Raw genomic sequence first — 72,089 nt, 5'->3', positions numbered from 1 at the left:
AACATAAAATCAGAGTAGAAAAAGTTATATTTTTTACTGTAACAACCACAAACATGTTTATTGAATCATATTTCATAACTTTAAATGCAAACATAAATTGTCAATTTTAAAATCCTATGCACAAGTTTTGTAAACAACAAAGTTATTTGCAGCCATTTACCTTTTACCCTTTTTTAAACAACCATTTCAAACTATTTACAGAACAATCAGCTGTTCTTCAATAAGATGCCACACAAATTATTTGTGCCACTCCAAAGAAATCATTTCTGTCCACTACAAAGGAGAACATCACAGCCTGATACCTGCAGGCCTGACAGCAGCAGGTGTATCACTGCTGTTTCTACCTGGAGACAGCAGTCGCCTCATTGTTCTGACACACAACACAAAACCATCCACAACACTACACGCTAACTACACAAGACAACACATTAACTACACACTCCAAACACGCTAAACGTCACAAATCTCTCACATCTCAAAACTCGCTCTCTCTCTTTTTCTGCTCCCTCTCTCTCTCTCTCTCGCCGTCACTCCTAAAACTTCCCGGGTTTTTGGGGGTTTTTTTGTTACTCTCTGCTTATGCTTATGTCTGCTAGCGCTGTCCTTAGACAGTAAACGTGACGAAACCATTGAGGAAAAAACACTGCGTATATATTGTTTGTCATGACTCTGGTTTTACGTGGCCTATCAACACAGTTTATAAACCGTTATATATCACCTTGTTGCTTTGTCTTTAAGTGGTCATGTGATTGACTTACCACGACTACTTTATTCTTCCTCAGTCAAACAGCAGCACTCATGCGATTGTTTTGCCCCCTGAGCTCCAGGTGTTGTGCCAAAAAGTGATCGTCAGGCACAAAGTGATTGCTGTCCGCGGGAGCGCGCAGCTGCTTAAAGCTGTAGCGTCCAGATTATTTACAGCTACGTCCGTGCAACTGATATAAGATGCGGTAAGCTGAACACAGCTTCAACCGTCTGTTTGTTGAAAAATAGTAACGCGACCACACCGCATTTTCTTGTTAGTAACAGTAACGGCGTTGTAACAATAGGAATAGTAATTAGTTAGATTACTCGTTACTGAAAAAGTAACGCTGTTAGTAACGCCGTTATTCCCATCACTGGTCATGACTGTCCGGCCTTCAGTTAGGCATTCCTGATGTGCCTCATCTATTAGCAGCTGGTTCATTTGTGCTGCCAGATGCTCATTTAATGTGGTTAGCTTCTTTAGCAAGTAGGTGTGAATCATGTCAGGGCCTGATGCTGTCCAACTCTTCATTCCTGAAACTCTTTCTTGGATGTCTGCCACTGCAATGTTTACTGAATCCTGTTCAGGAAGATTACTGTGGTGCGCTCTTAGGTCCGCTAGCCATTGAGCATTGTTGCTATGTGTATATACAGCAGGTAAAACAAGTACTGAACATGTCACCAATTTCATACCCCACCAGCTGCATGTCTTTGGACTGTGGGACGAAGCCGGAGTACCCGGAGAGAACCCATGCAAACACAGAGAGAACATGCAAACTCCACACAGAAAGGCCTGGGCCTAATGGTGGAATCAAACTCACGACCTTCTTGCTGGTGCTGATCACTGTGCCACCGTGCTGCCTATCACCAACAACCCAGTTCCATATTCATCTTGTGGCTGAAGATAATACTTTATGATTTTCATGGGGGTTATTGCAGAATGAATTTGGGACCAAAGGGTCATCTGTTTGATAGTGTTATGTGCCTAAAAATGTTTACACCATCTTTACCAAAATATGCAATCAGTAGAGTGAAATCTAGACATATTGATGCACACAGCATTCAAATACAAGATGCGATCAAACAGTTCTTCGAATAGGTCCGTAACAATCAAAAACCTTCAGTTATTTCAATTTGTCTGTTCTCTCTTTCAAGATCAGGATCCGAGGATCAGAGTTTCTATTTTTAGCTCACTCTATGGATGTTCCTTCCTGACCAAACTCTGCACTCTTTTTTCACCACAGACCTCAAACATCCAACTTTTCTTTCTAACTGGACTGAATTTATAACAATAATCATTGCCAGGGATGAGAGTTTTGCCTTTAGTATTACTGAACCGTTTTCTACAGTTTTTGGTGAAAAACTGCTCCACTCCTTCTCAGATAAAAGAGAATTTAGACCAGTTGAATGCTCATTATTTTCTAACATTTACGTGATTGTGGACCATGAATTTATTTCCCATGTGTCAGAGTTCTGCTGTAAAGTCGTGACGTGTCTAAAGGAGAACATTTAGTGGGAACATGTGCCATTCTATGTAAGCTAGGGATGTTTCTCACTAGGATATTGTTTGCACAATTTAATGGATAGAGTTAAATATTCACTATTCAAGTTTAAGATTAGCGTCATATAATATTCAAATGTTGTTTTAAATATTGGTGAAGTTTATAGGACCGCAGTGGGCCAAATGTAAATCTGGTTTTTAACTTTTTTGATCAGCCCTCATATATATAAAATTTTCTATGTCATTAAAATCACTGACAGGTAACATAATTAGACCCGATCATCCCATTATAGTGTAATGTTCTGGAAGTTCTTTGGTTCAGTGCATCTTTAAATTAATACACAAAAACATATTTGCATGAAGAGAAAGAGACTGGAAATTTCCGCGAGGCTGTACTAGCCTAGATACTGCTGCAATACAGAATGAGCACAAGATCATTTCAACAAAGAGACTTTTTACCCATTGACCTCAAAAACAGACACAGTAAAGCATTTTAGCAACAGGTTTGTGTTTGAATCGTGATTATTTCCTCATTCATCACTTGCATGACAGGTTTATCCAAGGAGAGGATATGCCTTTTGAAATAGTCCTATTCACTGCTTGTGAATCATAAAGACAGATAAAACACAGTTGGTTCACGAATGATGGTGCTTGTGTGAAGCAAATGGCCTGTGGCGAAGTTCAAACACCGACACTGGAAAGAAACTGGTTTGTGAGTGTGTCATAAATCTCGGAGATACCGCATGTGGTCACACTGTATCCACATTTCACACTTAAAGAAATCACAGGCGCTAAATAGCTGGTTATCATTCACCCTGTTCAGCAATTAACTCATTATTGGCTGTGTTTACCGAGGCTCTGGTATGAAGGAATTCCCCTGGAAATAGTGATTTCTGTGCGCTCTGGAAATCATTTGAAGAGTTTGTCCACCACAGTTAAGTTGTCTTCTGATTTTTTGTTGGGGGGGGGGGGTCTATTTGGGATTTTAGCAGCCCTGCAAATAATATTTCATATGTGGCTTCAGACTGCATATAGCTTCCCACAGGGAGAGCAATACAAACACAGCAATTACAACTGCTCTAGAGAATCAACATTACAGCAAAAAAAAGGAAGCAGACTCTAGTCCCCACCGTGTAAGCAGTGCCAGAGGTTATTGTGTTCCCAAGCTTAATTATCCAAACTGCTGCTGAACTACACTGTAAAGCGTTTTGTCACTCAGATTTAAAGTTTGTGAGAACCTACAACGTCCTAGTGAAATCTACATTTGATGGAAAACAATGCGGCCTTGGCTTTCCCTGGACGCTGTTATATGGTTACAAACTGGATGTCTTTTGTAATTTCCTAAAGGCATAAAATCTTATAACCACACTTGGAAACTTCACGCTGAGCTTTCGTTTGAAAAAAAGAAAGAAAAGAAGTTTGTGTGTAATCATGTGTAGCTGCAGTGATTTCTTAAAGAACGGTGCGTAGAGTCCGTCAGACTTGAAGCTGTCACTGCAGGCCGTATTATTAGCATACAGCAGGCATCTTGCTGCATGTTATTTTCCTGGTGGGTGGTCCGTGCTCTGCTCGATGTGGAAACTGAATTAGCGCCCAGCCAATTTTGTCTGCGATCTGGAAACATTCTTTACCTTCGAGAAATGAGCTTAATATAGAGCTGTAATAAAACACCTCCAGCCTCTGGCGTGTTGTTTTACCAAATAACATCTAACTGCCCATTACTCCCCATTAAGGCTAATGGTCACACTAATTAGGATAATTCCATAAAAGGCCCTGTGTTTAGACCAAACTGTGGATGAGTATTAACTTAATGACAACAGTGACCACTCTCAAACACTGCCAGTGTGCCCCTTTTGTTTTTTGTTTTTTCAAACCCTGCTTTTGGTCGAGTCAGTGTTGAGAAGCGCTCGCTCAGCTCTGTGAGGTTGTTGCTGCTCATGAGGTCATGTTACACTTCATTTCTCTTCATAATGTAACAGTCAATTAAACTGGTTTTAAATGCTAATGATGTTTGTGTAAACAGCAGGATTGTCATGACAGGCTCTTATTGAAGTGATAATAATGGGAACCGGTACTCGAGATGTTTTGGCTGCTTGTTTGCTTTTTTTGCACATTTATGATGCTTGTAGTGACAAAGTCACAGCTAGGTTTGTAAATCGCCTCATTTTGCCTGACTGTCTCACACCCTTCATCTGACATCTTGCAACGTGAATTTTTATTTCACTAGATGAAGATTTATTTATTTATGTTTGCTAGTTTTGGTACAGTTCTCGAAGTACACTACCTTGTAAGTTTCCGTCCCCTTCCATGATCAAACTAGGGCTTTTTCACATGTTACCCAGTAGGCCACTGTGGTAGGATGCAAATTTGGCGAGTGACCAAAATGATTCCAAATGAAAAGTAATATCGATGTGTAAGTACACAGTTTTTACTGATGTTCAGAAAAATGTTGCGATGAACTGTTGGGGTTGAAAATCTTGGTCGTGTAACGCGCTCTGTCTGATGAGCCAACAACTCTTTTTTCTGAGGTCCTTGCTATGACTCAATTTCTGTGACTCTTAAATAAAAATAGGGTAGCCACTCACTTCCTGTTTTGCATCCACTGATTGAAGACAACTACAACTGACCTCTTGGTCCATGAGGTTCACATACAAATAACCGTGCAGATGCAGTCGTGCCCATAAGTGTCAGTAAAATGACACAGTAGTGGTGAACACAGGCAAATGCAAAAGCTCGATATTTGTTGATTCAGGTTCTCTTTATCTATTCTTAAGATTGCACTTTAGGACCAGTGTTGGTCAAGTTACTGCAAAATAGTAATTAGTTATGAATTACTGATTACTTCTCCAAGAAAGTAATCCTGTTACTTTGCCGATTACTTATTTTCAAATGTAATTAGTTACTTTATTACTTTTTTTAATTTTTAAAAACATGATACACAACCTGAATACATAATAAAGCAACAGACCTTTCAACCCTGTTCTATTTTTTCTGCAGCGGTCATGTCATTGGGGGGGATCCGGGGGTTTCTCTGTGAATGTCACATTCCCGTGGCAGCGTGCTCGCTGCTCGCTCAGATTTGAAGTTTAATTTTTCGCAGTAGAAAGACGTTTTCTTCCCACACAGAGTGTACAGCGGACGCTAATGTTTTTGTCACTTTTTACTGAATCAAACTCAAAGTAATGTCAGTACGTCCAAGCTTTAAACGCTGCATGGTCGTACTCTCGCTGCACTCCATATTATCCATTGTTGATCTGCACACGTCTGTTGCTGCCACAGTCGTCACACGCTTGTACATCATTGTCATGAGACACTCTCCCAAACAAAATCACGGTTTAGTAACGCAGTGTGCTTACAGGAAAGTAAGAGTATTCTAATTACTTTTTTGCAATAGTAATCCCTTACTTTACTTACTGAAAAAAGTAATCGGATTACAGTAACACATTACTGCCCATCTCTGTTTAGGACTGATGATGTTTTTTGGTTATAAGTTGACTGCAAGAGTATCGTCACGGTAACACAGATGCTGAGGTCGGCCGTTGACAGTGATGCCAAAATGATGGAAATAATTTGCTGCTAACATTCTTAGACGCTAAAAACAAAATGACTTTTCTGCTCCCCACACTGTCTATGTCACTCAGTTTGATCAGTCTGCCCGAAAACCTCCTGCAGCGACGGTGTGACGAAGCGACACTGAGCAAATTCCAGAGGATGTGTTTTTGTCGAACTGAAACACAAGAAAGTAATTGACTACAGCGGAGCAAAGAATGCTTTTAACACTGTTTGGATTTTTCCCCCCTCTTTCATCCAGTTTCCATGCAAACTCTTTGAAATCCTTTTAGCAATCAAGGCGATTTTCTCTGGATGTGCAGCACAGTTTCTCCCAAATGTTTAGAGCAGTTTAACGCTGTAATTTTTTGTTTTCATAAGCGAAGCAGCATGAGCGCACAGAGAGCCAGCATACCGTATTAATTGTATTTTTGCGGGTAGTGCTGATTGCCAGTCTGCATTGCCACTCATTAACACTGGCTCTGGAATGGCCGCTGTTGTCCCAGGTGCTCTGTGTTTGGAGAGAGAAGGCTTCCAGCATTAAATACTTCTCAGAGGAAGTCTCTCCCAGGGCCAAGGCTGTGCAGCCAGACCACATTGAAACACTTTCTGTGTGCTTTTACTTCCTCCGCTTTGTGTTGTTAAATGTTAGGATTTATGTAACGCTGATCACAGCAAGCACCGGGCTGAAGTCACAAAATAAATTTGAAGGCTGAGTCAAGAGCTGGAATCAGGAGGCAAGTCAGAACAATTAGCATTGTTTTTTTTACCAGAGCATCCAAGGGTAGATCGAGTGAAGCACGCTCCAGACATTTGTTTGGATCGCTGCTATGTAGCTTTCAACATACAAGATTAACCTGAATTGTTGTCAACTGATTGGATGGAAATTGTCGGATTAGTGCCTTGCTGTTTAGGCTACAATTGTCATATACAATAGACACAACAGCTGCTGCAGACTAACAGGCCCAGCAGAATAATGCGGTACTTCCCTCTCCTACAGCATTATCGCATTTTGCTTGTTTTTGCTCCATGTGGAGCCAGAAACGAGCAGATGATTTGCAAGAATCTCCAACAGTCTCACCATTTCCATGCCTGTGCTCATTTCGACTTGTGTGAGGCTGTTAAATGTTGCTGGCAGCACTCCAGCAGGCCTAATAAAATAAGTGTTATTATTTCTGACTGGACTTTTGAACGGCGGCCTGAGCCAATCGTGCTCAAGTGTATGTGTGTGCGTGTGCTCGCTAGGCTCAGCGTGGCTCAGGTCTTCGCCAGCTGAGGAGCCGCTAAACGGAGTTGATTAGTGCAATTGGAGTATTCAAGAACAGAGCAGCTGCTTTGATTCGGCCTGATTGCTGTTTGAAGGAAATGGCCAAGAGAGGCACTGTTCTGTCAGGAACTGTTTGGAAGACTCCAGGTGCCCCTCCCCTGCTCACACACTCACAAGGACACACACACACTGCTCGCAGACCTCCCACTCACATATTTTCACTTCATACTCCTCGGTCTGCTCAATTCAACTCGTGCCATCGGAATATTAGCCGTGTGTCAAACTAACCATGAAATAATGAGAGCAGTGCTCCTGACATTAGCCCGTCGACTCATGACTCATGCTGGCTCCGAGCGCTCCGCAACCAAAATGGCACAAAGAAACACACACACACACTGTAGACTCAAACTTGCTTTAAATGAGTGCCTTTAAGTTCATTTGTACTACTTTTGAAAGTTTACCTACTGAGTTATCTGTACTTCTGCTGAACTTTTCTATCAATTTATTAAAACCAGTGTTCCCAAAAATTGGGATCACTGTCTGTTAAACTGTAAGTTTTGTTTGCAGCGAGTCTTGCAGTCAAGAGACTCCATGCAGTCCTGGCAGCAGGCTTACTGTATGTGTGCAAAGTGACTTCAGGAACTTTTGCACAGACAAAAAACCAAAAGAGCGATGTTTGGCCATAATGCACCGGGTGTCAGTTGCCAAACATCGCTGTCCAGCTTGGTGGAAGATTTGGTTTTGCTTTGCAGCCACAGAACCTGGAACATTGCAGTTGAGTCAAATGTGAGGCCATAAGCTAAAACGTGGTCATGCAACTGGACAATAATCCCAAATATACCAGCAAATCTACAACAGAATGGCTGAAAAAGAAAAGACTCAAGGTATTGCAATGATCCAGTCAAAGCACAAACCTCAACCTGATTAGAATACTGTGGCAGGATTTTACAAAAGCTGTGGATAAACAAAAGCCCTGCGAACCGCAGTGTTGTAAAGAGCGGGCCAAAATCCCTCCTCAACAATGTGAGACACTGATAACGTCATGCAGAAAATGATTACTTCAAGTTATTGCTACTAAATGGGTTTAACTTTTCATGGGACTGCAGAGTTTTTGTTTTTAATGTGTGTACCTTAAAACAGTTCTTCTAATTCATTTAACGTATCCTTCTTAAGCACAGCGTGTAAAATCATATTGTTAGATGCAGAGTGCAGATTTCAATCAGCTGCATTCGATTTTCTTACCCTTCCCAGTTCAAGTGCATAATCCCAGCTACGGTAGCCAGTGTAGGACAAACAAATCTGTAGTGAATTTAGGCTTACCTCAACTGCCAATATTCCAGGTATTCACATGTATTTACTTTGTATAAATCTTGTATAAATTTACTTTGTAAATCTTTGTGAAAGGAGTCTTATTGAAGCTTACTTGTGTCCAACGACAGTGATAATGAGTTATTGAGAATATCTTATTTAGGCTTACAGACCAATCAGTGTGTATTTAAATACCACATTCCTTTTTTTTCTATTAATAAACCTCAAAAAATTACTTAATGAACCTTTAAGTAGTCTGCACTCAAAATGGAAAAGTTCACCAACTTAAGTTAATGTTACTTAAATTTTTTGAAGCAGCAAAATAGCAGCAGAATTTACTGTATACACTGTAAATCAATCCAAATAATAACCTTACTTGATCTAAAGTGCCTCTAATTTAATTTGCATGATTTTTTAAAGTTTAATCAAAGTTGTGTATTTTTTGCTTGCACAGAAGTGCTTAGTTGTACTTGTTTCATTTAATAATTTGTAGTTGATTTTTCTTAATACAGACACTTTTGGCTAGACTCACAGGACTGTTAGTTTAACTTTACATCCTCGGGTTAGTAGGGCTGTCATCCATACTTAGGGTATGTTGTGTTTAGAGTTGAAGTTTTGTAGATATGTGCCAAAGAACAGTCTGACAGTTAGCTAGCACTATGCCACCATGACTGAGACTCTGACTTCCAGTCACTTTTCTTTGTAAAGATTGCTGTTCAGATGTAAACCGTCACTCTGAGGTGGATACAGCAAAGGACTACCTCGTGGTTTTTAGCTTTCTGTCTCACTACATACAGTAAATATTACAAATTAGTACTCAGCTTTTTAAAAAATGCAGTCATAGTGATGTTTTCTGATATTACTGTTTATAAAATTCTTAAACTGAGGTCATATGAAGTGCATATCTTTTTCTTTGTTCGTGTAACTTTTTGTTTTAAAAATAAACTTTAGAAGTCGTTTGTCTTAACCTGAGGTTCCTTTTTTTTCTTAAATAAAGACAACTTTTTTTATACATTGCAACTCTGAGCAGTCTAAATTTGATTAAGCAGCATTAAGCTACAGAAATACATTAATGCATTTTAAATCATTAACACAACACTAATTAAAAAGAAATTAAGGTAAACTTTAAGACCCATGAGTCATTATGGTTTCTATTGAAGAAGTGTTATTACACAAATCAAGTAATGTGCAGTTATGCACCTCTTTGGGTCTAAGGAAAGCAATTTAAAAAACTAGAATTAATTAAGTTCAACAACTTAAATCGACTAAACTGTATAAGTGTATATTGTTTGCATGTACAGGGTGGCACAGTATTCTGCTTCCTAGAGCAGACACCTACATCAGCCACTATAGCAGTGACCCTCTCAGTCCTGTGATTTTCACCCAAGCAGATCTGTGCCAGCGTGGCTGGACGATATCAGTCAGGCATAGTGATAAGGATCACCTTCCAGGTCTGCTGGGTAGCTGCTCATTTTTCCCCTTCCTCACTGGCCCTAATTCTTAAGTGATGAATGCTATGCTCCCGATAAGCCATTTCAAAAGACGAGAGAAATGAAGCGAATGTGAAAAGAATCAGGTTGTGCTGTACTCAGGTGTGGCTGCTTCACTTTTCTCTGCAAACTGTTTCCCTAATCTTCAAAAAGTATCCCATAAAAGACATGGGAATTCATACACTGCGATGATTTTGTCACACAAAACTCTTGCTCAGACGTTTCCACCGAAAGCCACGGGCTCACCAGAGGCAACCGTACAGCAGTGGAGCTCCAGTACTGTGTGTACTTTGTTCTGGCAGTCACTCACCGAGCTCAAACACATTATTTCTCCAGCCATGCCAAGTCTGCAGGAATGAATGTACATACATGCTGCTGTTTCCTCTGCCTCCCCTGCTGCTGTTGAAACATGAATGACTCAAAAGCAGTTCGGCGCATATTTCACTAAACTCGCTCCTTCTCTCAGAACCAATCAATCAAATGCCATTTATGTAGAAGGGTAACATACGGTGAGGTAAATGCAGCATTATTGTGTAATCCGGCTCACTTTTATCTGGAAATTACCCTCCAGTAAAGGGAATGTCAGGGGAGGAAATGGATTTTATATTGCAAAACTGACATTAATTTGCACTTAATAACAAAGTATCCGTTATATTTCTATTTATGTCTTCTAAAAGGTCAATAAGAAAAGATTTTATGTTCACATAAATTCTTTGTGAACTCACCAGGAGAAGTTTAAAGGACCATTAATGGAACTCTACTTGTTCACTTCCTCTAAATACACGGCTATTTGCAGGCCATTGCTGGTGACAGGCAGTACTGCTAGGTTAAATATGCCTTCCTTTATGCTCATTACATACATGTCAAGTGCACAGGACCTGCCTCTAATTTACATCATTAGGCCTAAAATTATTGCTTCCTTCAGTTATGGCAGGAAGCAGATCTAGCAGGGAAAATGCAATTATCATGCTCAGAGTGATTCCAAGTGGAGAAAAAACATGGATTTCTGACAGCAGTCTTTTAACCTCACAGAATTCGAAGCTTTTCTGGATATTTTTCCGTGCTTTGGCTAAAATATAAAATCTGACTCAAAAGGTGTGGACTGTGGAGCGGCAAAGGAAAGCCAGACCTACTTCAGGAGATCACAGAGTTAAATGGAGGCAAGACTGAAAAAAGTCTGGAGTAGGTTGTTAGGTGTGCAGGAAACAGGGGGTTGGGCACATCTGAGAGCAATCCCAGCATGTGACAAAACGCAGACATAACAGTCTGCTCAGACACTTGTTACCCCCACATAAACACTTGCCTGAGTGAGATAGCGGTGGAGGGTACAGCAGTGGAGGGCTTGTGTCAATCTGTCATTTATCAGCCGCTAATTAACTGTTAATTTGCCAACCTTTGGGTTCAAGCATGCGGTCGATTTATTACTCCCAACAAACAGTCACTCCTGAGGGGTCCCGCCGCCTGCTCACACAGACCATCTCACGGCCTTGGTGAGCCCTGCTCCCTTTGTTCACCTCTGCTATGTCTTTTCAGTGATGGAGGTGATGGAGTTGTAAGGCTTGTTGTTATGTGTGTTTGTTTATTGCTACATTTAAAGCAATGGCATTTCATTTCCAAAGATTCAGCAAATACATAACACACAATGTATACATAAGGTTAGATTCTATTTTTTTAAAGGGAGTTGAAAAAGTTGAAAGGAGCTCTCATACAGCTGTTCCAGATGTTATCACGAAGATATAAGAGAGGTGGTTCTCTCAGAATAATAAAATACAGAATAATAATCTATTAGCAAAGATATAAGGACAATAAAAAAGGCTGAAGTAGTTCCACGTCTGCCCAGAAAAGAAAGATAAAAATGAGCTATACATGTTTTCAAACTCACCTGTGCTCACAACAGTTTTATCTGTGTGGTGGTCCCATTATCCACGTAGAGATGGTAATATATGCATCTTTGTTTTTTTGTCTTACAGGATCCATAATGTACATCATCAGATTATTGTTTAAGTGCTCAGATAGAATAAGCCAAAGATGTTAGCTTAGTCCTTTTCAAAATGAAAGCTTTTAAACTGTAAAATAACTACCCAAAGGCATTACAATATTGGCTGTCACCGGATGATTTTGCTTTTCAGACTTGGCAAGCTAGCAAGGAAATATGTACTGTATGCTAACATGTTAGCACTTAGCATGTTAGCATGTACATGTTTATATGCTTGTATTTTTAGGACTTTGTGCTCTGTTACAGTAGGTATTAAATACTTAACAACTAAAAGTATGCTAGCATCGGCCCTAATGGTAAATGCAGAAACATGCATGCATGTGTTACTTTTGCACAATTTTAAACATAGTTTATATTTATTTTTGGGTCCAAAGAAGGTTTACATTGCGTAACATAAATAATGAAATTAACTCTGAAGCTAGCATGATGCTTTTTTAATATTATTACTGCTATTTACTTATAAATTCGGTAATGTTACATATTAGAGTTAATGTGCCATGCATACATCATTTCCTTAGGGAGTATTCTGATTCATACTTTTGCTAAAGATTAACCCACGGGTTAAATAAGTCCCGTTTTGATCACTTGTCAAACACAAGCATGAGCACATTTTGGGTAATCTTTTTCGTTCTGATACCTAGACTGACCAAAATTGATAAAACTGACCCAGGACGCGCTGGAGAGATTATATCTCTCGGCTGGCCTGGGAACGCCTTGGTGTTCCCCCGGATGAGCTGGAGGAGGTGGCTGGGGAGAGGGAGGTCTGGGCTTCTCTGCTTAGGCTGCTGCCCCCGCGACCCGACTTCGGATAAAGCGGATGAGGATGGATGGATGGATGACTAAACTGCTTATTCAGTCTGACCCAAAATTAGTGATTGAGACTACAAATTCAGCAGGAAAATGTTTACATAGGTCGAGTGAGATCATTGTTTGTGGTTGCAAGTCTTTTTGCAACCACAGGTATCACCTCCCCCGGTAGCCTTTAAAGAGAATCCACTTAAAGAAGGTACTTGTGTTTTACTTGTCAGAGCCATCTTTTGTACTGTAAATACCTGCCAGCTGACACTAACTCCAGGATTGTCATGTGGCTGATGGTATTATGTCTCTCCCATCAGGTTACTTCTTTAATATTTAACATGCAAATGTTCATCAACAATATGAAGACACTGACAAGCTTTTCTGACCAGCTGACACACTAACTGTAACATAAATATAAAATACTGTCATACTGATGTCTAAATACACTGTGCATGGCAGCAAAGAAAACACACTCTTGGCATTTAATAGTGATATGTGATGAAAAATGTCTTTGACTTTAGAGCCAAGTCTGTAAATTATTCTGGTGAAAAGCTGTCAGCGAGTGAAATATTCAGAATCCGGTCCATCCTGATCGTTTTCTTGGCAGACAGCAAGGGTGTGTGTTGGTGATATCTGAGAGTGGGTGTTCTCCCGAGTGTGTGTGTGTGTGTGTGTGCCAGTGCAAGAGAGTAAAACAAACATGGGTCTGCCTGTGTCCGTGTGTGTGTGTGCTGACAGCAAAGGCTATTAAGCCAGCAGATGGAAGCGCCTACCACACTGAGGTGACAGCACATGTCAGAACGACAGAGGAAATGCCCCCATAAAGCATCACTGTTGACAGCTACAGCTTGGGCTGCCTGACACCCGACATGAAGCTCTGCGCCTGGCCAGGTCACGTCTGCTAACACACACACACACACACACACACACACACACACACACACCTCACAGATCAAACCATTCTAGCGGGAGGACAGTTCAACAGGTCTCCTCAGAACCACCACAAAAGCCTCCAGCCTGCACAGGGTGGTTGGTGTTAGCTTCAGCACATACATCATACATGACAGCCGGCCAGCATTAGAATCCTCATTCTCTCTGCTGACAGCGAGAGGAGGGAGATCACGCTCTTGCTTGTTGTTCAAATGGAAAATAATTCCAATAATAAAACCACCACACTAATCTGTTCCTGTGCATGCTCCACTTAAACACAATTACACTGAAACAGAATGCGTGGGGCTAATCCCTTTAAAATGAATCAGAAACTCAATGATAAATCTGCAGCTCATGTAAACAGAGGAGTCCAATGAGGGCTATTTGAAATCCTAATTTCTCAGGCTAATCACCTCTCGGAGCAAAGACAGACTGGGATTTCAGCGGTTATTACGGAAAGGTATGCCCAGAGATAGCAAACTCAAGATTGGATTCGGGTGCCCCTCCACACACACACACACACTTTCACCCACTTCAGCAATTACGCTCACTCAAGCGCGCAAGTTTAAAGCCTGGTGCCAAATGAGACCATTTTGCAGGGATTTCACTTCCTTCTGCAAATCTCGGAGGCACTTTTGAGAAACGACAGACTATTTACTAACAGTCTGATTGCATGTGTTGTGGGGCAGAGGAGCAGCACACCTGTTGGACACAGGCACACACACGCATATACACGACGTGAATGACAACCTATGTGGAATCAAAATAAAGTAGCTGCAGTGAAAGCTCATAAATTTGATCCGGCCGTCCTCCCCGGCATGAAGGCTTTGAACCTTTCCGCACCGTATTTAACTCACCCTTACATTGCAATGTGATGATTAACATCTGCATAAGTAATTAATCCTCGTTCCATATAATACTTGTGAACCAGGTAAATGAAGCCTCTTTTTCCAATTTGCCTAACATATTTGTCTTGGGATTAAAGTGGCTGCATTTAGCGGCTGCTCAAACATACTGCCTCAGTGTGCTCACCATTAGACTGAGCATGCCTGATTGAAGGACAGGGCATGCTCAGTCTAATGCGCTCTCTCACAGTCCAACCAGAGGATTTCCTTACACCAACACCCTGGCCGCCGCTCGCTTGATCAGACCCAGGACTCAGTGCATTCATCCCCCTGAGCGTACGGAGGGGGGGCGTCAGCGTGTGAGAGCTCACCTCGGTGGTAATGACAGCCCACTGAAAGCAGACCTGCGGTGCGCTTGAGCTAGCCAGATCTTTTCAAGATGCCTGCAATCAGGTGCTCAGGACCATGTCATTGCACTCGCACACAGCACCACTGACGGGCGACACTTCCTCAAACTGTTCCTCGGTGAAAACGCGTGAGTGGGTGGCTTGGCTGATGGGGATTCAGAGTGAAAATGTTCTTATTCTACTCCTGGATTTTTTTGGCCTCTTTGCAGAACTCCCACTTTGCCAACCGTACTTTTCACATCTAGCTTAATTATAACTGAGAGCTGCTGGATATTGCTTTTTCTTTTTGAGTGTTCAAAGCTTTGAATACTAACTGTTGTAAACATCAGAACCATTAAATGTGCTTTACATAATCTTACTCAGGGCAACGGTGAGGCGTATCTCTCTGAAGTTTATTTCCTGTAACACATCATTTAGGGCCAAGCGTTCCCAACAGGTCATTAAAATCCCTATATAAGGACAAAACTGCAAATGTTTGTGCCACAGGCTGGAAAAACAGCGTTCAATCAAAGCACTTTAATTTTAATCATTCATGTTTCCCTTGCAGTTTGGTACCCACACTTTGAAATTGAAGAAACAAAAAATAAACACAGCGTTTCTGGTAAAGAAAACACGGACAAATTTACCCCGCTTTGTCTTTCTGTCTGTGATTGTTCCATGTGCTGCCCACTCCAACACACCCACTTGTGCCAGCAGAAACATACCACTCACCCACGCACGCACATACAGGTCAGATACGGAGGGAAATAGTGCTATCATTTACATATTTTCCCACATTTGTAAAAACAAAGTTAGATTTTGAAAAAACCTTGACACACAGTTTTTCTCTGCCCTTCGAGATGACCCACAGGAATAATCTCTCTTTGATAAATTTAGGGAAAGGTCACGGTCTCAGTTCAGGTTAAAGCACCTTTGTCATAATGGTATAAGGCAGGGGTCTGCAACCTTTAACACCCAAAGAGCCACTTGGACCCGGTTTCCACACAAAAGAAAACACGGAGCCGCAAATACTTTTTGAAATCTAAAATGAAGCTAACACTGTATATATTGTTTTTTTACCTTTGTGCTTTGTGTGAACATCTAAAGTAAGTAAGTAAAGTTTATTTATTAAGCGCTTTTCACAGACAGGCAGTCACAAAGCGCTGTACACAAATATTAAAATAAACAATACAATCAATAGACATTATACACAATGTAAAAGATCAAATGTAAATAATGTAAAGAACAGAAAACAGTGTCCGCACATGGCCATTGTTTGAACAGAAAAGTTTTTAACTGCTTTTTAAAAGAATCCACAGAGCAACTAAGGTGTGCTGCTTATAAAATCCATGAAGTGCTACAGAGAAAATTACATTTTATTTATGTAATTAACACATTTTGAACTCTTAAAGAAATATAACAAAAGGAAAGACAGCCAGCTGAACTAAAATGATCCATGTAGCAAACAAAAACTGTTGTGAGCCGCCACCCTTTTAAAAAGGAAAAAAAGCACTATGCCGCTAAAACAAAAGAGATATTTGCAAAATTCTGCCTAAATATCTATTTTACCACGTTAATGTGTGTGGTGGGGCGTGGTCTGCAGTGCCGCTGCATGGAAGTCGGACGCACCTGAGCGGCACCCGCAATCACGCCTCGCCGCCTTAAAGTCTGTGCTCTCTCTGCTGTTGTGTTGTCGGGCTGTGAGCTGAAAAGCTACAGCCGGCTGTATGCGTACAGCAACCGTGTGTGAAAAGTGGTCAATAAAGAGATGCTGAAAAGCATGTTCATGGAAACATCGTCGGGTCTGCCGTGATATGAGACTTTTGGTCCCGAACCTCTGCTCACAGCGTCTGCAAATCGGGGCTTTCATCTTCATGCAGGACTGTAAGCTGTCATCTGTGAGGCGTGAGCGGTGTTTGTCTTTAACATAGTTCATGGTGGAGAACAGCTGCCGACATAATGTGGATCCAGATCCATTATTGGCCTATCTGGGGTCGAAAGTCTCGATAAATGCACGGCGTTTCTGCGGGTACACCGGCTTCCCCGAGTGTAACCCTTATTTTGAGCGATGAAAAAAATAATAAAATATTATTTTATTTTTATATTTCAAAATCACAGTAATCTTCCAATTTAGAACTACAAGTGTTTAAAAAAGAACTAAACACAAATAAAATGCACTTCAGCTAAATACTTCTAATTTATTTTCCCAAACCACGGAGCTGCAGTATAAGGACTAAAGAACCGCATGCGGCTCCGGAGCCGCGGGTTGCCGACCCCTGGTATAAGGTGTCCAGCATTTGATTGACCCATCCATCCACCCTGATCACCCTGAGGGGGTCGCAAGAGGGAGTCATTTGACATTTTGTTTAGTTTTCTTTTTCTTTTGCTGAAATGACTCAAGAAGCCACATTTCCTCACCTACAGTATGTTGTAACCAACATACTGTAGGTTATAACATGTTAGTGATGTGACGTTGTTTTCTGGGTTAAATCGAGACAGCCAGCCAAAGCAAACCTTTAAAAAGGCGTCCCATTTATGTCTCAAAGGAAAGGAAGGAAACTTGTCTTCTTAAACTACAAAGACTAGTATGAAAAACAACCAGAACTTTTGAAAGTTTGGTTGACCATATCAAACCAACAGTTCTTCCAAAACACGTTTTTGATGTATTTGACAGATTATAAATAATGTTGAGCTCACCTGTATACTGTTCCTGGGGAGTTTACAAAAGTATATTTTGGACAAGACTTAGACATAAAAGGTCTTTCCAACATAAGAAAACGTTTTATGCTTTAAGCCAATCTCAATTTTGTTTAGATGTTTGACAAAGTTGTGTTCAGTAAAGATGGCTGTGGCTCAGGAGGAAGAGCAGGTTTGCTATCAATTGGAAAATCAGTGGTTCAAGCCCTGACCTTCATGTTCCAGTCTACATGTCCAATTACCCTTGGGCAAGATGTGCAACCCCAAGTTGTCCAAATGCATGAGTGTGTCTATGAGTACAGAATATTAGTGAATGAGGCTAAAAAGTGCTTTGAGTGCCAGTTTGTGAAGACACATCTTTTTAGCAAATTAACCAACTAATATTTCAAATTGTACTAACCACTGATTATCCTTCTGAACTTCGACTTTTTTGTATTATAATTTTTTATTGAATAGAAGAAAAAGAAGATGAAATATTCTCACCTGACTAACAAAGAAGAGTCCATCATGACTCAAAGAGAAGATCGAACAAGCTGACATCCATTTCTCCTCCTACTGAGCTAACGGTTCACGGTCTTCATCGACCTTACCCCATTAGGCAAAATCTCGTATGGAGATCCACACCGAGGGCGACTGATGGTCATTTTATTTTTCTACTATTTCCAACTTATCACACTAACAATTGTCACCTTCTCACCAAGCTTCTTGCTGATTGTCTGGTAGCTCATTCCAGCCTTGCACAGGTCTTGTTCATGAGGCAGACACTGATTTTGTGGACATATGCGCTTTATACCTTGATTGATTGTCTGTGTGCCACTTGGGCCCACATCCAGTCTGTGGGGGGCAGAATTCTGGTTCGGGGGAATACTTATTTCGCTCAATGACATGCAAATCAATTCGTAACTTATATATTGTATCTCTCTCCATTGAAATGAAATTACCATAAAAAATCACTGTTAATTTCATTCTAAGTGAGCAAACTTAGAAATTCGGCAGAGGATCAGATACATTTGCCTTCTTTAGTGGAATAATATGACCAACATAACTTTCAATTCATTTTAATTCAATTTTATTTGTACAGTGCCAAATCACAACAACAGTCGCCTCAAGGTGCTTTATATTGTAAGGTAGACCCTACAATAATACATACAGAGAAAAGCCCAACAATCATATGACCCCCTATGAGCAAGCACTTTGGCGACAGTGGGAAGGAAAAACTCCCTTTTAACAGGAAGAACCAGGCTCAGGGAGGGGCAGTACCCACACTCTGTCTCTCTTCCACCATGCTGTGGAAGAGAGACCGAGATTAATAACAGATATGATTCGATGCAGAGAGGTCTATTAACACATAGTGAGTGAGAAAGGTGACTGGAAAGGAAAAACTCAATGCATCATGGGAATCCCCGGCAGCCTACGTCTATTGCAGCATAACTAAGGGAGGATTCAGGGTCACCTGGTCCAGCCCTAACTATATGCTTTAGCAAAAAGGAAAGTTTGAAGCCTAATCTTGAAAGTAGAGATCGTGTCTGTCTCCCGAATCCAAACTGGAAGTTGGTTCCACAGAAGAGGGGCCTGAAAACTGAAGGCTCTGCCTCCCATTCTACTTTTAAATACTCTAGGAACAACAAGTAGGCCTGCAGTGTGAGAGCGAAGTGCTCTAATAGGGTGATATGGTACTACAAGGTCATTAAGATAAGATGGGGCCTGATTATTTAAGACCTTGTATGTGAGGAGCAGGATTTTGAATTCAATTCTGGATTTAACAGGAAGCCAATGAAGAGAAGCCAAAACAGGAGAAATCTGCTCTCTCTTTCTAGTCCCTGTCAGTACCCTTGCTGCAGCATTTTGGATCAGCTGAAGGCTTTTCAGGGAGTTTTTAGGACATCCTGATAATAATGAATTACAGTAGTCCAGCCTGGAAGTAATAAATGCATGAACTAGTTTTTCAGCATCACTCTGAGACAGGATATTTCTAATTTTAGAGATGTTGCGCAAATGGAAGAAAGCAGTCTTACATATTTGTTTAATATGTGCATTGAAGGACATGTCCTGGTCAAAAATGACTCCAAGGTTCCTCACAGTGTTACTGGAGGCCAAGGTAATGCCATCCAGAGTAAGAATCTGCTTAGATACCATATTTCTATATTGCCAAGATTTGCAACTGGCATTGAGATGGTTGGATTAGACATCTATTGTACGTGTACACCAATTTAACGTCTTTGTGATTGAAGAAGAGTTACACACATGACCAGTTTTGACTGAGAAGATGACCTCAGTCATTCAGTTATGTTTTTTTGGTGTCCAGAACTGTATGCATTTTATGGCGTTTAGGACAATATACGCACTATTTTTCCTCCATAGTCTTAGGTCTGCCATATGAGGTGTTGCCATGAGGCTCGGGCCATGTGCGGACACTGTGCAGGCTGCTCTGTGGTCCAGCCTGCTCTGCAGCCCTCTCTGTATTATTACAGCTGTAAGTGTGCCAGCCGGGGGAAATTTGTCTGCAATTCACCTGAATTAGAAGCGCTAACCCAGCTCTCCCGTGGCATGCTGTAATGGTTTGTTTATTTTTGAGGTTTTGCTTTTAGCAAATCATTCCTTATCTGTCATTTGCTTATTGTCCCATTGAGAAGCTCCAAAGGGGCTCGGCGTGGGGGCGGGAGGTCGTTAGCGCAAGGTCCACGGAAAGCCCCACCTTTACACTCTTTGGCTAAACAGAGCGACTCTGTAAGGGTAACACATCCATCTAAGTGCCTGCATGATGTTTTCTCTGCTCCACTCACCCTGGCTTTTTGTTTATCTGGCTTGTTTAAGATTTCCAACAAAGACAGACTTTGAATAAATGCCACTGTTATTCTAAATGAAAGATTCAACCTGCCTAAAAATAGATCTTGATTATAAAGAGTTTCTCTCTGCTCACGCTGACTGCAGCACACATTGTTTTAGCAGCGCAGCTTAGTCTGTAATCAGTGAGGCGGGCTCTGCAAATCCCCCTCAGTAAGCCACATGAATGAGGCCATCAAGATGTAAATTATCACATGATTGTCTATAAATCATGTCATATGGTGCACAAATATGGTAATGTGGTGAACATCTCAAATCACTGAAACGCTATATTTTCTTCAGACAGCTCAAATGAGCATGGGATAATGTTATGCTTATCAATTTTCCATTACGTGTTTCATTTTCTGGGGTCACCCAGAATTTGCTTGTTTCCATAAACAACGTTAAAGCGATTGGCCGAGAAAGAAAAAGGCTGAGGACGATGTGAAATCGCGCAAAGGGGAAGAGATAATTAAGATACAAACATACAACCGTTCTAAGGGGGTTTAACAGGAGTGACACAGCGGCCGAGTGCTCCTTGATGTGTGGCTAAGTGTGTGTGTAATGGTCCTGCAGATGTCTTTAGCTTTCCTGCCTATTGAGATGTGGTTGGTGTGGGATGTGAATTGTGTTGTTTTGGGTTTTTTTGTAGCCGGGGTTGAGCCGGGCAGCTTTGCTGTTCTAAATCAGCCCGTCACACACCACTGCCTCCCTGTCAGAGGCCTATCTGCTACCACTTACTCAGAAATGCAACAAATTTTCTTATAATTGCTTAAAATTTTGTCGTGCTTGTAAATACTTGTGCTTTGACAGTTCATTTATTTTGTTTGATTGCTGTCGACTATATATAGCGCAGGGCCGCCTGCATGCAGATTCCATGTGTCATCCAAATTCTGCAATAAGACAAAAGCGGCTGTGATGATTATCCGCTGGTTTCAGGGTGTTTATTTACTCACTGAGGTCGAGGAGAATTCGGCTATAATTGACATGCGTTCAAGCTCGGGATGGCATCCCTCTTGGCTTTCTATGGGAGTGTCTGACAGAAGCATAGAAAGCTCATTATCTTAGAAATCTGTTTCTGCTTCTCGTCATTTTCTAACCCCATTTACTGTCAGATGCGATCAGGTTTGGGAGCTGGTGCACAAACGCAAACTAGTGGAACCTTTCAGACAGAGTAGGTGTTAAGTACTGGATCTTAATCGAATCTCTGAGTTTAATCAGGACAGTCAGTTTCCAATATTTATTGCAACGCTTTAATTTAAACCCACGTGTGCAGCTCATGTGACTCTCTGAGCTATGAAAACTCCTGAGCTGCATTAGTCGGTTTTTTTTACACTGATTTTTGATTTTACACACTGATACTGAGTTTTAAACTTCTTTTGGGCATCGTTTATTTTCTGTGTGACAAGAATAAAATGTTCAGTTTTCTATTTTATTAAATTAAAGATGCCACAAACAATATTTTGTATATAATTTAGGTGCTAAAATGGGAAATGTGAAATATGTTAAAATTTGAAATCTAATTTAATTTGCTTCAACATAAAAATGTTTCATGGGCATCTTTAAAATCAGTAGTGGATTTAGAACATTTTCCGTGGGGGAGGGTAAAGGAGGGACGAAAGGTCTAGGCAGACAGCTCTTCAGTGAAGCATGTAAAAATCTGTTATATGTAAATGGAATACTTTAAAAATATTTATTCTATCATTATCTCTTCTAAGAAAACAAAGCTTTTGGACAAAAAAGCAATTAATTTTTACAAGTATTTTAAGGACATAAAATTTGGGGGGCGCAGCTGGGGGAGGGCAAGCCCCTCCTTGCTCCCCTGTAGATCCACCCCTGTTTAAAATGACAATAAAACATTATCCTGTGGACATGAACACTGTATAAAGTGAAAATAAATTAAAATGAATCCACATTCAAATGTTGCCCAATTCTGCAGTTCCCCTTTGCTCAGTCAAGTGTTTTAATGTCATGTACTTTCTTGATTTGCTTTTGTTGCTTTTATTGCCCATGTCATCAATCTTGTTTCCACCCACATAAAACTGTTTTTTGGTGGGAAACCTCATCATGACCTGTGCTTAGCAGACAGAGTGAGGTTGGTAACCAGCTATTGAACACGGTCGAGCTCAAGCATTAAACATGGTAGAGATGCAAAAGTGAGCCAAAAGAATAACTTCCATTTAAAGTTAATTTTGACTTGTTCGTTGAATCTGTGGCTACATAAGTAGCCGACGCCATTGCCAGTATTTACACCCCTGTGGCAGTGTAGTCACATTTCTATGGAGGCGCACACACACACAAAGCAGCCAACAAAGAAAAAAACTTTGTGTTGTTCTTGTGTAAAATAAACACAATGTTTATTCTGACCCAATTCAATTATTTGTCCACCATTTCCTAAAAGATCATTTTAAAGAAAATGTGGGAACAAACATGTTTTTTAGGATTTATTTTATTTAAAAATGAGTGAAACAAGATTAGATTGTGACTAAATGACCTTTTAGAGGCTTTTTCTTCGAAGGCTCTTTACTCTCCGTCTATTCTCTGACACTTCTCTCCAAGAATTTGTCCACCAGTGACAACAGCTCCATCTAATCCTCATCTCTGCTTCTCCACCACACGGACAATTAACCACAAAGGAGTGACAATGTGGCTGCTGTCCATCCCGAGAGAGCCTCCAGCGGCTGCCACGCTCCATTTCAGCTCCACAAACACGCAGTAATGTTGTTCTGATTAAAGGCCTGATAGTGTGGCTGTGGATGAACAGCAACTGCTCTGCAGTCAAACAGGGTCACTGATTCTGTGGGAGTCAAGATGGGAAGATGAAGCCAAGACTCTTTCAGATACAATCAAATATGTTTAAGGGATGCTTCACTGATTGCACTTTAGACGGATTACAAAGATGCCACTCGCTTTGACAGATTTCCACAACAGCGAGCTCTAAATTGTTACAAGTGATCCTAATGCAACACAGAGTTCACCGGTTGGATCGTTTCTCCTCAGGGCTCACACTCAACTATGGAAACGCCTAACTAAAGAAAAATAAAAAACAAAATCTCTAAATATGGGATCATTGGACTGATGTAGGAGATATAAAATGAAAAAAATGGTGGCAAAAGTGGAAAAATAGAAATGTTTTGACACCAAAACTCAAAGTTATGAAATTAAAAAACAGTCTTTAAAAATTGTCACATGACAAAGTAGAAAACTTTGATGATTCATATTATGTAAACTTTAAAGTAAAATTGTTTTTTTTAATTTAAGGGAAAAAAATTTAAATTATAAGAGAGAAAGTGTAAAAACAATTTTTTATTATGTAGTAAAATATGAAATCATGTTGACAAATAAATAAAATATTTTTTAAAACTTAGATTTTTTTTAAATCAAATAAAAAAGATAAAAACTTATTATTATTATTGACCACTGAAAAACATGTGGTCAAATTCTCAGCTTAAATGTCACATTAACGCTCAATTTAAATATCGTTGTTGTTATTATAAAAACGGGTCTCATTAAATACAATCGACTGGAAAAAGAAAAAAAAGACTCTTTCAGTCGTTTCCATGTCGAAGTCAGCAGGTTCATACAAACAGCCTTTAAAAATCATTTGAATATATTTTCTCTCATTGGCCTAGCATCACGTGGCGAGGTTGCACGCTGAATGCCTTTTAAACCATGGTGGCCTTCTAACTCCTCTCTTCTCTTAGCCCAGTGCCTGCAAGATAACTGCACAGCATTCATCTTCATAATAGAGCCTGGCTGGATTTGTCCCCCATTTAGCCGGGCTAAAGGAAAGCATTACAGCCAGCAGGCATGTGACCACATAATTTCAGCCAGAGAGGCCTATGCTTCCTCTGTTTGCTGTCATTATGCCCTCTGTAAGCCACATAAAGGCCCAGCCATCCTGAGGAGATCGCTGCACTCCTCACTGCTCGGCCTGATTGGCTATTATCTAAATGAACCAATGTTCTATATCAGGACTTCTGACTACATAACTACCCTGTTAATATTCAGAGGAAGTGCTGGAGGTCAGGGAGCTCTCAGTCGCTTGACCTCGGGGTCGCAGGAACCTGAGCTGCAGAGTGGCACATGGCAATGAATGAGCCCTAATGGTTTAGATGGTATCTGTTACACAGCCGGGAGAAAGCCAATCTCTCCGGGCAATCTGACTGTGGAGAAAAAGCAGAGGCTCGAAAATAAACCCCACTTGTTTCAAAGTAGGATAAAACTGCTTCACCAGCGCCCCATTGAAATTCCCATCTAGAATGACGAATAATTACACACAGATGACCGAACGGCGGCTTCAGATGCGGCGCGGCTGTACGCGCCGTGTGCAGCCGCAGTTGCTTCGAGAAACTCGTCCAGGAAATGCAGTGACTGATTTGGATTGTTTGTTTGTTTGTTTGCTTAAGTGACTTCAGCACCTTGTTAAGGAGGCCACATGCTATCTGGGGGCCACTCTCAGGAGCCTGTCTGGAAGGATTAGGTGAGCATTTGCTTCATTTGGGCTAAAAACCGGGCCTTTGTGCAGACGTTTAAGATACTTGTTGATGCGTGGCGGAGCTTTGAGTTCCCTTAAAATACTTTGGTAAACATTGGGCTTATCCGCAGCAGCAAAACCATAACCTTAAAGAGCACTTTCAAAAGCAATTTCCCTCCCATACTATTGCATGTAAACAGAGTAATTGTACTTAGGAGACTCCCACTGTCAGCTGAGTGTAATTTAAATCCACATCATCCACAATGAAATCAGAGCCACTTAAATAGAAATAGCAGTGTCACTCAAAAATATGCCACTGCCACTGCTTATGTTAGAATTTATAGTAATGGTATTATTTAAGGTTTTTCTTAGTTTTCTACTAAAATTGCAAAATAAGCTACAATTTTCTTATTACAGATCCATGTGATACTTGAATAGTAGAACTTTTGAAGAAGAAAAATAAACAAAAAGAGCACTGAGAAATGCTCAGATGCCTCAAGACAGTTCATATTTTAAGGTAAAGATCCTGCAATACCAAAACCCAAACCCTTGGCGACAGCAGGGAGGAAGAACTCCTTTTTAACACAAGGGCCAAATATCTCCAGCCAAGACATGTATAGAGACACCACAAATGACAAATATAATGTCAACAAAGCTTTGTTAAATATTTCTGTACTGTATTTTTTACGGTGGCCCTGAGAGGCCAAATGGACTGCAACTTAAGAAAACACCAGCAATAAGAAATACGCTGCAAAAGCACACAAAACACAATGGAAATAGGAAAAAACAGATTTCCAAAAGCACAAGGGAAGTGTTCCTGGGGAGACAATAACCCGACGGACCAGCTGCAGGAACCAAAATATGCTAAGAATTGCGCTGGGAGACACTTAAAAGAAGTGGAGGATCTATCGGTTTTGTGAGGAAAGAAAAGATGAGAGGTAAGTGTGTTAGCCTAACTAGTAGCCTTAAAACCCGTCATCAGTATTATGTGAATCATGATAAAACACACCTACCATGTTTTGGGTTCCTGCAACTGGTCCGTCGGGTTATTGTCTCCCCAGAAACACTTCCCTTGTGCTTTTTCCTATTTCCGTTGTGTTTTGTGTGCTTTTGCAGCGTTTTTCTTATTGCTGGTGTTTTCTTATGTTGCAGTCCGTTTGGCCTCTCAGGGCCACCGTAATGTTTTCTGTATAATGACACATCTGTTATATTAAAGCTACTAAAACTACAACAAAATTACCATTGTGTCTTGGTAATAATAACAACTACACTAACTATCTGTTTGCACTACAAGTCATTACCTCTAAGGATAATAATGAAGTACTGCTCGACCAAGCTGTTCCCAGCAAAGAAAAAACCTCTAAAAACAACTGGTCAGCTTTGCTAACACATGTTTGCATTCATACATTTCAGAGCTAAACATGTCGCATGTGTTGTTTGGCTCTGCTGTTTACAGGCCGCAGTGACAGTGTAACCTCGCCCACCCCCGTACACATCCCACACACACACATAAAGTGTGTTAACCTCTGAAGCAATTTGCATTTATTTACCATGTGCTGCTACATGTGTCCCGAGGTTGGAGTTGGATACAAATAATGTGGAATGAAAAAGACGCAGGAGGTCTTTTCATTTGAGAAGGAAAGGAAATGAAAGCGGCGTGTAACCAAGGTCCTGTGGAAAGATGTAAATGTGCTGCAGCTACGGAAATATGGATTTACAAAACATGTGGCAATAACAAGAAAAATGGTCATTAGAAAATGTAGCAAGAAATTTCAACTCCCATTTGTAATTCAGAAGGAGATAACTGATTTTTATGCATTTTAAAAATATTTATTAAATTGAACTGGAGTTAATGGTTAAGCTTGTGCGGTCCCACCTGAGGACCCCAGTTCCATGTTTGCTTCACGGTACCCAGACAGAGTCATGATTGTGGTTATAGCAGAATTACATAACCAGCTTAGTAAGAGTAGACAATCTAATTTCATCTTTAGTTATGGTTAGCTGTAGCTGTTTCACAAAGCAGCTACTCAGATATGCAGTTGTAATGTATTTTTGTTTACCGTTAGCGTCACCACGGTTCCCTCAGCGGGAAAAAACAAGATCAGGATTTTTCCTTTGGCATTCTGGATTACTGGAGATCATAAAGTGTAGGATACTTTAATAATACATAAATACAGACATGCTAAGATTTGGCATCATTTACTGTTTTGCACTGGAGCTGACCAGAATTTGCCTGTGACAAAGGCCGGAGCTTCTACCCAACTGAAATTATTTTAATATCTATGAAAATCACAGCCAGTATGTCAGCTGTGTTTGAACAAGCCCTACAAGCAGACGCACATTCTATTTATTTATTTATTTATTTAATCAGTGGCCATTACTATTGCACACACGAGGTGGTATTGCACCTGGAGCTTAAGTCAGTTGTTACAGCTGAGGGGAAACCATCTTTGAATAATTTATAAAGACAAGAAAATATTTTCCCTTTCTGTCAACATCACACAAATTCAGTATCAAAAAAAGGCACCTGCAGTTCACTTTGGTTGTTTTTCATAGAAATAATCCACTTCTGCATTATATAATGACATCTCACTCATATCTCAAGCACTGAGTGTGTGGTGATATTTTAATGAGTACGATTCTTTAATGTGGCACCGACTGAGACAAAAAAACCAAATGAACCAAACTGTCATGTCTTACTGAGACGGCTGCTGATAGACGCTGTGACCACTTAGTGCATAAAACAGTCTTTCTGCGGAGGCCTTGATCACGCTCACATTAATGATACTTTCATTTGGGTGGGCTCTTGCTTCACTTGTGACAGTCATTTCCTTGATGGGCAACAAAAATTAGTGATGACGTGTTGTTTTCCAGTTCCAAGATTTTAGGCCTGCCAAAGGTTAAGGAAACACGCCGCCATAAAAGTGAGCCTCTGTGTTTGTCTTGAAACTGGGCAGCATTTGCTTGCACGTCTCGAGCTGTCGGACATTCGTCTGCTGCCGAGGCAATGCTGTGTTTTGTTTGACAACGGTTTTTAAGTTTCAGCTTCCTCTCAGTGCTCGACTGCAGGAGAAGACTTTTACAATGTGAGCCTTGTATACACTTGTTAGAGCAGAAGGATGCCAGCGAGCCTCACCTGCTGAATCAAACATGTACCGTGATAATCACTGATGGTAAGTAATGAAGTATATCTGCTCAGGCTGCTCTGACATACTTGTACTTTGTTTGACAACTTTAGTTTTTTTCAGTTCTTCTGGGATAAATTGTATGAATCCATGACATGTTAGAGGCACCGTTTTATTTATTTTCCAGTTTCAGGATCCTTTTCAATTAAAGCTTGTAACAATATTTGACATAAGAAAAAGATAATCTGAAGGATTGATTAAATCTGTGGTTTCGAAACAATACAAAAAATCTTTAGGTCTTTTTGGGTTGGTTCATATAAAGAAGCGCTTACCCATCCATTCTCTTCCACTTATCTGATTTAAGGTCTAGATAGATAGATAGATAGATAGTATTATATGAAAAGTTTTGTAAAAAAAATACATCAATACATATAATAAAAATAATAACAGTAGTGCCCGTTTATTGTTTGTTGGTGACACATGCATGGACATGGGGAGGGTCTAACTGTGAAAAAGGATACAAAATGAGCACTAAAAATTAATTTCACTAATATGTACAATTGTACATATTAGTGAAATATGTACAATTCATAAAAAACTGTCATAAAAAAACAAGAAAACATAAATATTTTAAAAATCCTTTAAAACCTTTTTTAAACTAAATATTTATGTGGCGAATAACAAAATGCATTCATGTTTTTACACCCAGATCTAAGCTGGCACACTGGAAATGAATCCAGCGTTCAACCCCTATACATAACTGTAATTTGCAGTCTTAACATATGAAAAACTATTAATATGTGTTACTGTTTTTCAGCTACAAACTGTAAACTTGGAAATGCATGGATGCTATGCTACAATAGACACTGGCTGCTGGGGAACTTCCCATGATGCATTGAGCACCTCTACTCACGTCTTTGTTCATCACTGCTGCATCCCGTTAACTTTTGTGTGTGTTGTGTCCTCGCCTCCCTGTGCTACAGGCAGATTGCTGCCTGCTTCTGTTGGGGTCTCTTCCTGTTAAAAGGGAGTTCTTCTTCCACACCGTCACCATCAAGTGCTTGCTGATTTCGTTGGGGTTGTCTCCCTAACATGAGCCTTGAAGTGATTCTTGCTATGAAGTGATGCTTTATGAATACAAGTGAATTAAATTGCAATAACATTAAAAATAAAAATCAATGTCTTAACATAGAACAGGCGCTTAATTTTGATACTTTGCTATTTGCTGATATTAGTCTTGGACTTATTTCGAGTTAATAGCCACGGGGGGTTGTAGTTCTTTCACCGTCAAGGTTAACTTGACTGAAAGATTGTTTTTTAGGAAGCAACCTAGAAAACACAGGAAAACGGTGTATCTTTGTGTGTTTGGGTGTCAGCAGAAGCCAGACATCTCTCTACACCTCTAAGCTTCCCGCCAGCAGAGGAGTTCCTGCTGGCTGACAGAGCGGTTAATCCACGCAGAAGGGCGCAGCTCCAAACAACTGCTGAAAATTGCAAGCGTTGAGTATCCCACTTCTCATCACAAAAACAGACTCTGTAAGCTTTCCCAATGTGTTGGTAGAAGAATGACTGCACGTTATTGCTAATGACAGGCCTGAACTGGGAAGAAAGGGATGAATAAAAGGCAAGAGGAAAAGTGTGGTCGCGGTGGTGTTTGAGGGGTGATCCTGCACCATTGCACGCCCAAACAAAAACAAAACTTAACCTGACATTCCTGCGTAATTTACACATCTCTTACATCTGGCACATTTGTCTTGACCAACTGGGACTTCCGTACAGGACCGAGGAGGTGTTCAAAGCAGTGGAGGGCAGCACATTCACATCTGTGATCGCTAAGGCGCCGTGGCACGGCCATGAGAGCAGTTACACTGTAACACTCTGCAGGCATTGTTTTTAATACCCTGACATTTAAATTGTGATCCCACTTGCCCTCTGGAGGGGACAGATTTTGGCAAAGAAACAAGGGAGGAGAGGTGTTCAGGGAGCCGAAATTAAACAAGGGAACAAAGATTTTTGAGCATGAACAAAGATGGTCTGGGTGCATTTGAAAAATCTGTTTTTCCTAATTCTACATTTCCTACAAGTGAATTGTTTCCTTTTGTATCAGCTACCCATAACAATTACTAAATAATAATTCAATACTGACTTGGTCCACTCAGTTTTGTGCAAATAATCACTGCAGGTCATTTGAAAAACCTAATGGTAAAGTCAACTTGTTGCCCTGTCGTGTGTGTAGCTGTGGCCTGTAATCAGCGGGCTGATGATACAACAGCAGTTTCTTCTCCTCCCGTGTGCGGAAAAGATCCTGAGAGTACAAACTGTGCATGAGATGCTTTCATTTGTCAGAGCACTTTGGCATTTTTGTGTTAACAATTAGCTAACAATAACAACTCACTTTGATGCTAACCAGGGTGGAAACGGGGTCACGACCTTTAACAGCCGCCTTGCTTCGCTGTACCCACAGATCTCCTTCTCTCTCTCTCACACACACACACACACACTCACACACACACACACACACACAAATCTAATGGACAAATTCAATAAAACACCAGTGTGGGGAAAAGCAGATTCCCATGAAGATCACTGCAGGTTTAATTTTGATTAAATCAATTGTGTCCAGATGTGCTATTAGTCCAAGCTTAAAACGGCAGGAAAGAAGCGACACAACGTACGAAGGCCCAACTTTCCTATTACTGCAATCAGTGTGTAATTACGCGAATGAAGAGTCCATTGACTTATTTTTGTTGGAGATGCTTGTTTTAAATGTGCTGATTAATTTTCTTATGATGTCTTCATTCATGTTTAAGTCACTCCGTCTCTTTGAGATCAGCTTTCTTTCCTTCTCGGTGAGAAAAATTTGGTTAATATGAAGTTTGGTGCAGAATTTTTATGGTAAGAATCCAAAGATCAGCTCTGGTGCTGTCAGCAAATATTTTCAACACATTGTTAAAAAATAAGAAAATGTAAAAACTGTGTACAGCATGCAAAAACTAAACTCCACTGTCAGCAAAATGTGAAATGAAAAATGACAAATGTTTACCTTGAATGGTGAAGCCTTCAGATGACACAGAGGCACATCCTGTATTTGTCGTCTGCCAATTGTCACTGCTGTGTTTTTATTTGAATCCTCCATTTTTCCATGGTAATCTATTCAGTAATTTTACTCCACTACATGTACTTGACTGTTTTAGTCACTTTTCTCTTTAACATTGCAAATTTATTCTTAAAACAAAACCAGGCCAAAGTTCACAGCGATCACATCAACTAACAGCCAATATTTTTACAGTATTTTTACTGACCTTTACTCAGTTTAAGAATTCTACTTACTTTTAAGTTGTAGTTTAACAATAAACTTTTTAAGATTTTACATTAAAATAAAGTAACAGAATAACTGATAGCATTTCCAGTCATTTTATCATTTTACTGCCCTACACATGAATAATCATTGTTGTTTCAGGGCTTCACTACAACTTAACTAGTAGTGTTTTTTCACATCTGTGGGGGAAATATCATATGTAGGAGATGGTTGCCTTCAGGTTCTCTTCCAGAAGGCAAAGCCACAGTTTTATTTTCTTTAGTTACAACACAAACTATAACTAAGTATTTTTTTAATCAAGCAGAAAACTGAAAATAAAACAAACAAATAAACAAAAAAAATTAGATTTAAATCTCAAAACAATGAATCATAAAAGTCTATAGTTACTTTTACTTTCAGATGGGGCACAGACATCAGTAAGTTCACCTTTAAATCCCCACATCCTCAAGAAACAAACATCATAGTGCTGTACATGTGCTCTCCAGATTTTCATATGTGTATATATATATATACATATATATCTAAAGATTTTCAGATTTCTTTAATTCTATAATAGTATTATTGCATCAATAATCCTATCATTCTGAATTATCTAGACCTTTTGCTAATTGTGTATATATATATTCTATAATTGGAAAATACAAAAATATATTTTTAAAAAATTACATAATTACACTCATTATCACATCTGCCTTACTGGCACAATATGAATAGTGGATGTTTTTTTTTTTTTAATTACTCTGAAGAGTAATTAACGTAACCATTTTTACTAACATCCTCTCTGCTGGTAAAAATCTGCACCTATTTCTTGTATTTCTGCATGTGCTGGACTTGAACGCTTCCTCTCCATAGACACATTTTTTGACTCCATCTAGTGGCACAGACTCGCCGTTGCTCCACTCTTGACATCGGCCGTCTGACTGCAGATTTAAGAACAACGTCAAACCTCGCGAGGCAGTAAAAGTTGGAGCACGTTCTGCGTCTTCACTTCTTGCGCACTGTAAATTTCAGCCACACCTGCTGTGAAAAAAGTCGGACTGCTTGGGAGCGCTTTTTAAGTTAATACAGTTTTAATGGTGTTGACTTTGGCCTGGTTTTAATTAATGACTTGGCTAGAGCTGTGGGAGGAGTCCAGGAGCCGTTAAAAAAAGTCATCGGTGATGTGCGTAGTGCTGGATTTGACTTTTAAGCAGAACAAAAGCAAAAGGAAACCATGTTTAGTGTTCACCGCACAAACTGTCACAACGCAGGTGGGACAGGAACACATTACAAAGTTGGTTTTCCACAGTAACTGTATTGCAAAAGTAAACAAGGCGGACAATCATATCATTCAACAACAATATGTTTGTTCCTCGGAGTTGAATTTGCCATTTCTCCATGTCTTAGAAAAGTGAGCTATGATCTCCAACAGAATCGTCTAGATACAGAAAAATATATTTCAGGTCAAAAAGGATTGTAAATACTTGGTAGTACTGTGAAGAACAGTAAGGGAAGACAGCTACAACAGGTATCATTCACTGTCCTGGCACAGTGGATGCATTTAATAGGTCGGACATACAAAAATAAACCACAACAAAGCAACACACGTATTGTACAAAATAAAAACCTGAAAGACTGTTTGATCAGAGCGTTTCGGAGACGAAAGCAGAGCGCACTGACACCATGTCTAAAATGTCCTGACCAAAATAACGTAAAAAAAAAAAAACACAACCCAAGGTGTGATGGAGGCGTGGACGCAGCTGCTTCGAACTATAATATTAACAATAGTAATGATAATCATGTCACATTGGAAATGGCTGGAGACCGGATGTAGATAAAAAAGTTTGCCAACGTAGGTTCTAGTGTGTCAAATGTTCGTGGTGCCCCCCAAATACACAAACGCCTAAAAAAGAAAGCAACAAAAAGTAAAGGGTAAATTCACAACTTGATGAAATATTCAAAAACAAAAGAAAACAAAAACTCTTTAGAATTGTACAAGTATAAAAAAGCTACAAACATTAATAAATTACATCACTGACACATAAACACTTCACAAGGTGCTAGTAAAATAACTCCAAAACCCTTCAGGATACTAGAACTCGAACAAGAGGCTGGTCATAGAAACTTTAAGTGTTGCTTTTTTTTATCCTTTTATGTAATTTTCCCTCAAAGCTTCGTCTCTCGTTCAGACAGAGTCACAATACAATTAGCTTTGTGTATGTAAGGCCATATGACAATAAAATGTATCGTGTCTTCGATTGTTTTCCAGGCAACACCTTTACGTCTAATGACAACATAATACTACTAATAATAAAAGTGAATCTCTGTTATTAAAAAAAATACAAATAAAAATTAGGACTATAGTGTATATCCATATATATACTTTTATTCATTTATTCTTATTAGCAAAACCAGTAAAAATGCTGAATGAAGCCTTAAGGGGAAAGGATACAAAAAGTAGTAATTTAAAAGGCTATGTACAAGCTACATTCTATATACTGTGATGTGTGAAGCTATAAAAATGCAGAGATGCGCCTATGTTGTCGGTGCTGCCTGGGAAAGCAAAAGAAGAGAGAAAGTATCCCCATGTAACTGCAGACGTGACGTGGATGAGGCTTATCATCAGCGGCAGGTCCCGTGTAGTGTCAGTAATCCTATGGCCGATCCTCCTCCGTCTGACTGCGTTCGCTTTGACAAACATCTGGACGGCCCGTGATTGGCTTTTTGTGCTTTATAGTCGCTCCGCATTTGCGATCCACAGCTCGGCACAAACGAACAAAGGTCCCCGCCGACAGAGACGCACGCACGCGAATCGATTCTGATCAAAAACGAGGACGTTGGGAAAGGAGGAGGTGAATTTTCCCAGTTCAATCAAGCGTGGCAATGATAAGCCACATCCATTTAGTAGGAAATAACCCCCACCCTCAAAAACAAACCAACCAACAAACAAACCAAAAAAACACCCTGCCCAAGCGCGCATGCAACTGAATACATGCAAGGGATACTTTCACAAATCTTGGAATGACTGCAATGTAATTCTACTTCATGTTTTAGCAACCCCTGATAAACTCACAGCTGTAGTAAAATGAGACATGTTCTCTTAAAAAATATTTATAGTAGGTTCTGTACACTTTTAATATCTGAAAGTTATAAAGTATAAGTAGAGGCAAAAACCTATTTGACTGATGTTCTTCTTAGAAATTCAAAAATGCATGATTTTCTTCTTCTCCCATCTCGTTTCAGTCTTTTATCTCTTTTCCACGTCGTTGGCTTTAATCGGTGAACGGGGGGGTGAGGTTGGGATGGGACCCAGCTCGTGAATTCCCAGTCCTACGACAGTCCGCTGCATGCTACAGAAGGAGCTTTCCATTTCGATGGATTTTTAAAATCTTTCCAAGTCTCTGTTTGGCTGTTGCCATGCCTTTCTTTAGCCGCTTAGCTGCAGGAAAGACAAGAAAAGAGAAGAGGTAAGATGGCGAGCCAGCTTACAACTTTTTGTTTTTTTTCCAAAAATGTAACAAAAGCAACCCATCCTGACATGTTCGCACCAATATTTGCTAGCTTAGTGGCGTTTATGCTGGAACATTAACATGTTCATTGGCCTAATAGCAAAAACATGTTTAACATACCCAACGCTGGTCAAGAGCCCCACAGGGCAACTTTTTTTTTTCCAATTCAATTCTGTTTTATTTACACAGCACCAAATCACAACAACAGTCGCCTCAAGGCGCTTTATATTGTAAGGTAGACCCTACAATAATACATACAGAGAAAACCCAACAATCATATGACCCCCTATGAGCAAGCACTTCGGCGACAGTGGGAAGGAAAAACTCCCTTTCAGCGGGAAGATTGTGATTTTTCATCAACAGTGTCTGAACATGTTGTAGCAGACTTTTGCTTGTGTCTAACAGACAGTGGAAAGACTCACCGCATACTTTGTTAGGAATGTCTGGTCCAGCTATGAAAGACAAATATCTAAATTACACAGTCACATGTCACCACATGACCTTTTGAAGTTCAGTCCAAATAGAAAGGGGAAAGAAAGGTGATTTAAGTGCCTCTGAATGGACTGGTCTGAGAAACTGCTGACCTACTGGGATTTTCCCTCACAAGCATATAACCATCACTAGGGTTCACACAGAATGGCTCAAAACAGAGAAACTATCCAGTTAGTGGCAGTTCTCCGGGTGAAAATGCAATTCAGTTCAATCTTATTTAAATAGCGCCAGATCACAACCACAATCGCTTCCAGGCACTTTATATTTGACGGTAAAGACCCTACAATTATACTGATAATAATGCCTTGTTAAGGGCAGAGGTCAAAATGGCCAGACTGCTCTGAGCTGACAGGACAGCAGCAGCAACTCAAATAACCACTCACTACAGGCAAGGTAAGCAGAAGAGCATCTCTGAACACACACCATGTCAAACCTTGAAACAGATGGTTACAGCAGCAAAAGACCACATGTGGGTTAGTAATGGAGTCAATCACTAATGTCAAGTTTGTATTATATGAAACATTATAACCATTAAACATACAGGAGTGGCTGTAGCTCAGGGGGTAAAGCAGGTCGTCATTGACTTTACCTCTGACTGCTGCAGTCTACATACCAACTATCCTTGACAAGATACTGACCCCAAGCTGTTCTCTGATGCTTGTTAGACACAAAGCGTAGCACAAAGTGCCTGCATGAATGAGACGAGTTTTACTGAGTGCTCAGGTAGAGGAGAAAAGTGCTATATAAGCATTTGCATTTGTAATATTACTACTTTGCTAGTAACATTAGGCAGCATGCAAACTAAGATCATGCAGCTAGCTGCTGTGTGTTTTTTTCAGTGTCTGTCTAATGAAGCCAAACTTGGCTGAATGGGATTTTGGCCACGAGGGGATAACTACAATAAACAACAAGCGGGATTTGCAGCAGAGGGACTGTTTGTGTTTTGGCATCTTTCTTCTGGCTAATTTTAGTTCATGCCAGTGCGCCTGCTATTTCTGACAAAATGGGCACTTTTAAAAGTTAATGCCAAATATAGCATGTTGTGTTGTGGCCAGCAGAGGGGAACAAGACAGATCATTTAAAATTCTGTTAAATAACATATCTAAATGTCATTTCTATTCTGGCGGGAAGAACCACATGCAAATGTAAATTAAAAAGCAATGCATTAACTAGAAGCAACCTAAAACGATCCCTAGAAAACATTTAAGTGAGACGCATTTCCTGGAGGAGGGAGTCACTCCCATTAAGTATCCATCATTTGCAGTTCACAACAGTTCACACAACTGTCTCTCATTACAATAGCGTTGCACTTTGCATGCTCAAAGAGCAGCAGCCGCCAAACCAAACTGTTATTTGCTAATTATTATTGATTACTAGTCCGGATGAAGCTTTAGAAATTCTAAAAAAAAAAATCCTGGAAAGAACTTTCATTTGGCAAGATGGAAAACATTCATTTCCTTGAAAAACTGCTCAATTTAAAAGCCATTAGATATTCATTCATTACTGCTCCATTACTGAAAAGCTGCTACAAGAATCTCTGTGTAAAGAAGGCGAGTGATTCAAATTTATTCACGGGAAGTGAAATCTTAATCCCACAGATTACTAAAGCTTTAAAGACTTTACACGCAGCATTTGAAATTTTCTAATGAACAAATAGCCGTGCCTGTGCTTAAAGGGGACCTATTATGCTTTTCCTTTTTTCCTCTCTCGGAAACACACTGTTGCATTGGCGTTAAATCGCTCATAATATACACTGCAATGGTTTAAAGGGAAATATATTTACAAGTCATCTCTGTGAGGCACAAAGTTCTGTCTTGTTTCTGCATGACCAGCAACCAGTGACAGTTGCTCTGAGGATGATGGGACCATCCGTTGTGTACTTTCTTCTGCACACTCCACACTCTGTACACATGCTCACCTTTGGCGTCTGCTGAGCCCACACGGTCACCCTTCGCCATGCCGCTGCTGTTGGTGCTTGTGGAGTTGGTGCTGTTGGGAGAGGACATGGACGGCCGTCTCTGGCTGAGGAAGACCCCCGGTGCCATGGGCTGCGGCCCTCCCGGTGACTTGACCGTTCCAGTGTTGAACTCGTGGTCTGTCAGGCTGCCGTCCTGGGAGTCCAGATTGTGCTCCGGCGAGCTACTGTCCTGAGAGATTTTCGGGGGCTCCTCTATTACTAGCGCCTTCTTTTTGGTGCTTTTCTTCTTCTTCTTGGTTTTTTGTTGTTCCTCCTTTTGACACATCATTTTTTGTTTGAGCAAAATGATCAGAAATATCTACTGTTGTGTAAGAATACAGTTTAAGTAAATTACCTGATGGGAAAGCTTTGCTGCAGCCGCAGCCAGGCCCGTTTCTATGGACGCCACTCGGGCTCCATCTCTGGCTGGCCGCTCGTGTCGGGGAACTGATGGTCCTACGCGGGCTGCCAGGACATCCATATTGGGGTTTAGAACATATTTCTTTCATAAAACTCTGAAGCCAAGATGCTTCTTAAACAATGCCAGTGTTCACCTGTGGGGCTGTACGGAGTGTCGTCGCTGCTTTTCCGTTTCTTTGATCTCGATTTGAACACAGGATTATCCTCTTCGGACTCCAGCGAGGGGTAAACTAAAATCGAAACGGGGAACAGATTACTCACATGTTAGCTCATTGCTGAGAAGATGCAAAGAAAAGCTGCAATTACTTCAGTTTTCTGTAAAACGGAGGAGGTGGCAGCATGCGGTGCAGCTGCAAAGCAGCTGTTGACTGTCGGTTCACAGTGCAGCCATTCCAATCTAGACCTTTTAATATCTGATAATTGGATGATCAAGATAAAAAATGACCTGTTTATAAAAGCAGAGCAGAGTGCCAGTCTGTGGGAGAAGCTTCGGGATTTCAGAGCGAGAATGTTCGTGCTAAGAACAACTAATTGGACCAATTAGAAGTTCAAAAAGCTTGTAAAATAACAGTTTGGAACGCGTGTTAATCGCTTATTAACAAGCTAGGAGGCTCCAAACAGCTGTGTTTGGATGGGCTTCACAGGGAAAGCATTTTGCAGGAAAAAAAGATAAACTGGAGCAAAAAAACCAAAGAGACACACGAAAAGTAAACATAAGCCAGTGTCACGTACACGTAATGAAAAGTTCCCGGCCAAAGTGAGGAATTAAGCCCCACAAGCAGATACATAAGGGGCCAATTTGTTTTTAAAGCACCTGTTAGCAGTAGTGAGGATCAGACATGGCAGATACATTATTTTCTCATTCATGTGCTTGAAAAATGACACCAGACTGAACTCACAGAGCTCAGATCATCTGCACTGTTTTTAGTTTTGGAATAAATCAGCCCTCCTGCACATTCAACTTTACTGATGTAAAAAATCAAAACAAAACGAAACAAAAAAGCGCAATAAAATAATAGTGAACCACTAAAAGTACTGACATTTTAAAAAAAATATAAAACTAATAAGCAAACAAAAATCAAGTGAGTGTTTTTAAGGTCCTTTAAGACCCAAATAAATATAAATTATAAAATATAAAAAGACATTGCAACAATGTCTTTTTATATTTTATAATTTATATTTATTTGGGTCTTAAAGGACCTTAGTCTTAAGGGCCTCCTGCACATTCAACTCCTGCACAAGTTGAATGTGCAGGAGGCCCTGAATGGCCTCCTGTGTGCTGGGAGATGCAGGTGGCATTTAGGAACAGCAAAACGTGAGGTATACAGCTGGTCAACACTGCGACTGCAGTATTTGAGGCTTTATTTTTTTACCGTACAAGACAATAAAATGTTGCTCCATCAATAAGAAATCTCAGTGAGGCAGCATGTCTTTTCATTTTTAGTTTTTCCAACAAATCCTACAAACAATGTTCCAAAATGATTATGGTTTAAGGCTGGATTGCACTCTTAAAACTGTTCAACTGGTTTTGATGCCACGGACACGTCCTAAAATTGGCAGATTGGGTCTAACAAAGAGCACCTTGTAGAGGCAGAGCTCCTTAACAGTAAAAAAGGGCAGAGGTTCACCAATCTGCAAAACACCTGCCTCTTCAAAAAGCTGAACAATTTCAGAATAATGTTTCTGAATGTAAAGCCTTTGACGATGTCATCGTGTGTCATCAAAAGAGTCTGAGAATGTGAAGAAATCAGTGCTGATATCTGTGATCTTCAGGCTCTCGGGGAGCTCTGCAGTAAAAATGGATGTGATTCTCTCACTGAAATAATTGCACAGGTTACTGTCTGTGAACACAGTCACAGTGCCTTTACTTTAGTTGCTGTTAGTATCTTCTGATTCTAAATCCTTTGTATGAAAACTAAAGTAGGATTATGTTTTTCATTTTGGCAAAAGGTCTGAATATCTGTTTTTCCAGTGAGCCAAACAGTTATTCAGTTCAAAGCAATTCTCAGTCTCTTGTGTGGAGCTACTTTTCATGTAATGCTTAAAGACAATTATTGGTGCATTAATATGAAGGTGAATAATAGAACAGTTCCAGTACAAACCTTCATGGAGCTCGTTTTTAAAGTGTATATTTGTTTACATTTTGTAAGATTAAATACACAAACCATCTCTTTGAAGCTAACAGACGCAATTACAACATCCTGATACACATTTCCATTCCTGATCCTGATTACAAGAATGTTTTACCATAATTAAAGTTATCCCACTTCTAATTAGAGAAATCTCTTTACGTCTGCTCTCCAAAGTCATTCATCCTACGCCCTTCAAACCTGGTGGGTGTAATCGGGTGTAGCGCTGAGTGAGAGCAGAGTCTGAGGTTATTTGGATGAGCTGTTTTAATATTTTGATTAAAAGGTGTTTTCTGTTAGAGTGACTGCTTCCTGCTCCACTCTGTGTGTAGGGGGAGGAGCACACATCAACATACATGTTTTTTTGGAGACATTTATTAAGATTAATGCAATTTCACAGTGCACAGTTTCATCACTCTGATGGTCTAAGCTTAGAAAGACAGCCATCCAAAAACACACTCTATCTTTTCGGTTTGTGTTTTTGTCTCATTTTCAGCATTTTCTTTTGGTTTCCTGTGGTTCTGTCCAGGCACACAGACAATAGGTAGGTGTGACTTATAAATTCATAAAGTAAACTATAGCTGAAAAAAATAACCTGGGTACAATAAGGCAAAACAGGGAATGCTTTGGAACTTGACCAGCACCAGTATCATGGAAAAATGACACTCGTTAGTTTAGAACAGTAGTGCCGTTACCCCGCCCTGCCCACGATGACAGGAAAATAAGAAAACAACAACAAGTTGGCTTTTGTCGCTTACCGTAATCCGAGTCCTTGAAACATGCATCCATGTGATCTTGGTCATCGTCATAATCTAGACTCTCAATACTGCTGCTCTTCCTGGGTTTCTTTGGGAGACGTTTAGTCGACCGCTTGCTGTTGTTTCCGCCTCCGCCTCCGCCGGCCTTCTTGCCGGCCTGCGAGCTGTGCGAGTTGTTCTTCGACTGGCCGTTGTTTTTGGCCTGGCTGTTGCTCCACGGCTGCTGCAAGCTCTCTGAAGACGACAGGTTGGCCATGGACAGCATGCCCTGAATGGCCTCCTGTGTGCTGGGAGATGCAGGTGGCTGACTGTAAGTATGTCAATAAGAAATACACAACAACACAGCCATTACATGGTGGTCAACACGCTGGCAGAGGTCAAAGAAAGAAAGAAAGAACTGAAGAAGGCTCTGAACCAGATCTCAGTGTAAGCTAGATTACAAACTGTGCCACGGTGGAACAAAGAAAAAGAGGAAAACTGTCAAAAACAAATATCCTCTTTAAGACATCGCTCCCAAAATGAATCCACACGCCTATTAAGCTATCACCTGCTGAGCTGCCACAAGAAACAAAGCGACTATCACACACTGCTATAATGAAGCTTCAATCCCTCTTCAAAGCACCAACGATGTGAGAAATTAACATATTTCATCAATGTTTTCTTTCTTTCTTTCATTGCTCATTTGTAGCTTTCAGTGTGGTGGAAATAGACCATCAAGAGCTCGCAAACAGCAAAAGGCAAAGGGAAGAGCCTGGAGCCACGCAGCGTTTGATAGATTAACACGGGATGAAACAAACACTGACTTAACACAAACTGCTGACAGAATCGGTGTAAACTGTTGCTCCAGCCGCTAGCTGATTTTTCAGCTCTGAGCGAAGCTGTAAAATTCAGCTTTTTCATCCAATTACGTCGCCGCTGAGTAGGCCATTTGTTTGTCAGTGCCTCGCTCCATTAAGAAGAGCTCAAATTCATTTACTGAAGGAAAAGGGGGTCCAGCGGGAGCCATTTAGAGATTAATGCTGCGCATGTACTCTAACTCAAATGAGTTCAGAAGTCCAAGTTCTGTTGGTGTTGATGGGAATGCAGCAAAAAACTGACATCGGGGTTAGGTTAGTCTACCTGTTGGTGCCGTAGTCGATCCCACCCACTTGCTTGCTGGCTTGCAGCAGGTCCAGAATTCCTGCGGCGCTGCCGCTCTTTTTCTTCACCTTAGAATTGCGACTTTTGACCTCAGGCTTGGCCTCTGTGTCTATGTGCAGTGTCTCTTCATCGGAGGAGTCCGTGCTCTGGTGTTGAAGGAAGTGAACGTACAGGAAAGAGATATATGAGAGAGACTTCAAGTTTCTTTTCTTTTCTGGCAGAAAAAGGAAAATCCATGTTCGCTTTTCTAGTAATGGCTTCTTTACTGCAGTCTCACTGTTTATCATAGGACTGCCGCCAGAAAGTCTCAGTAGGAGGCCCCAGAGCAGAAATGAGCAGTCTGCCCCCGTCAACCCCCTTTTTAGTTATTCACTTTAACATAAATGTTTTTAGAACGATGCAAAAACAGGCAATATTGATATTTGATGCTTCTGCTGTCGACTACATTCTCATTTACTAACCTTACCCCACACAAAGACACTCTTAGCAAATGTAGGGCACTTGCAGCCCCTCGGGACTGGACCCCTGGGATATTTGCCCACTTTTTCCATCTGCTAATCCAGTATGGAACTATAACCTCATTTCGAAGAATAGATTTGTGAATAAAAAAACATATTTTAATGTTAAGAGTGACAGTTTATCAAATGCTAAAACAGCTCTTTTAGGCGTATTTTAATGCCGACGTGCTTTTTTAGTTGTGATTTCAACTTTCTTTGTACAACACTACAGACATTTAGGACGACACCAGTTGCTTTAGTGTTAAATTACAACATCTTTTGACATCATTTCATGAAATGCCAATTGTTAGTGGGGGACACATGTGGACTGTCACCCAGCCACTTTAGCATCAGGGTCTTCTTCTGTGGTTCTGTACTATTGGAATGCGTATAGTAAGTAGTTTGATACTGTCTTGCTAAAACATGTAAGGTCTTGGCTGAATATTTTGTCGCCTAAATGGCAGCATGTGTTTTTTTTAAACCTGAATATATCATTTAGTATTAATGGTGCCTTCACAGGTGCATTCATGCTTCTCATGCCATCAGAAGGCAGCATGAGCAACACTTTCCACTTCAGTCTATTGGAGCTCAGACGAAGAAAAGAAGGGAGCGTTTCTGATTTCTTCTTTGTGTGGTGTTCTTTTAACTTCTTCTTTCTTAAAGTCTTGCTGCCTGAGGGCTTTCAGATAGTGATAATCTAACACTGGTTTTCAGTCTTGTCCCTTTGCTACAGAGATTATTTTATATTCTCTTGATCAGTAATTATTACATGAACCACAAAAAGAAGTCTTAAATCAAATGTCCTCCTCATTGTGATTAACCTCTTTATATCTTCTATTTTACCAGAAATTTTTAAGCTACTTTCTTTGCACGGTTCTGTCACAGCAGGTATAGTACACACACGTTTCATTTAACAGGTTTTTATACCAAATGCTCCCAGTGGATGGTTTCGTGTCTCCTCCCAGGATCAATCCGGAGACCTGTTCACATGTTGTATGAACCACTACAATATGGAGTCATTATATCTGCCTATATCCAGTGTGATTAAATAATAATGTTCCTATTTAATCACATTAGAGCTAAAATGTTTTTCTTTCCTTTTTTCAGTCTTCTGTTTTCTCGTCCCAGCTTCTTTGAAACATGTTGTTAAATTCAAAAATATTATTTTTTCATTAAAAAGACAAAATTCAACTTTAACATCTATTTATAACCTTTCACTTTAATATGTATTTAAATGAGCTGCATGGCATCCAAACAGCAAAGTATTTGTGCAGAAGTGTGAGCTGAGCTGAAACAGCCGGGGAGACTGCAGATCAAGGCTGTGATATGGTTTCTAGTGACCTCTCATTAGTAAACTTAGGAGCACCTGGTCTAGGCCTCTTCTTCCTCCATTCATGCCACAGCTATTTCTCTCATCAGTGTGTGGTATTCCACAGCACAGGAAGTCTCCGCCTCTGATTTAAAGGAGCACTGCAGCATTTTTTCACAGTCTGTTCATGTATTACATTAACGTCATAACTGCTTAAGTTTTATGGATAAAACGTCACAACATTAAATTCTCTGTTAAGTGCAAAACTTTACATTTTTCGAGTGCGCGCGTTTCTCCAAAGTGATTCCACCACACAGGTTGTGTGTATTATTTTTTGGAATTATTATTATGCTTCATCACCACATAGCAGGCCTTGAAGTTACTGTAGGTGGGCAGTGAAAGTTATTTTACAAATAATAAATAAGTAAAAAATATAATTTTTTACATTTTGTCATTCTGTTTGAATTTATCATAAATACTGATGTTCATATTTTTAAGCTCAGTTTAAAATGTCATCATATATAATAAAACAAAGCCGCAGAACTGGAGCTACATCTTACTGCAGTTTGCATAAGGACAACTGTTTATTGAGAATCAACCAAAACAAAAATTTAAGCACTAAATCCTAATTTTGTATTGATTATTTTTGTCATTAAAGGTGGGAGGCTGACGATTTTCAAGCTGGGCCTGAGTGTTCCCAAGTTTGGGAATAGCAGATACAGGTGATGTCATACATACCTTAGTCACCGAGGGTTGAAACTTTGTTTTTTTGGCTGGCTGAATAGGTTCTCTGATGTCCGATAAAACTAGGGAAAAACAAATATAACAATCAACACCATAACATCGGAATTAGTAACATTTTAAGGCTAGTCTTCCAATAAGACTAACAACAAAGCTGTGGTAACTCGTGCTACCACAAGTTAGAGATTTTTAGAGTTAGAGTAAAAGTGGATACTTTTGTCATTCATACTTTGTCTTTAGTTGAATTTCCTTCAGCTACAGTCACAAACTAGCTGTATATACTATACACAGTGTTTTTTTCTTGCTAGGTACCTAACTCGTGACAAAACAGGGGTTGCTCTTCTTTAACAATACATTATGTTAACGCAAGTAATTTGACTTGAATTGCCGAGATTTTTTTTTCTTTTTTGTAATTTTACTGAAAATTTAGTCGATCATCTGATAATTATGTCATTAAAAAGTAGTCATTTTACGGTTAGGTCAGCAATCAAAACAGCAGTGATTGTTTGTGCCGTGTAGGCTGATGTTATCACAGTTCTTAATCTCTCAAACGAAGCTTTTTTTTCCCAGATGTTAAGCAAAAACTGAAATATCAGAATGGTTGAACAAAAGCCCAGCTTTAACCATTATTTATGTACGAAAATAAGCCAAACTGTTTATTGCATCTGTATTAAAAAAAATCATTTTACATAGTTAAAAACATGCCCCTAAATATGTTCTTAATTTAGAACAGGAAATACCAGATCAAGAATATATCAACTTAAAGTCTAACTCTGAGTAAATTTTTGGCACTTTTTGATACATACACATTGAAGCTGATACTCTGAAAATTGCCCAGTCCAACTTGATAATTTACACAAACTGAAACACGAGCCAAATAAGCCCAAAATACTCACAGGAAAGATCTCTCTTAACAGTGTTCTTTTTCCGTCTGATGGGGAATTCGTCAATCTTCAGCTCGCCTTCATCTGAGACGTACTCATACTCGTCTATCACTGGCTTGGTTTTGTCCTCTTTTAGGTTTTGTAATGATCCAAAAACACTTGAGTTGGTCTGAGGTTTCAGGGTCTTGGAGCTGAAAATGAAACCGCAGGACAATAAGGGAGTGATACAAGGCTCAGCCAGGCGCTCGCAGTGAGAAGTCCTTGAATTAGCTCTAATGGATATGCTGCTGATAGCCGCATAGCTCTACAATCACCAAAATACACCACATGAGAAAGCTGGCGTGTTCGTCTCTTCAAAGACCTAAAGTCGAACATTGACGTGGCGAACGCAGCCATTCCATACATACCTCAGCAGTTTCCTGTGAGACATAGTAAAGCTGAATCTGTCTTTATTGCTTGACAGCAGTGTTCTGTCAAATTTGCATTCCTCCTCCATTTTCAGCAGGGAATCGGGTTTACTATTCTGCAACATTCCAAGGAAAATAATGTCAGAGAAGCTAAAAGTAATCAGCGTTATGTTAAAGAACAGAGAGGATCACAGATATCTTGGTGCCACTATTTCTGGTTCACTGCATTAATGAGCACACTTTATGCCAATTTAAACCCTACTCTGTACTTTTATTTCAAAGGAAAGATTAATTGCATATAGCTATGTTCCCTCAGTTCTACAGAGCATCTGAGCCTCTCTTAGCTCATTGTTTTGATTTTTAGCCCTTAAAGTCTAGCTGAAGTTTAAAGGACATAGAAGTGTGACCTCTGTCTCATGCCTTCATTTTTACACTTCAATGTAAATGTAGCTAACTGGTGCTTAAAAACGTAATCGTATAAAAGAAGAAATTATCTAAAACTTGGCACATAAAGATTCTCGGTCCTTGTGTGCTTTAAGAAACCTGTTAAACAATCAGAGTAAAAGAAAAAGAAAAGACACTGTCATTAACTTTTTCATCAACTCTTAAAATAAACCTTGCTGTTAAAAGAGTGAGTACCTCATGATGTTAATCCCAACAGGTCAAATTTTCTGACCCAATTTTCACTAAACCAAATCCACAAAGAGGAATGCAGAACGACTGCCATGAAAGTCCCCACTGATCACACTGTAATTAACTGAAATCCAAGAACATCCATTTTCACATTTTCAAATATTCACTCCTCAGCTGTTTTTGTTTCCTACGCGCTATAATCTGAAACAGAAATTTCACACTGCCGTGTGCGTTCTAATTGACACCAATGAGCTTCATAGACCGAACAGAGAAGCTGCGAGCCTTTTCACAAATGAACAGTGATCACAAGTGAAGATGTGGTCATCAGTGACCTTGGTAAAGATCTAACGGGGTCTCTTCCCCATCTGTAAATGTTTGGCCTGATGTGAACAAGCAGTGGGATGGAGGTCCTTGGAGGGGTTTAATACATTCCACAGCAGTTTGGCATTGTATTTTCCAAGAAACTAAAGCCCTCTAATGTCTTCCGTTCACCAAAATTACACTTTTTTTTTCTCCCCGCTAAAAACTTCCTCCTGTTGTTCTACAATAACGATACAACAAACTTTTTTTAAAAGGAGATGGGGGCATATGTAAATACTTAGATGGAATGCACTGGATATGGACATGGCGTAATTCCATTAGGTAAACTCTGGGAGGGCGGACGTTTCTGGAGAAGCCCTGATGAGGTGCAGGCCTCAAATGTGCGACTTGGGCCGCATCATTACTTTGGCTGATTGCTTTGAAGTGAAGTGTTCAAATCATTGTTGGATGGTCCTGCATTTTTTCTATTCAGCTGCTCAACTTATAACCTTCATAGCTTATTGCCTAAAGAATTTCAAATGCATTGGCTGTTGCAGGCCAAGGCAAAAGTCTTCACCACCATTAGTTTAAAATGACAGCTCCGGTAAACTTACCTTGTACTTCCATTTCGCTTCAGTCTTGTTTTTACTCTGCTCTCTGATATCAAACTTTTCCACATTGTTCTGCTTTGACATTTCCTTCTCAGACATGCTCAGGACATTCTTAACAGCCTGGAAAATGGAAGCATTTACAGAGAAACATAATTCTTAACAGAACGATCAATCGGTGAAACTGGTCTGCCCTGCAAAGGCAGAAACTGGAACTACAGAAAGAATTTAACTGAACTGTGTATCACATGACGTTACGTTACACCTCTGCGGTTAAAAAAAGGTGACCTGGTCTACGACCGAGCAACGGCCACCCTTACATAGACATAGACGTACTTCTTTGATAGAAAAAAGGCGTGTGCTCCACCAAGCCTGTTTAGCATGTGCACCAGTTAATGCATACTAGCAGGAAAAGCTGTGCAGCCAGTTATATATGCTAACACTTTACAGCTGCCTGCAGGCAGCAGCTGAACATTTCATAGCATAATCAGATACAGAATGGTTGACCCACAATGAAACTAGAAACCATCATTTCTATAAAAAAGGTGCTAACATAACTAAATGCTCACCTTAGGCTTTTTTGGCTGGTCCATTTTACTCAAAATGTCCTTTGCATGGGACTCCAGCGCAGCAAAACTGGAGGGTTTAGGAGGTGGTGATGACTCCTTTGCTGACTTTGCTTTCTTCTTTCCTCCTTCCTTGACCTTTGGCACCTTTGGAGGCTTGGGCGTCTTTGAAGGTTTGGGAGGCTTGGGGGGTTTAGGGGGTTTTGAGCTTTTCTTTCTGGACTTCTCTCTGCTGGGTGAGGGGACATGTGCTGGAGAAACGGCTTCTTCAGGCTCGGACTGGGTGGACAGCGGTTCCTCAACTGGTACCTTAATTGGAGCTTCGCTTTTAATGGCTTTTGTTGTGTTCTGTAAAAGAAATCAGGGTCAACTTTTGACTTTGTAACCTGCCGTTAAACCTTCTGTGAGTTCATTAAACCTAAATTAAGAATTTTTTTTTTATTATTTAACTTTATCACTGGCATGATCATTTACAACACTTCAGAATGTAGTCACCTGGTACTGAACTTTATTTTCTACATAAAATTATCACAGGGCTAAAACATCGACACAGACACACCTATGGGCAATTTAGAGTTACCAGTTAACCCAACCCCACTAACTGCATGTCTTTGGACTGTGGGAGGAGAGAGAGAACCCACGCAAACACAGGGATAAAATGCAAACTCCACACAGAAAGACCCCGGCCTGATGGTGGAATTGAACTCAGAACCTTCTTGCTGTGAGGCGACAGTCCTAACCACTGTGCTGCCCAAAGCCGGTATTCCCAGGCGGTCCAGGTGCTCAGGAAGTGTCATTTGATCAAATTTAAAGTCTATATGTAATGTTCTAATTCATTTCAAAGTTTTATTATTCAGATATTGGATCTATAGATGATGTGTTGCTGACATAGGGATGTTTCATATTCCAACATGTTTTTTTAAATGACAATAATTCCATGTACCTCAAAGTTTATACTAGATATTAAGAGCAGGTCGTTTGCGGTGTTGTGCTCTGGTTTTCAGTGATGAACTATGTTGGATTGATGCAGGGCAGACTGTGATATCCTTGGTCACTGGTGGGTTTTGTCCTGGTAAAATCTGAGACATTGTAAGAGAAAGATATGACCCTCAAGTCTAAACTGAAACTTATGAGAGAACTCTAGATAGAAAGAAAGTTTTATGACTACCAGAGGAGAAGCTTTTAAAATCCCATCTGTGTAAAAGTCAGCAAACTCTCTGAATATTCGATGCATAAAGTTTTTATGTCCTGCTGACCTTTAAAATGAAAGCTGATTTAGATAGTGCTTCAAGGTAAATGCAAATATTAGTGTTCAGATGCTTTTTAATATGGCTGCTAAGTAGGAGATGTCATTAAGTGTTTCATGTCCTTTAGTAAAAACTGCAGAATTCCAGCTTTATACTGTCAAGAAGTTACAAAGCACCCGTAATGGCAAACGTAACATGAGCTTATATATATATGTATAGGAGGATGTAGTTGTCTCTGCTACACCTGAACCTAGGGACCCCCACCTGGCAAATCCTACTTTAACCACTGGGCTAACTGTATGCTCAACTAAGACATAAAAACAAAACATAAAAACACATTCTGTTCACCATTTGGTTGCAAACACAATGCCACTGTGTGTTGCAAGCTAATCTCTTAGTAACAAGTTATCTGAACAACAGCTATTCATAGCACTAATATGGTATTTAATGCTAGATAAGACAGCTAACATTTAGCTATCAGCTAAATAACGAAATGCTAAGATTTGGTTTGCTTTTAATTGCTACCAGATGTAACAAAAGAATAACTTTTTGCTAAAAGAAAGTTCCAATTTTAAAGGTAAAGAAAAATTTAGGAAAGTATTTTTTACCACTGAGATTAGCAGAAAGACGAGGGCTTCATAGTCTGCAGAAACATCAGCCTTCTTTGATGGCAATAAAATGTTTATTTTTTCTGCAAATCTGACATTTGAGAGTTTATGGAGAGGCCTAAGTGGAAAGGATTAATTTGCAAAAACCAAATATGAAAAATAAGCTTTTTGATTAGCAAAACTAAGGCATCGTCCTCTAGATTTGTGACAAACCTGGTCATTAAATATTAATACTACATGGCATAATATGAAACATTAATTTCTCCTGGTGCCAAAAAACTATGAAATTACCACCTAGAAATAAAAATACCTCTGACAATCTGATCTCTTTGGCAAGATCCTTAATGAGTTGTGATGGCTTCATGTTCTCTGGAAGCTCATCTTCATGTTCCAGGAGAGCCTGTTACAAAAACAAAACAAATAAAGAAAAAGTTTCTAAGAAAATAGACAGATACATGACACTAGATACACTGCTTTGTATTTAGTTGCCTCCATACCTGCTTTTTAGTCCAGGCTCTAAAGGCTCCATTGATGATTTTGGCACCATGTATCAGGTATGGAGCTGGCTGCTTATTCGCTTTATGTAAACCTACAGAGGAAAGAATGCCAATTTTATCACTGAGTGAATCGTGGCCTTTGAACTGTGCGCAGCTGGGACTATTGGAGTTAAAAAGAGCACAACGGACAGCGTAAATTCCCAGTGGTGGAGAGATTTACAGGATCTAACTGAAATAAGCCTTTCATAAACAGGAGAACAGCTGAGAGAAGATGAAGCTACTGCACTCCTCAGTGTACAGAAGAGGGACTCCCATCAACAGGGCGACTTTGTGTTTAGACAACGCTCTCCTGTTACCTTAATTCAGACGTGCAGATCAACCCCAAAACAGCCAAGTGGCATGTTAAAGCTCTTAAGGTGCAAGCCACCATCATCCTGCTGCTTTACTCTGGATATTATCCTCTATTAGACCAGCTTTTCATGACTCACAATCCCTATTTATCTCACGCTGAGCCTAGTGCAGCTCTGTGTGAAACAAGCCTCTCCCTTTAAGGACACCATTTCTGTGACTGGCTGCCCCTCACAAACAAAGGACTAGTGGGCGGGGCTTCTGAGATTACCATATTGGGGTGTATCTCCTGTCTTTGAGGAGAGCAGAAAATCACTGCCTGAGAGAGCCGTCTGAAAGACTACATATAAATACACTGACCTCATTATTTGAAGCCACGTTCAATATGTGTCCACGACTGAACCGTATACTACATATGACAGAAAATAAGGAAAAGCATAATAGGTGCCTTTTCAAAAGAATAATGGCATATTAATGACAGAGCTTTATAGTTTGGAGGTGGCGTGCACCACACAAAATCACAATCTGGTTTTAACACATGAACATACACAGAAAATGCTGGAAACATAAACAGTTGGGCCACGCCAGCTGAAGGGAGTTTAAACACAGGCTTGTAATGGAGCAAGTGATTCTAGCTGGGCCAAACCTTTTGAAGCTAATCATCTGTGAACTCTGCGATTCACCGATTTAATGACTGAAATAATATTAGAGCATCCAGCTCCTCATCTGCGCCGCAGACATGCAGCCACATGCTGAATGTGCAGCCCCGAAAAAAAGATGCATTTCTGACAGTGTTTGTGTTTTCTCCGCATTCACGCATTCCTCTGGAGAAATATCGAGTGAAACGAGGATGAGGGTTTACATTAGAGTACCACACACCGGGGCAAAACCGGAGTCTATAAATACATCGAAGCGATTTGAGACTTCACCTTTGAATCGTTCGAGGAGGTGTCGCCCCACATACCAGCACGCCGTCTCAAAGTTGGGGAAAGGAGTGAGAGTTTTGACCTTTAGCCGCTTTTCAATTTCATATGCCCTGAGGAAGATAAAAAAAACCATTTCAGCTAAACATCATCACAGATTACTAACAAAGGATGGAATTCACAAAGTACTTCCAAAGAGGGAGAATTCATAAACAGATTTGGTGGAATTTGGAACAGGAAAGAATTGGAAACTACTGAATAATATCAACCGAGGCCTTTAAGGTCACACTAAATCACCTTCCCAAGAACAGGAATGTCTGCAGGAGGCACGGTGGATCACATTATAACCCAGTGCACTAAAAACAAGCATACAGAATGAATGTGTGTGAAAAGGAAGGTGGCCAAACCTCATCTGCATCTCCACACTGAGGTTGTGGACAAAGTGTCCAGAGAACGCCAGACAGTCGACAGGTGTCAGTACTGCATTGATCCAACCTGAAGGAACCAAATGAGATAAGATAATCATCCAGTGTTTACAAGAATAACATCAATGCAGCATTCTGAATGCAAACAACAAAAAACACATTTCTTGTGTTTTTATTGTTAAGTATTACCTATATACTAGTAACAGTAACAGCGTTAACTTGCTAACAGAGATTTGCCGCGCTAATGCGGTTATGGCGTTAACGTCATTTTAACGAGATTAATGCTGACAGCACTAGTATATGCATGTTTTATGACTAGCCACATGGCGATCTGTCCTCATGGGTTTTAAGACCAGATAAGCGTAAAATCAGAGAGTCCAATTTTAGGCTACATGACAAAAATATTAGTCACTGCAGTTCAGGCTCAGATCAGACCAAGTAACAACAAGTCCTAAACAATGTGAAAAGGAGAAGGTGCTGAAAGTGGACTGCAAAGCTGCTTGCAGTTTACTTTGGGAAGTGTACCTTCTGAGAAATGTAACTACACGTCGGGGCTGACACAGTCTGCAACTACTGTGATCGGCCTGTTCTGGAACACTGATTTCTCTTGTGCATTTCCAAATGCACAAGAGAAATAATTTTTTGAATTCATCAGTGAGAGAATAACAATAATCGCTTCAGTATAAAGAACAATAATCACAGCATTGATATAAGACTCAAAACTGTCAGCAGATTCCTATAGGGAGATGCTGAAACTATCAGAATAGATGTGAGGGAGTGTACAAGGAACTGAAAAACCCGAGGGACAATTATATTTGCTTCTGGGGAAAAAACAAAAAAAATATCACAATTATGTAGATTACAGGCTCTACAAAGATTCCCCGCACAAGTCTAAATCAGGCCAACGTCCTACATGATGTACCAGCTAAACATGTTGAAGATGACAGCTGAATAATAAGATAGTCTGACTAATAAGATAGTCAGTATGAGCCCCTAAAAAGGGGCTCATACTGACTACTTACTTACTATTCTATTCTATTCTATTCTAGCTGCTGCTCAGGAAGAAGAACAGGTCGTCAACAGATCAGAAGGTCGGTTGTTTGACACTCAGCTACACCTCAAACTATCCTTGGGAAAGAAAAAAAAAACTGGCAGGCATGTCCGCATTGGCCTTCATGCTAACCGTCTGATGATGAAATTTACATCACTGAGACGCAAGTGGACTCGCGGACACGGGAAGTATGATTCCTGCTTGTGATTGAGTCAACGAGGCTTCTGTCTGTCCTATTCATTCATTCATGAGAATGGGAAAAGAGCGAAACATGTTCAGCTAGATTCATGAGAGGAGACCAGCTCTGACCTGATGGGATGAACAGGGACTGGCCTTGCTTCAATGTGCATTTGTAACACTTGTCCACCTGGTCAGCAAAGAACATTTCGCTGTGATTGGACGACGACCTCCAGCGCTCGTACAGAGACAGGTTGGCCGAGGTGGGCTTAATAAGGAAGAAGATCTTTTCTCCCTGCGAACATAATCACATTTTCCGGCGTCATCGTCATCATATGAGCAAAGGAGTGAAATAAATTCCGTGTTTCCTGTCAAAGACTCAGTGCCGAATATATTTTGACTTCCCATCATCCCGACACACTTCTCTAACCTTGAGAACGTGGTACCAGACAGAGGCGCCACCGCACTCGATGTGGAAGTCTGTGTAGCTGTCTTTAACACAGATTAGACAGTATTTGGTGACTTTTGGCTTCCCAAGCAGAGCGTCATCGGGCCAGTAGTTTTCTACCCAAGATAACCGCCGCACAATCTGTGGACTCTCCACTATGCTGTTCATCCTGTCCCAGACAAACAGAAAAAGAAATTAGCACTGTGAGTTTTCCATGCAGCCGGCATCTTTAGAAGCCAGATCTCATTTTTCAAACATCGGGCAGAGAGCTAGTACCTCGTGTCAGAGAACTCCAGGTTGATGATGTTTAACACTTTCTTTCTGTTTGTGCTGTAGTAATAGTCGACAAACTCTTTGAGCTTCATCTTGCTGTCTGTCTGCTTCGTGACATCCACCACATCCACGCTGACATCGGGACCTGAGACAAAGGCCAGGGGAGAGGAAGACACAATAAAACGAGCTGAAGGAAGAGTAACTGCCTACAAGCTAAACATTTTCTTTAGGCGGAAAACTGTTTAACAGAAAATGTCTGCAGCACAGAGAAGACAAGAAGAACACACGCGCCCCCTACTGAAGTGCAGAGAGCATTGTAGTTTTTTGTTTAACCATGTCATTTGTTTTAGTTTCAGGTCATCGACTAAAACAAATGACACTAGCCATTCGTTGTGCCTTAGTGCCAACACTTCCCTCTCATATTCACACACTGCATGACATTTTCACACTGAAGCCACAGCCCACATTAGCTTCAATCATGTTTGTAAATGAAGATGCTCTTATGACTGTTAAAACAGGGCATCTGCACACTTTGTAAAATGTTAAAAGTATTAGAAGATCTAATGTCAGCAAACGAAACTTTTCTCAGCAGTGAAAAACGCAGAATTACAGCAAAAAACTATTATAATATTAACATGGATCTCTTCCAATAATAATATGCATCTCCATCCAACAACAAGAAGCCAAATCACATTTAATTTTCTCAAAAGATAATAATCACAATGTTTCATGCAGTGAACTGTTTTGAACGTTTGGAAACAGCAGGTTTGAATGGCTAACAAATGCTATGAGCTACGCTTCAAGACATTTGTGCTTCAGTTAAAATGAGTGAAATTCCAGTATTTTTTAGCTGTTACTTAGCACTTAGCTAACTTAGCTAAGCACTTAGCATTTATCTGTTCATTACACCAAAGACAGCTGGCTAACATTAGCTGACAACTTAGCAGTCCACCTTCTTGTTCAAATGTCAATTCTGACATTTGTAACCTGATGTCAGCTGAAAGGTTAACGCTCAGCCTATATGTTCAATATCATTATTACTGTTGAATTACCTTTAATGTTACCACATTACAGTTTTTTGTTAGCATACTTTTGTTTTGTTTCCCTTTCTCTTTCCCATTTGGTTTTAATCAAGTATTTTCCAAGTACTCACAGTAAGCTTTGTGTTTCCCTTCTCCTTCATGGACTTGCAAGTACTTGTCCTGGGCTGTTGGATATCTTTACTCATAGTTCTTTTATATGAGTTACAGGACATTCTACAGTATGTCAGCAAGAGCAGATAAAATAGTAACAAACAGATGCTGTTGTAATGCACCAGCAGCAGTGGCAGAAGTTAGAAGAGTAATAGAAAGAGCAATAGCGGCTGCCTCAGTAGAAGTAACTGTTAATGTCACCTGTTGAATGCAGTGGTTGTTATAGAAGGAATAGTACTAGCTTCAGTCATAGTACTGTGTGGTTTGGTGACAGATGTTCTTACCAACATAGTTCTCCACATCACTGATGTAGAAGGTGGGGGCGGGCATGGACATGCCCAAACCATCTTTCTTCTGAACCAGGATGGGTTCATTGAAGCCGTTCTCCTCCAGGTAATCCATGGTCAGCTGACTGCCACTGAGCTTCACCACTATGTCATCAGCACTAATAAGCACACACAGCCAGATAAGGAGAGAACGTCTTTAATGTGCGCTAAGCTGAAGAAACAGAATCACATCTGAGCTCTATGTGAGTGGCAGGTGACACTATCTGAAAGCAGGTCTTTGAAATGTTACCAGGCAGTGCCCCCTAGTGGAGTTATTCAAAAGTGGAACAATACACCCAATATTCCTTCATCAGTTTGAGTCATAAATATGATCACTTCAATTATAAAGAAAGCTTTACTTTCACCATTTTATTTCATATTATTTAAGAGTCACGCTACACATTCTCAACAGCACCTGAGCACAACCCATCTGATGGCCTCAAACACATTAAAGCAAGAAAGTCAATTTGTTCTTGATTATAAACTGTACCAGGTGATGGTCTTATGAAGCTGTGGTTACTTTGATGAATAAAATAAACATGACACACTGATTTGTTTACAATTTTCACATTACAAAATCCCATGTGTGATGTTTTATAGTATGAATGCCTGGGTTAGTAGGGGTGTGGCCAAATACAGTCAGAGACTCAATTGATTGCTGTTTTATTCATACAGCGCCAAACCACAACAACAGTCACCTCAAGGTGCTTTATATTGTAAGGTAGACTCTACAATAATACATACAGAGAAAAACCCAACAATCATATGACCCCCTATGAGCAAGCACTTTGGCGACAGTGGGAAGGAAAAACTCCCTTTTAACAGGAAGAAACCTCCGGCAGAACCAGGCTCATCTGCTACAACCGGTTGGGGAGAATCCTCGATACAAATTGACTGTACACAGCAAAGGACTATATGGGTGATTGGTGAACATGGAATACCTGGAATAGCTACCTGTTATTGTTGTAAACATGTATTTAAGTGGACAAGTTGTTTTTCTTGGTGTACTGTAACTGTAACGTGAACCAGCATGACATTTGTTCAGTGCTCCACTTTGATGACGTCCCCACCAGGACTGAGCCGTTAATGAAGCTTTTCATTTTTAATTTAAGTTTTAAGTTTTCTTGTTTTTTTTTTTCATCCCTTAACGTCTACCAGTTGGTTTCACAGTTTCACTTCTAACCCTCCTTATGGAACTGTCTAGACTGACTTTTCATTTTGTCTGTTTAACAAAGTGTAACCCAAAATAAATGTAAAAGATACAAAAAACGAACTCACAGAGGCCTAAAGATTTCTTATAGAAATACTGTAGAGGAAGAACATGAAAAAGGAACTATAATGCGATTGTTCTCATGTAAGGAGTTGTTCTGTGTTTTTACCTCGGAAACGTTCTGCTGCGGAGCTCCTTGATGAAGACCTGACTGCCGTTCTGAACGGCTTTGATATCTGTGCTTTGGCCCGTGTCATGTTTGCTCCAGTTCTTTTTCTTTTTCACTAGAGAGCAAACAAAAAGAATCAGACAGTACTTGACAGCAATCAAATCTAAATTGTTCCAGCAAATGAGAAGAGGTGGAATGATCACACCACATAAGATTTCAATTATTTGAATCAGTGCAACTCCTCACATGTGGATTTGCCGTGGGTCTTCTCGCAGTTTGGACAGTGATAAATGTCGATGTCTGGAGCATCGTCTTCATCAACATCGACGCAGCTGAAATGAGAGAGGAAATACTTTTTAATGGTGAGGAACAGCCTTCTGCACATGAACTAAAGTAAAAGTGTGATTGGCTGCGGCACCGTGAGGAAAAAGCTTGGGTAGATTATTCATCTTGGAAATGTAAATTTATTTTCTAAACAGAAGACAGCATGGAGGGCAAATAATAGTGGCAAGCACAGATCTTAATTCAATTCAGTTTAATTTTGAATAACCACAGTGAAGCCACAGACAACCACCTATGAGCAAGCACTTTGGTGACAGTGGGAAGGAAAAAATCCCTTTTAACAGGAAGAAATCTCCAACAGAACCAGGCTCAGGGAGGGGCGGGGCCATCTGCTGCGACCGGTTGGGGAGGATTTCGCTCTTAAAGTGAAGAAATGCTTTGAATATTAATCTTCAGCTGGAATACACACAACGTTTTTATTTTATATAGTTTGTAAACAAAGGTTGAGAGAAATTTCTTTCAAATTTTCCCTTTGGCTTTTTTAAAATAAATAAATAAATAAATACATTTATTTCATAATTCATTTTTCTCATTTCATTCATTTGGGTTGATAAAATTCACCTGCGATTCATGGTCCGCGCTGAAAGAGCAGAAGGATCATTAACAAGGCCTCGTTTTATTTTCTGGATTAAACAGTTAGTCACTTTGGTCAGAAAATAATAAGAAAATAATGAGAAAGCCTCGTTACACTGTCCCAGTGCCCTGAAAAATGTGTTTAAATATAACATTTTGGTTGAACAACCTTTTAAAGCAAGGCTATGAAACTGGTTCAGTAAAACTTTTACCTAATAAACCATTGGAAATTAGGATTAAATCATCCTAATTCTTAAAATGAAGTACAATTTCAACAACTGGTCTGTTCTTCCACATTATAAAGAACTGCTTGTGCAGCAAATTTAGCTTTCATCTTTTTCAACTGTAAAAAAAAAAAAAAAGTAAAATAAATAGTAAATTAAAAAGGAACGTTTTCGCTATTTCATGAGATGTTAACATTAAAAAATGCCAGAATTCTTGATTATTTATCTATTACATACTTAGGTCTATGGGAGGTCATGACATCTCATGGTGGCGTCTTTTTCAGTAAAAAGACTAAAAATGAAAAAAAAATCAGTTAAAAGTCAAAAATTTGAAGCCACCTTTTGAAAAACCTTAAATTACTGAAAAATATTCAAAACTTTTCTTCTGGCTCTTTCTAACAGTATATGCATATAAATCGATTTTGTATACGTCTACAAATGAATTTGTACTGACATGACAAGAACCGATGTCAGTGTCTGGACAGAGGAGGAAAGAAAAATCTACACTCCAGCGTGGTCACAAACCAAAAACACATCAGCATGGTCCTTTGAAGTGATGCATGGTCTACGCTGACAGACAGCAGAGGGCCATCAAGACCTCAGCACTGGAACATGTATCAGTCAGTAGCCTATAAATATCCATCTACACAGATGCAGAAGCAGTCTATACTCTAGCTCTGTGGTTTGTAGCACGACTATAGTAAAAGGAAATGTTGGTTGAATTAGCACAAGGGCAACCTGCTAGTCGTGAGAAAATGACTGTTGCTGTTGCAAAAGTTGTACTTTTGAAGTGAAGAAAAAAACAAGATTTTTGCAGCTCAAATGCAGCAAAGGAAAAATCACCAAAACTGAAAGGTATTTCAAGAAAGCATTAGTGTGGTTTGTTATGATGACAGTGATGCACAGCTCTTCCCTTCTCTCTCTAACTGCTGCTGCCCCCGACTCCTGCAAGTGCAAATTCCTCCCGTTTGGAGCCGCTGTTCTCAAACTCGGTGAACTGGGAGTTTCTACACAATGTATTCTTTTGACTCTTTGTGGTAGCTCCACAGCTTTACTACCAGGCCCTCTCACGTCCACTGAAGTCACACAGAAGAGTGGGTGGGTGTGTTTGGACAGAGGGACACATGGCTCTTCATGACATTTTAACATCAGTGGCTTTAAATCCATACTAAATGTGAAAAGTGCACAACTTTTAGTAACAAAGGAAATTATAGACACGTCTCACAGTGACAGACTGAATTCACACTCATGTTACCTGTTGCTGCCTCAGTTTACAAAGTGATTTTAACAGAACAGGATGTATTTTTAAACCTGGGTCAGGTCTGGGCTACACCAGAGTTCTTTCATCTCTTCGTGAGTGCGGTATTTGAGCAGTTCTGAAACTGACTTTGACCTCTTACCCTCCTGTGTGAGGCACAGTATTGATGCTTACTGCTCTACAGAGACTGATACAATATCATTCTTCATTTTACCACAGGTTCACACAATTCAGTGCACAGTATGTATCTCACTGTGGTCAAGTGTATACTTAATATAGAATATAAGACAACAAGGATTCCTGTGTAGTAGGGCTGGGCGATATGGCCTAAAATCCATATTGCAGTATCATTTGAAGCATGTGCAGTAATGATATATATCGCGATATATTCTTTTCTTCTGTATACCGTATTTTCCGCACTATAATGTGCACTCAAAATTCTTTAATTTTCTCAAAAATCGACAGTGCGCCTTATGTATGAATTCTGGTTGTGCTTACTGACCTCGAACCGATTTTATGTGGTACACGGCACTCAAAAATCTGTCAAAAACTGTTTTAGTCCGACTTTGGTAAGCTACGAAGCCGCACCGCTTGATGGATTGTCGGAGCATTACGGCTACCGTAGTCAGGAGCCTCGCGGAGTAATCTGGGTCCAAAACTCCGTCTGCTTCAGGTCCCAAAGTCAAACGAACACTGCGGCATCACTGAGAGTTAAAAACTGTCTAAATTCTTTCATCTTTAATAAAATGATCAGTGTTGCTGCTTTACCAGGTGTAACAATTAAGTTTAACATCCAGGCATCCATGAAAACAGAATTTAGTAAATTTAACAGAGTTAGAAGTTAGCAGGAAGTTAGCTCGCTAGCTTCCACCTAAACATGATATAGCATGTTCTGACTGAGAGATTTCTGAAAAGTTAAAACGTACAGCTCTGCTATCACTTCCAACATAAATGAAGACAGAAAACTAAACAGCAGTGACTTTTTTAGGGTTACTGAAGTTGGGCTAGCTGGTATATAATGATGTGCCACCTGATCACTAGCAACACAGCTATGTTAGCATAACATAAACACAGTGAAGCTGGAGAATGAACACTAACTTTTTTCCACTCGATAAAAGTTAACGTGAGGGTTCCCGATGGTTAGGGACAAATGCAATCGCATGGCAGGATGCTGTAAACGGACCAAACTTCAGTCAGGAGAACAACTGAGATAATCCATCCACAATATGAGGTTAGTCATTAACATACTGCAACAACATGGGAATAGAACAGCTGTGAGAGGATTCAACATTAATGAATCAATGGTACGGAAGAGGAGGAAGCGTAGTTTTTGGCTTTCCTCATATTCCAAAACGTGTTTCGTCTCTTTGCTATTACTGTCGCCCAGCATAATTTGGAGATGATATTGCTTGCAGCCGCTGCGATGCTTACGACCAAAACAGGCTTGATGACACCATCAACATGCACTATCGCGGCACAGCGGTATAGTCAAAATCTCTACCGTTGGCCAAATTCATATCGTTTCTACCGTATACCGTTTCTACCGCCCACCCCTACTGTGTAGTGTGATTAATGCAAAGCTATTTTTGCAACCAACAATCGTCAGTCCAATAACCGACGATAGGCGATATATTCGCGCATGCGCAGACTTTTTGATGAGCAGAGCAATGTAATCATGCATGGCGCGTTTAGAACACAGAAAGAAGTCCAAACATGGACGAATTAATTCCCAAATTGCACACTGGAGGAGAAATGGACTTTTATCTCAGCGAGGAGGTCGTAGACGGAGAAGATGATCCACTGGTTTGGTGGAAAATGAAAAACGTTTCCCATTGATGTCACACATGGCCCAGAAATATCTGTGTGTACCAGCCACAAGCACACTTTCATAACGCGTCTTCAACACCACTGGTAATGTTGGTAACCACTTGTGCACACTGCTAAAACCTGAGAAAGTAAACATGCTTGCTTTCCTGTCAAAGAATTTATAAGTTTTGTTTTTGTCTCTTCTCGTTTGTTTCAGTATTAATGTAGCTACTTTTTGGATTATTTATTTATTTATTTAGTTATTTGAGATGTGCCGAATCGCACAAAAGACTTAAGTTTACGTTGGAGATTTTTTTTTAATGTTCGCTGGAAGAGACATTTTGATTTTTAACTAATGTGTTGTTTGGTTGAGTGTGTAAGACAGATAAAAACTGGAACGGCCTGTAAACACGGTTATAGTGGTTAAAGAAGCCAGTTTCTCTTTGTTTCCCTCCCCACCATTGAGTTTTTTTATTTAAATAAAATGCTTTTTTTCTGAACATAGGCTACTGCCGTTCTTTCTTTCTGTTATGAGTTTGAGTAAACGAATCACTGCTGCATTTGGGCGCAATCTGAGGAGGGTGCGGTTAAAACAGTGCTATTATTTATTTCTGTTGACTGCTTCTGTTGGCTTCAACCAACATTATCAGCAAAATTACTCATGGACAAATAAATAAATAAATAAATAGCCCTTGTAAAAACTATCGACAACAGGGCAACCTATCATAGTCGATATATTCGTCCAATTGCCCAACCTTAAAACCCACAATAAGCAAACTGGAAATGAGCATAGGTTTCAGTAAAATAGTATATGAACTGCTTCTTATAAAGTGCTTTTCTACTCTACCTGAGCACTCAATACAATATGCCTCAGTCACCCTTTCACAATAGAACTTTTTTCTATGCTTTCAAACTGATATTCATACACATTCACTTGGGGTTAGTATCTTGCCCAAGGATATTTGGCATGCAGTCAGGGATCAAACCACCCATGTTCCAACTAGGAAGCAACCAGCTCTACCTATTGAGCTACAGCCACTTGTTATCAAAGTCCCAGACAAGTGAACTGTGCAAGCATTTAAATAGTTAGTAAGAAGAAAAAGACGGTTAGATAAAGAAATACAAAATAATACATTTGTTTATGATTTTTTTGTCCTGACTTTTTTTTTAGTATAACAAACAAAAGGGAGCTACTTTACAATGAACTACATTCTTGAAGAGGGTTTTAAAAAATAAGTCCTGGCAAAGATTCCAATTGGAAAACGTGAGCATAAATGGCATAAATTTTGGATGTTTAACTGTATTTTCACAAGTTTTACAGCTTTTCCTACTGATAAGGACCTGATACATGGCCATTCACAAAAGATGAAAGTAATTAAGTTTTAAACAATTAAATAACAGAAAAATTACTGGGTTTTATCAGCCCACTTGAGATCAAAGCAGGGTGTATGTGGTTCAAGACGAGCTTGACATCCTCATTCTACAACATGCTTTGCTCTTCTGAGTCGCAGAGTAACCTTAAGAAATCGAGCTGAACATACTTAAAAAGCCAGTGATATTCGTTTTTTTGAATACAAAATGCTTCCTCTCTGTTTTCTTAGGCTTATATGTCTTCTAATACCAAGAAACTTTTGGATATCTTACTTTATGTGTAATACAGAATGTAGCTCTAGACCCAGCTGTCTTAGCTAATTATAGGCCAATCTCCAACCTTCCTTTCATATCAAAAATCCTTGAAAGAGTAGTTGTCAAACAGCTAACAGATCATCTGTAGAGGAATGGCTTATTTGAAGAGTTTCAGTCAGGTTTCAGAGCTCATCACAGCACAGAAACAGCTTTAGTGAAGGTTACAAATGATCTTCTTATGGCCTCTGACAGTGGACTCATCTCTGTGCTTGTCCTGCTAGACCTCAGTGCAGCGTTTGACACTGTTGACCACAATATTTTATTATAGTGATTAGAACATGCTGTAGGTATTACAGGTACTGTGCTGCAGTGGTTTGAATCATATCTATCTAACAGTCTCCAATTTGTTAGTTATGGAGTTCCACAGGGTTCCGTGCTAGGACCAATTCTGTTTACATTATACACAGTTCCCTTAGACACTATTATTAGAAGGCATAGCATACATTTTTACTGCTATGCAGATGACTCCCAACTTTAACTACTGTAATTCATTATTATCAAAAGTCCTAAAAACTCCCTGAAAAGCCTTCAGTTAATCCAAAATGCTGCAGCAAGAGTCCTGACAGGGACTAGGAAGAGAGAGCATATTTCTCCTATATTGGCTTCCCTCCATTGGCTCCCTGTTAAATCCAGAATTGAATTCAAAATCCTGCTCCTCACATATAAGGTCTTGAATAGGAAGGCTCCGTTTTATCTTAATGTCCATATCAGCCCATTAGAGCTGCAGTCTGCTCTCAGACTGCAGCTTTACTTGTGATTCCTACTATATCTAAAGGTAGAATTGGAGGCATAGCTTTCAGCTGTCAGAGCCCTCTTCCAGGTTCCAATTTGGATTCAGGAGACAGACACTGTCTCTTTACTTTTAAGATCAGGCTTAAAACTTTCCTTTTTGCTAGAGCATATAGTTAGGGCTGGATCAGGTGACCGTGAATCCTCCCTTATTATGCTGGAATTGGTCTAGGCTGCTGGGGGATTCCATTGAGTGTTTCTTCTCCAGTCACCTTTCTCACTCACTATGTGTTTATAAACCTCTCTGCATTTAATCATTAATTAATTATTTAATCATTCATCTTTGGCTCTCTTCCACAGCATGTCTTTTGTTCAGTCTTCCTCCCCTCAGCCCCCATCTTGTCGTGGCAGATGGTTGCCCCTCTCTGAGCCTCATTCTGCTGGAGGTTTCTTCCTGTTAAAAGGGACTTTTTCCTTCCCGCTGTTGCCAAAGTGCTTGCTCGTAGGGGATCATATGTTTTCTGTTTTCTTTATATATATATATATTTATATTATTGGAGGGTCTACCTTACAATATAAAGCACCTTGAGGCAACTGTTGTTGTTATCCGGTGCTGTATAAATAAAAGTGAATTGAACTGAACAGTAATATACTGGAATGATGTGAGTCTTGAATGACAGATGAGACAATGAGATCTAACTCATATTATTCCTGCTCTTGCCTCACTCCTTCCACAACTGTCATTTACGTCTGTGGTGTCAGAGCTGCAATTAAATCTTAAATGTTCTGTCACCTGCATGCTCAGCAAATTTCCTCAGGCTTTTATTATGAAGCAGTTGCAGGATGTATTGATTTGGCTTGTGTTATGCGGAAGACTTGCTGACAACTGTTTCTGTACTATGCAAGTCCCCATACATCCAGCTATGTAAAGCCGGTGAGCTGTAGTCCTGTTTTAACTCTCTGTTTAGCTTTAATAGAGCATTTATTTTACCACAGTCAATCCAGCATTAAGAAGTTCATATAAACCTATTGTACAGCAACTCCCCAGTACCCAGTGTGGCCAGAAGGGGCCTTCCCCTGTGGCTAGTGTGGGAATGACACATAATGCAACTGTGGTTCTAAGCAATGACCACAGCTAACCATGGTTTTAGTTAAAGCTTTAACACAGTCAACCCCAGGACGCACTGATGAAGCCATTCTGTGAAAGAAGACATATAGTGTAGTGTTGCTACACTTTTATATCATAAAGCAAATCTTTACAGGTGGCATGTTCTTGAAATCAAGTCTCCATCACCAGCTCGCAGAATCTCTTTTCTTACAGTGCATCTAAATATATAAACATATATTTTTATTAGGTAAAGTGTCTGCCGCCGTGAGGATAACATCTATCTAATAAGCAGAATAATATTTTGTGTCTTGTTCTATATAATAAGTCACACTGAACATCGTCCAACAAATTGCAGATTTGCTGCAGGGCATGTTATATATTTCAATAAGTTAAATAAAGCTCAAAGTCATCAAAACCTGCTTTTAGTCTTGAGACTTGTTTGCTCTGAGGAAAACTGCAACCATTTGGGCACCAGTTTAGCTTAGTGGGTCAGCAGGCTGCTACATACCACATAACAAGAAAGCAGCGGCACAGGTTTGAGTCTGACCCGGCGCCTTTTGCTGCATCTTCCCAACTCTCTCCCTCTCCGCTTTCCTGTCTATCTCCACTGTTCCTATCCAATAAAGGCAAAATGCCAAAAACAATTATATATAAAATTTCAATCATTTAAAAAAAGGGAAAGAGATGGATTTCAAGGGCATTGGAGGGCTGTGTAAAGTCGGTGTGTGCCAAGGCAGGGAGGAATGATTAAATATGATAAGTACATGTATATACAATCATGTTGGCTAATAAGTAATTGCTATTAATTCATCAGATTTCAAGAAGCTGCAGATAGTTGCTAAATTATCAAGTTGCCATACATTCTTTATTTAATTTATAATGCTACTTTATGCTGCACACTGCTGAAGCTCCTAACTCATTTTCAATGCTCTGTGTTCAATGACAATAAAGATCTAATCAGAAAATGTTTTTTAAAAAGTTGGCAAATAATTATTTGATGACCTGCTGAATTTGTAAGTTTGCTCACTTACAAAGAAATGAACAGTCTATTTTTTATTGTGGCTTTATTTGAATGGAGAGAGACAAAATATCCACTTAAAAATCCATAAAAAACACATTACATAAAAGTTATAACATGATTTGCATGTCATTAAGTGAAAAAAGTATTAGAGTAATTGGTGAAAACAGTAAGAACATGTCTTGTCATCAGGCTTCTACATATCTCTGGAAGGATTTCGCCGCTCTTCTCCTGTGTTAGACTCTGTAAATCCTTTAGGTTGCTTGGCTGCTGCTTGGCAACTCAAAGCTTCAACTCCCTCCACAGATTGTCTATAGGATTGAGGTCTGCAGACTAGCTCTGCCACTCCGTGACCTTAATGTGCTTCTTCTTTAGCCACTCCTTTATTGCCTTGGTAGTACCCATCTGTGACCCATCTTCAGTGCAGAGGGAAGGAGGGGCACGTCCAGGACTTTACATTACATTGACTCGTCCACTGACTTCTTAATGCGGTGAAGTCATCCTGAGCCCTAAGCAGAAAAACAGCCCCAAAGCACTTTACAGTTGGTATAGTATTCTTTGTGTCATACTCTGCATTTCTCTTCTTCCAACGCTGATGGGCTGAGTTAGTTTCATCTAACCATAGTACTTAGATTGATAGCACTGAATCATTGAAATGTTCACTGGCACAGGTTCACAGGCGTGTACATGGGCCTTCTTGAGTGAGGGGAACCTTGCAGGCACCGAGAGACTTCAGTCCATCCTCATGAGGCAAGATCTTGTATGGCGCTCCAGACTGAGGGCAATAGATGGTCATTTCATATTTCTTCCACTGTCAAATAATCGCACCAACAGTTGTCACCTTCTCACCAAGCGTCTTGCTTCCAGGCTCGTGCAGGTCTACATCTTGTCCCTGATGTCCTGATAGCTCTTTGGTCTTGAGCTGGTGGTGGAGAGGTTGGAATGGAAGAAATTGATTCTGTGGACAGGTGTGCTTTATACACATAAGCTGAGGTCAGGAGTATCTGTAATTGGTTGATTGATTGTAATCTGTGTGCCCATGTGGCATACAACCAATCCTTCTGGATCAAATACTTATTTCACTCAATGGCATGAAAATCAGTTTATAACTTTTATGTGACATGCTTTTTTCTGGATTTTTGGTTGCTAGTCTGTCTCTTTCCATTAAAATGACATTACCATAAAATTTGAGACTGTTTGTGTTTATAAGTGGCCAAACTTACAAAGCTATTTCCCCCACTGTAAACACAAACACATGATATCCCTTTTCCTTTCCCTAACCCTTTCCTGATTTCTTTCCATTTGTTTAAGATTGTCATACTAATTTAAACATTAGACAATGATAACACAAGTAAATACAAAATGCAGTTTAAAGGAAAAATGATATCCAAATCTACCTGGTCCTGTGTGATAAAGTAAATGCCTCCTATATCTCATCACCAATTGTGCAACCATTGGTAGCGAGAACTCCAATCAAGCATTTGCAATGACTGACAATGAGTCTTTCACAACGCTTTGCCTCACTTTTCTTTGTAGAATTGGTTTAATTCAGCCACATTGGAGGTTTTTCAAGCATGAAGGACCTATTTAAGGTCATGGCAAAGCATGTCGACAGGACTTAAGTTGGACTTTTACTAAGCCACTGTGTATTTTTGATCTTTGTCCTGCTGCACAACCCAGCTTCATGGAAAGAACTGATGACACTCTCCTTCTAGATTTTCTGGTAAAGAGCAGAACTACACTACCATCACACTACCACCACTATGACTGATATGATGTTCGCATGATGTTCTTTTTATGAAATGCTGTGTTAGTTTTATGCCAAACATCCAAAACCCAAACTTTTGTCTTTTCACTCCACTGACACTATCTGAGGTAAGTGACCTTCTGGATGACCTGTCGATACACTCATGGAGTAATTCTTGTAGGCCAAAGACACACATGTGTTACGGATGTCCCTGCTGATTGCTTTGCTACTTGTTTAAACACACTTTAAATAGACAAAGTTCAACATTGTCCAAACAAATACACTGTGTGTATTTTAGTGGCTATATGAAACCATTAATTATCTTCCCTGTTAAACAATTCATGTTTTAAATGTCGCTCAGTTATGTAACACTTTGCGCTGTGTATAACTTTGCAAACACACACAGTGTCAGATTAGTTTTTAAAGTCTAGCTAACCCCAGCAATGCTAGCAGCCCTAGCCTTGGTTTCTTCAGTGCTGGTGTCCACACATCTTGGTGCAGAATGTGGTTACACCTGGTTTCAGTTGCTTAGCCTTATTCCAGTTTGACTGCGTAAAGTAGAATAGAATAGCGCTAGTTAAGACGGCTGTCCTCTGTTTACTTTCCCTCTGCTCATTTACAACTTCACTACACCATGTAAATGCAGCTGTATGGTTAATGCCAGTGTTTCACTCATTCACACGCATTAACTCACCATGGCTGCTGGTCAACGTACAAATTCAAAGTAAAGAACGTTTTTTTACTAATTACCACAAGCATAAAGTGAATTCATGCAGCGCCAAAATAACTGCAAACGTCTTTTCAAGTGGGAAGAACAACTGCTCAAAATTGTAATAAGGTAATATATAATATGTATTACAGTATTAGTTTAAACATCATTTACCAATACCTGATAACAAGTCAAAACAAAACAAATATTTTGTTAAGACAGCTTTTGTTACAATTTGACGGACTTTAAATACATAAATGTTGGTGTTAAGCAACATATCAGTTGTCTTGGAAAGGAATGGCCTTGTATATTTATATAGCATTTTTTAGTCTTACTTACTCAGAATGTCACAATACCAAACATTTTGTAGTCAGCTCCAGTACAAAGAGAATTAGATGATTTCAGCCATAATTATTTATTAAAAAGTGATTTAAGCCACTGACATGGTGTTGATAGACCATTTGTTTAAAATGTTAACATTATATTCAGTTGACAGAACATAGACTGAGATGTTAGGATGATTGACAGGCAGCCTACTGACATTCCTATAAGACATAACATTAGTTACGTCATGTTAGCTTCAGCATTTATATAATGTTAGCCACTGCAAACATTTTAGCCTTTGGATCACAACTGATTTTACAACAGCAATGACAAGTGTCTCAGACAAAGTGGTAAAATGTATTTCATGATAACAACACAAACTACTTCCTGAAATAACTCTTACGGCCCTTCTTATCATTAAGTCAGGGCAGAGTTATTGTGGCAGCTGCACTAGTTGCAATCTTTTGCTTATAGTTTTTGCTGTTCAATGTGTTGTTTTTTCTGTGCTGGTGGGCATGTTGCATTTTCAGAATGTTGGTATTCTTTTATTCTACATACTTGAACACTTGTCTAGTTCACATCCATGGGTAAGAAAACCCATGCAAGCACAGTGCAAAGATACAAACTGTAAACAGAAAGGACCTAACTGAGGTTTGAACCAGTTATTTTTCACTGTAACAACATGTGTTCTAAACCTTTATTTTTACTTTTTTTTTCTCTTTTATCTAACAACTGGTCACCATCTCCTGAGAAAAATATTCCAACTACTGCTTTTTGGATAAGGCATCACCAGCTAGCTTTGTCACTAACTGTGGGTTTATTGTAGCTTATTTGTTGAAAAGAGCTGCTTGCTTTTTGTATAAAGGGTTGATAAGTGCAGTGAGACTGAAGCCAGGTGGTAAACTGAGCTCCCACGAGTATTAATAATGAACTAACACAGACTAAACCAGTGGCTAAAAAGGTACCTTCCTCAATAAAGGCACTTTTATTATAAGGTTGATTTTTTAAAAAAGTTGCCATTTTAAAAATTCAACAAGTCCAAGGCTAACTAACTTGGTTTTGTTCATTTAACATGAAGATAAAACAGAAATGTACAGTGAAAACCAGACAGTGTGGTTTTAGGAGCAGTTAGCGTTTGAACTGTTTCCTGATCAACAACAGCTGGGTGCCATGACTGCAAGCAGCATCTCCAAAACGCTGTCCTGAACACTGCAGTGACTCAACTGTGGCCCAAACCAAAATGACTACAGGATATAAAAATGAATGCATAAAGGTTGTAGGAAAGTAGAGTGTTGTCAGACATGGCAAAGCTAGGCTGCTGCAGCTCTTTGTAGAACTATTGTTTCTGACTCTAACAGCCAATGTATATGTGATACCTATACATGTATGGATCACCATGTGTATAAGTCCCTGAGGATTCAGTGATCACTTAGAGGATAATGATTAGATTTTGTTTCTGTTACATCACATCATGACGTGTGGACTCATGCTAAGACTGTGAATCATAATTATATTGATGATACATGTGAACTTAACACATCCGCTCCTAACAACTGAACATGCACATGAATATTATTTTAAAATGCAAGTATTTATCAGCGGTCTATCGCTAATATTAATTTGCGAAGAAATGCATTACTCGGTCCAACATTTGTTAAATTTTTAAAGGGAACCTGATGTGTATAACCTGATTTATTCCTCATGATGGTCCACCTCAGGGGCCTGAATAATTGGAGTGCCAATGTACGGTGTGTGCACATCCACTTTAAATATACTTATGGTTTGAAAAATGCAGTTGCTCTATTTTTATCAGGATCAAAAACTTACAGAATGTGACAGGTAAGTGAAAATGTGAGATGCAGGTAATAACAGAAGCAGAAATACGATGTTTCTGGTTAAAAAGGGGGTGTGGGGAGAAAACATGAATTTTGCTGGTGGTTTGGCTTGTAGGTCTTGGACTATTCCCATCCCTTAATTCTCGAATGATTTAGACAGTGTGATACAGACGGTGGGCAGCCGGCGGAGGAACATTAAAGGGTTAACGTTCAGGCGCGTAAATACTGTTCAATGCTCTGAAGGGCTTGTTCACCGAAAGAAACGCGATTAACAAATGACGGGTTAACAAAAAGACAGGCAGAGAGCAGCCGAACAGCTCTAAACACCCCAAAGCAAAGGCCAGTCCAGACACAGACTCGTGTAAGAACAGATATAACGACAGCAGGCAAAAACGAAAAGATGATAACTGGGATTTGGTTGAGACCATTACAGTGTGTGTACGGCAGGGAAAGTGATGAGCAGCGGCGGGCGATACGTTTCGCACTATACTCGGGGAGACGTATGAGCTAACAATCGTAGTCTACAGTAGTGACAAACCAGTCAAACGAATACTAATAATTATTTCCCTTCCGCTGCTGAAGCTTAAGGACATCCAGCACGGGCTATTGTCAGCCATAGCTGCCGCCTGGCAGGAAGGCTGCGGGGCTGAGTTCGGGAAGCTCGGACTCGAGTCGTGATTTTCCACCGCGCTCGGTTAACACGGCCGGTAAAAACTGGAGCGACTCGAATGTGAGAATATTTCCCGGCAATACGGGCGAAATGTTGCCCTTAACGTGTCTGGAAGGACGAGCATTTGTCACAAAAATGAGCGGCGAGTTTGCGGAGGCTTCCACCGCTGTCGTCCGCTCCTTACAACGGGAAGGCAGGCTGGGGCTATGCGGGGATGTTAAAGAGCCGTTAAGTGCAATTAATAGCCGAAGCTCACACCAAAATCCTCCCATAAACCACCGTATTTATTCCAATAAGGGAAATCTGTTTTGTGTTATTCGCGAAAAAATGTCACAACCCCGGTCGGCTATATATAACTCCGCCTTCTTCTTCTTCTCCAAGCGGCCTCTCTTCAGATGTAGACGGGCGACTGAGAGCCACAAAGCTGTCAAACGCAACCGAGACCTCGCCATTTTTGTTTGTTTCCCACAAATGCAAACCGCCCCAAAATACAGTACGGCGAACAATCGGGACTTACCTGCCGTGGAACCAGTCCTTGCAAGCATCGCACTCGATCATAAACTGGGTCACGTCGTAAGGTAATCTGCAGATGCAATATACTGGTACAGTCGCCATGTTCAATTCACAACTACGTCGGGATAGACTGGGGGGGCTGCAGGAGGAACAACGTCCTGCAAACAATATGATCCAATATGATCTTCCCCAGAAAAAAAGCCAGGGGCAGTCCCGCCGGACACATGAACCTAAGCGCACAGCTCCATCACGCCGCGGCCGGGTTGGCGTTTGTGCGGGGAGCTAGAAACGATGGAGGCTCGTCGTAGCAGGCTTTCCTCAAATGCATTATTATTGTTATTATTACTATGTGCATGCCCCCTGGTGACTGCGCGGCACCGAAGCGCTCATATTAGGAGCCACAAGAAAATGTAGTCTCGATGTCGCTGCGAGGTAAATAAATAAACAAATGTAAGTTACGTCAGGGAGCAGCTTTAGATCCGATGAATGAGCGTAAAGATCGATCTAAAATGGACCTGCGGATGTTTTTTCCCTGTAGAGGAACGCTCAAATGCCGAGAAATAAACGCTTTCTGTTCCCAGACAGTTTATTGTTAATCGATGAATACAATTTAAATACCGTGTTCATAGCCGCCATTAGGAAAGATATAATTGTTTAATTATTACATAATCTGTTATTACGAGATTACACACTATTTCTCTACATCATGATATCCTCTCTATAATACAGTTGTTGTTGTTGTTATTAGTATTATTATTATTATTATTTTTACTACATTTCATGTATTTGGAATTTAATAATAATAATAATAATAATAATACAATTGCTATTAATAATAATAATAATACAATCATAAAAATATTTCAACATCATCTCAGCAAAACAGAATCGAAATCAAATGACATTTTGTAATAAGGTAGTTGAACTATAAACTTACGAGAACAGCTGATTCCATGTTAGACACATGTTGCATTCTTCACAAGTCCACTGCGCTTGCTGGCTGATTGATAGAAAACCAGCATGAGGTTTTGTCCATGACACCAAATCTCGGTCTGCACGGTTTTATGT

General features: G+C 40.0%; 1 protein-coding gene across 2 annotated transcripts; it reads right to left on the bottom strand.

Moving 5' to 3' along the window:
- Positions 1–32,529: 32,529 nt before the first annotated feature.
- Positions 32,530–71,373, bottom strand: phf2 (PHD finger protein 2). Of its 2 annotated transcripts, none has more exons than XM_031731523.2 (22): positions 71,026–71,373; positions 56,726–56,811; positions 56,480–56,594; positions 55,059–55,219; positions 53,585–53,726; positions 53,291–53,477; positions 52,993–53,155; positions 51,615–51,702; positions 51,214–51,320; positions 49,937–50,028; positions 49,750–49,839; positions 47,588–47,932; positions 47,025–47,141; positions 45,478–45,593; positions 45,083–45,261; positions 44,184–44,251; positions 41,619–41,785; positions 40,500–40,786; positions 37,747–37,842; positions 37,548–37,657; positions 37,154–37,466; positions 32,530–34,673 (listed from the first exon to the last, which is right to left on the bottom strand). In XM_031731523.2, the coding sequence occupies exons 1-22, from the start codon at positions 71,121–71,123 to the stop codon at positions 34,585–34,587; spliced, it is 3,216 nt and encodes a 1,071-aa protein (XP_031587383.1). In that variant the 5' UTR covers positions 71,124–71,373; the 3' UTR covers positions 32,530–34,584. The 2 variants fall into 2 exon arrangements, with proteins under 2 accessions (XP_031587383.1, XP_031587374.1); XM_031731514.2 differs by having other exon boundaries at positions 40,500–40,807; positions 71,026–71,372.
- Between the last annotated feature and the right edge of the window lie 716 nt (positions 71,374–72,089).

The sequence above is a fragment of the Oreochromis aureus genome, linkage group 5 (assembly GCF_013358895.1).
Source record: "Oreochromis aureus strain Israel breed Guangdong linkage group 5, ZZ_aureus, whole genome shotgun sequence".
NCBI lineage: Eukaryota > Metazoa > Chordata > Actinopteri > Cichliformes > Cichlidae > Oreochromis > Oreochromis aureus.
The sequence above is the reverse complement of the archived record's forward strand: the minus strand, read 5'-3'. Positions and strand labels throughout refer to the sequence as shown.

Bases quoted from the DNA above. Each gene is read 5' to 3' on its own strand.
- phf2 (XM_031731514.2), bottom strand. From the start codon at position 71,123: ATGGCGACTGTACCAGTATATTGCATCTGCAGATTACCTTACGACGTG. The intron at 45,262-45,477 runs GTATGTATGGAA...TTTCATTTTCAG, and splicing joins TCTCACAGGAAACTGCTGAG to CTCCAAGACCCTGAAACCTC. The intron at 44,252-45,082 runs GTGAGTATTTTG...GTTTTTCCCTAG, and splicing joins TGTTAAGAGAGATCTTTCCT to TTTTATCGGACATCAGAGAA.